Source organism: Lactuca virosa, chromosome 5, assembly GCF_052849685.1.
Source record: "Lactuca virosa cultivar CGN04683 chromosome 5, Lactuca_virosa_CGN04683_v6, whole genome shotgun sequence".
Taxonomy (NCBI): Eukaryota; Viridiplantae; Streptophyta; class Magnoliopsida; order Asterales; family Asteraceae; genus Lactuca; species Lactuca virosa.
In genome coordinates, this window is record NC_136430.1 from 391511318 (window position 1) to 391572265 (window position 60948).

Sequence of the window (60948 nt, forward strand, 5' to 3'; positions counted from 1 at the left end):
TCACTAAGATCATTGCAAGACTTCCAAATGCTTATTTTTAGACCAACTTCAAGCTTAGAAACACCCAAAACTTCAAGCGGAGATTATTTATTTACAGTGCATTTATTTAACGTCTTTGCCGAGACTTAGCCCCGCTTCCTTCAACCTTCGTAGTTTGGGTTTTCCAATGTGACATTGTCAAATTCTCCTGTGTCAAAGCCTTCATAAAATGGTTTCAAGCGATGCCCATTCACTTTGAACACTTGGTTTGTTTCCAAACTCTTAATTTCAACCGCACCGTGATCAAACACTTTTATAACAATAAAAGGTCTGTGTCATCGAGATCGCAACTTTCTCGGGAATAGCTTTAAGCGTGAATGATAGAGGAGAACTTTTTGGCCAGGAATAAAATGCTTACAAGTGATGTGCTTGTCATGAAACGCTTTTGTCTTATCTTTGTAGATGCTTGCATTTTCATAAGACTCGTTTCTTAACTCTTCGATTTCTTGAAGTTTCATCTTTCGGTGCTTTCCACTTTCTTCAATGTTGAAATTGCACTTTTTAACCGCCCAATAGGCCTTGTGTTCCAATTCCACCGGTAAATGATAGGACTTTCCATAAACAAGGTGGAATGGAGACATATCAATTGGAGTTTTGTAGGCGGTCCGATACGCCCACAATGCATCTTCTAACTTCAAGCTCCAATCTTTTTGTGTGGTGTTGACCGTCTTTTCAAGAATTTGCTTGACTTCTCTATTTGACACTTCGGCTTGGCCATTCGTTTGTGGATGGTAAGCGGTTGATACCCGGTGTGTGACACCATATCTCTTCATCATGGCTTCCATCATTTTGTTGCAAAAATGAGTGCCCCTATCACTCACCAAAGCTCTTGGTACACCATATCTTGCGAAAATGTTTGACTTCAAGAAGTCAATCACAGTTTTGGAATCATCATGCCTTGTAGCCTTTGCTTCCACCCACTTTGAGACGTAATCAACCGCCAAGAGTATATAAGTGTAACCGAAAGAAACGGGGAATGGGCCCAGGAAGTCGATTCCCCATACATCAAAGATCTCACAAATGAGGATAGGGTTTTGAATCATTTCATGCCACGTGGATACGGTTCCCGTTCTTTGACATCTATCACAACTTGTGCAAAATAGATAGGTATCTCTTGACATTGTTGGCAAATAGAGTCCACATCCTAAGACCTTTCGCATGGTTTTGTTTTGACCAAAATGTCCTCCGCATGCATACTCATGGCAAAACTTCAAGATTGATTCGACCTCATTTTGATGAACACACAGCCGTATTAGTTGATCCGGACAATGTTTCCAAAGATAAGGGTCGTCCCACACGTAGTATTTGGAATCACTCTTCAACTTGGCCTTTTGGTACTTGGTAAATGCGTGAGGAATTTCTTTAGTAACCAAGTAATTCACAATATCCGCATACCATGGGATGGTGTTGGAAATGTAGAAGAGGTGCTCATCCGGGAATTCATCAAGGATAGAAGATGAAGAGTTACCAATATTCAACCCACTTAAGTGGTCCGCAACTAAATTTTCGGCACCACTTTTGTCCATTATCTCAAGATCGAATTCTTGTAAAAGAAGAATCCACCGAATCAACCGTGGCTTGGCATCTTTCTTGGTCATGAGATACTTCAATGTGGCATGGTCGGAGTATACAATCACTTTTGTCCCGAGAAGGGATTGTCGAAATTTCTCCAATGCGAATACAATGGCTAGAAGTTCCTTCTCGGTGGTTGAGTAATTGGCTTGAGCATTATCCAAGGTTTTGGAGGCATAGTAGATGACATGTGATGCTTTGCCCTCCTTTTGACCTAAGACCGCTCCAATTGCAAAATTGCATGCATCACACATTATTTCAAAGGGAAGCTCCCAATTTGGAGGTTGGATTATTGGAGCGGAGGTGAGCAAGTCTTTGAGTTTGTCAAAGGCTTCTTGACATGCAACATTGAAGTCAAAATCGACATCTTTTTGGAGAAGGAGGCACATCGGACGCGTAATCTTCGAGAAATATTTGATAAATCTTCTATAGAATCCCGCATGGCCCAAAAAAGATCTTACTTCTCTAACACATGTTGGGTAAGGAAGGGTTTGGATGACATCAATTTTGGCTTTATCAACTTCAATTCCCTTTTTGGAGACAATGTGTCCCAAGATGATGCCTTGATTGACCATGAAATGACATTTCTCAAAGTTTAACACCAACTTCTTCTCAATGCATCTTTTCAAAATCTTCTCAAGATTATCCAAGAATTCATCAAACGAATTTCCATACATTGTGAAGTTGTCCATGAACACTTCAATTATATTTTCTACATATTCTGAAAAGATACTCACCATGCATTTTTGGAATGTGGCGGGGGCATTGCATAATCCAAAGGGCATCCGCTTGTAGGCAAACGTGCCAAAAGGGCATGTGAAGGTTGTCTTGTCTTGATCTTCGGGGGCAACGGGTATTTGATGAAAACCCGAGTATCCATCGAGACAACAATAATGTGACTTGCCCCCCAATCTCTCGAGCATTTGGTCGATGAAAGGAAGAGGAAAGTGATCTTTTCGTGTGCTTGAATTCAACTTTCGATAATCAATGCATACCCTCCATCCATTTTGAACTCGAGTTGGTACCATTATCCCTTTGTTATTCTCAACAACCGTGATTCCCGTTTTCTTGGGAACCACTTGAACCGGACTAACCCACTTGGAGTTGGAAATCGGGTAAACCATATCTGCATCAAGGAGTTTGATTATCTCTTTCTTGACAACTTCCATCATAGGAGGATTTAATCGTCTTTGAGCTTCCCTCCTAGGCTTACAATCATCTTCCATGAGTATCTTGTGAGTGCATACATTAGGGCTTATCCCCTTAATGTCCGCTATTGTCCACCCCATGGCCTCTTTATGATCTTTCAAGACTTCAATCAATTGGTTTTCTTCAAAGTCTTTCAATTGAGAAGAGATGATCACCGGTAGAGTTTCATCTTGACCTAGATAAGCATATTTCAAATGGCTAGGTAAGACTTTCAATTCAAGTGTGGGTGGGTGGATTATGGAAGGTGGCATCTTGTTTGGATAATGAGATAAGGCAACTTGAGAAACATCCTTTTTTGTTGAGTTGTTAATTTCTAAAGTCTTCATAATCTCTTCAACTTCGGAGTCCAATGTATACATATCCAATGTTTTCTTCAAACTTTCAACATCAAAACTCATGTTGAGCACCATCTTCAAAAGATCCCCATGTGATAACTCGAATAATTCTTGGGTGATTGGCTCAATCACATCAACCCGATATAATGGAGAAATGTTGCTAGGGTATCTCGTGGCTTCAAAGATGTTGAAGTTAATGATCTCTCCATCAAATTCCATTGTGATCTTCCCATTATGGACATCAATAATTGTGTGAGCGATGTTCAGGAAAGGTCTTCCAAGAAGGATCCTAGATGACTTGGAAGGAGTCTTCTCTTCAAGATCAATGACATAGAAGTCCACGGGAAAATACTAGTTGATTGACTTGTACTAGTACATCCTCCAACACACCTCTTAGAAATACACTTGACTTGTCCGCTAATTGAATGATGACACCGGTTTCTTCCAAAGGACCAACATTGAGAGATTGAAAAACCGAATATAGCATGACATTGATTGAGGCTCCAAGGTCTAACATGGCACTTTCAACATGTAAATCACCAATGGTACAAGGAATAGCAAACATGCCCGAATCCTTGCATTTGGGTGGAAGCTTCTTTTGGATAACCTCGGACACATTTGCATTGACTTGAATCTTTTCATTTGCCTTAAACTTCCTCTTATTAGTACACAAATCCTTAAGAAATTTGGCATAGCGTGGGATTTGCTTTATGGCATCCAATAGTGAAATGTTGATTTGAACTTTGCGGAAAGTCTCAAGAAATTCCTTCTCTTCCTCTTGTTTCTTTGAGGGGGCCAACCGGGATGGGAAAGGTGGTGGTATAACCAATGGCTTGATGTTCTTGTTGTGAGATTCGGGTTGATCATTGGTTGGCATAACCGGGTCCTTTGGAGTAGCTTCAACCTTCGGAGGCTCAACAATAATAACCTCATCTTCATCTTCTCTTGAAACTCTTTTAGGGTTTCTTTCTCCAAGGGTTTTCCCACTTCTTAAGGTTATTGCACTCATATTGGGGTTCTTCTCGGTTTGAGATGGAAGTTTACCCCTTTGTTCCATCTTGTTGAGAGCGGTGGCCAAGTCTCCAATTTGTGCTTGAATGTTGGAGAAAGTGTTATTGGTCTCTTGTTGAAATTGGGTTTGGCTTTGAGCAAGAGAAGTGACAAGTTCTTGAAGGCTCATTTGGTGGGTACCACTTGATTGGCCTTGTTGATGAGGTGGTTGGTAATTTGGAGGGAGGTGAGATGTTTGTGGATATGGAGGTTTTTGGGAAGGATATTGCGGATGTTGGGGTCTCATCAAAATGTTTGGTGGATTTTGCTTTGGTGGGTATGGATTGTTTGGGTTATTCCTCCAATTTGGGTTGAAATTGTTTTGAAATCCCATGGGTATTGGTTGACCTTGATATCCTCCCATTGCATTCACATCTTCCGGTTCACTTCCAAGAGTGGGACACTTATCCGTATAATGCCCCGTCATGGCACAAATACCACATACCATCAATTGTTGACCACTTCCCACCACCATCTGACTTAATACATTAGTCAAATCTAAGAGCTTTAATTCCAAGTGTTGAGTGTTGCTAACTTCACCAACCACTTGTGAAGAATTTCTCTTCATGTCATTTCGAGTCCCAAAGTTCCTTTGATTTTGAGAAATGGTTCCAAAAAGTGATCTTATCTCTTGAGGTGTCTTGTTGAAGATGTCACCACCACTTGAGGCATCGATCATCCTTCGATCCTTTTCATTCATACCCTCATAAAATTGTTGAAGAAGTAGTTGTTCGGGAATGTTGTGTTGAGGACAACTTGTACACAAGTTGTTGAATCGCTCCCAAAAATCATGAAAAGTGTCATTCTCCCCTTGACGAATCCCCAAAATGTCACTTCTTTGACTTGATATACGGGAGGTGGGATAGAACTTGCTATTGGAGGCCTTGATTAACTCTTCCCATGTGTGGATAGATCCCGGTGGTAAGTTGAATAACCACTCTCTAGCTTTATCTTCCAATGTGAGCGGGAAGGCGGTTAACTTGAAATCATCCAATGTCACATTTTCGGGCAACATGCTAACACATATCATATGAAAGGACTTCAAATGCTTTTGAGGATCTTCTCTATCCAACCCATGGAACTTAGTAACTTGATGTATGAAACTTGACTTCAATTCAATTCCTCGACGGTTTGCGGGATAAACAATAGCAAGAGGTGTATGAGTAACATCCGTCTCCGTCATTTGTCTAAGTGTCAACTCTTGAGGGGGATTGGGTGGATTGGGGTTATTGGGATATTGTTGCATGTAATTGGGTGGTTGTTGGTAAGGTGTATATGGGTATGGTTGGTGATTGTAGATTGGTGGTGGATAAGGTTGGTAGTTAGGGTATTGGTTGTAAGGAGGTTGTTGTTGTGGGTACATCGGGTTTTGGTACATTGGAGGGTGTTGGTAATTGGGTTGATTTGGGTAATGTACTTGTTGAACTTTAAAAGCATTGGTTTGAGGTTGGTTGTTTTGGTGGAATTGTTGGTTTTGTGGTTGTGGTGGTTGATAATTGGGTTGGTTTTGAGGAGGGGCTTGATTCCAAGGTGGCATATCAATGAGAGGTTCTTGTTGTTGTCTTGGTTGTTGGGGTGGTGTATTGGCATCTTGATTGTTTGGGTTTGGGTTGGGATTGTGAGGTGGGGTGTGATTCATGTCTATGTAGTTTTCAAATGGAATATCTTCAAAGGATTGACCAACAATAGAAGAATTCGGCTCGGTGTCGGTATCACTTGAAGTATGAACTTGGTCTTCTATGTTGATTAGTGGAGAAGAGGAAGAAGCTTGAACTAGTTGTTGTTGCTTTGCTTGTTTGGCTAACGTTTTCAACCTTTTTGCTTCTTTTACAATTTCCGGATTGTAGAGTAGTTCACCGGTTCTTGTAGACCTAGGCATAAACAATCAAATAACAATAACCAATATTCCCCAGCAACGGCGCCAAAACTTGGTGGGATGTCAAGTCCACCAAGCAAATTACACCCTTTGTTTGCAAATAAAACGTAATATAATGGTAAAAAGGGGTATCGATCCTCGGGGAAATGGTTGTATTCAATCACCAATGCAATCTAAAAGAACTATTGTAAATAAACTAACTAACTACAATTAAACTAAAAGGGGGGTGTTATAATTGCTTGAAAACTAAAAGACTTGAATAACTAAAAAGCTTGCAAATAAGCAAGATGGTGAGATGCTCAAATGTTGAGAATAATTGGTTAACCAAGGCAATTCAACACAATGAACATTTGTGTGTTTATCATTATATAGGATTCAACATGAAGCTTATCATTTATCCTAAATTGGTTATAGCAATCATGAAGCATGATATGCCAAGATTCCTCTTAGGTAGTATGGAGGTTGGGGAAGCCCACAACACACCTTCTTAATCAATATCAAGGGTTTAATTGAAGCAATTGAACCCAAGAAGTTAATTAGCCTTAAGAAAGAAGGAATCCCTAATTCCTAGAGGATGTCAATGCTTACACATCCATAAAGGAGCTATGATTCATAAACTAGAGATGATTTTTACCATCATAAAGCCCTTGTTCTAAGTTAATTCAATGATTCAATGCAAAACCAAAGAAATAAACTAACAACAGCTCATTCAAGTGCCAAGCTCATGATCAAAGCATTAAACAAGCATAAGAAATATGATCTAGAACCATAAACATAATATAATTGATAATCTAGCATGAATCCTTCAAAAACCCACAAACATTCAAAGGTTTTTAACCAAAGTTAACCAATATAGAGAGTTTAGCCACTCATGGCAATAGAACAACAATCACAAAAGTCTAATTGCATAAAGAAACTACCAATGACTTGGAAAGATGAAAAGAAATGACTCTTGAGCTTCAAAATCGCCTCCTCCAGGTCTCCAATGGTGTCAAATCGAAGTCATGACTGCTAGATCTGATCCCCCAAGGTAATGGCAAGCCAAATGACCGAAATGCCCAAACTGGGCAGTTGCGCGGGTACCTGCGCAACAAAAATTCCACCCGCGCAAATGTTGCTGTAATGCTATTGGTCCTTCATTCCTCCACTCCACTCTTCCACTACCAAAGATTCATTTGGTCCCCTCCATATCCATGTGATTTAAACCAACCAATCATCATTTAGCTACAAATATGGATGCTCCAAGCCCAAAAATAGAAGTTTATGACCCATCTTCACAAGCCCACTTCATCCAAGCCTTTATCTTTTTAAGCCCAAATCTTCTTTGGTGGATCCCCAAGCCCAATAATGCATCGGAAAGCCCACTAAGCCCAACTCCAGTCAAACCACAACCGCAATGAGCTCCAAAACCCTGCAAAATTCTTCACGCAAAATAAAAAGTCCCCGATACGATCCATGATAAAGAAAATAAAGAATATACAATGCAATACTAATAAAAAGAGCTAAAAATCTAAAATAAACTAATAAAAATAAGGAAATAAAATAAGCTATCAGTATATATATATATATATATATATATATATATATATATATATATATATATATATATATATATATATATAAACAGTTTACAATTATACTTACCTTAACCATTATAAAATAATAGTTATATATACATTTACAATAATATATATATATATATATATATATATATATATATATATATATATATATATATATATATATTATTGTAAATGTATATATAACTATTATTTTATAATGGTTAAGGTAAGTATAATTGTAAACTGTTTAAATATATAATTATATTTATAATATTTAAAGTAAACTAAAAACTAATAAATCAATATAATGATACAATTTAACAAATAAAAAGATAATGTAATAATCTAATATGATACCATAAGTTCGTAAAAGTGTAGGACTTGTGGCTTTGCAAATAATGCGTATTAGATTATCTACTTTAATTTTCATTAATGTCATTTTTCTTTTAACTGTGATATATAAACTTTTAAAATTAGTTTCACATATATTCAATGTATATACTTTCTCAAAGTGGTTTCTACTAACATCAACAGCAACGAATTTATATATGTTAAAAAATGACTAAATTATTTGTAATTAATAAATATTTAATAAATATTAAATGAATAAAATTAGCTAATATTTAAATAAAAATAATTATTAAAATATAGACCAAAAACACAAAATGGTCATTTAGAGTAATTTAGTAAGTTTATTAAGTTTGTGACTTCATGAAAATGGACAAGAAGAGTTTAAGTCACTAAAAAGAGGTTAGATGAGTAAATTAAAGAGAAGAAATACATGAGAATATGCATTTTGACCAAAAGGGTAAAATGGAAAATTTTATGCTTATGGGTCAAGTTTGTGACTTAAAAGATTAAGACACATAATAAGTCAGTGAAAAATGAATTAACAAAGTTGTAGAGTATGTTCCACCTCCGTGTGGGTATAAAAATCATATAAAACAGGTATAGAACAAATGAGTTATGAAGGTTGGAAGTTGGGATAAAAGTTGTCTCTAAAGGTTGGAATGGCATCAACAATGCACTTTGCTGATATCCAGTTACCGCGACGCAGTAAAAAGATCGCCATGGCGCGGTGACATAAGTGGGCTGCCATTGACCGAAGTCAAATGGTCACCACGATGAGGTGACGACCCCACCACGTTGTGGTCACAAAATTAATCAAAACCTCAGTTAGAGTTCATTCTCTCAAAAAAAAACACCCCCAAATCATTTAGAGCTAAGCTCTGACGATTTTGAGAATGCAAGTCGATCAAGAGGCGATCAAGGGCATGTATGGTTTGAATTGGACATTAAAAGCTCATGAGGTAATCATCTTCTCTATTTTTGAGCTAGTATGGCTTTAATGGTGTTTTGATGAATTGAGTTAGTTATGTAATATTGTGTTAATAAAGCTTGTTAGTAATGATTAATCAAGTGCTTAGAGACCCGGAACAAGCTTATTATATGATTTACAAGGTAAAATCCATATATATGAAGTTACGGTTTGAAACCCTAACTAGTGGTAATGTGAGTTGATGCATTAGATGTAGGTTATAATGATTAAGTAGTATGGGGTGCTTAATTCATTGGTTGGAATAGAATAAGAGGTAGAAATTGAGAAGTTAGAATTATGATCAATTAAGTGGTCATTTTGACTAAGAGAGTCCTTAAGCACTTAATAGGTAAGACAAGTATTAAGAAACTTGTATATGTGTATGAATATGCTTAAGAGCAAAGAAGATGGATCAAGGCACATCAATGGAAAAATTGAAGAAAAGGGATAGTTAGTCTTCACTAACTAATAAGGTGAGTTATTACCCCCACTTTCTCTCTTTCTTTCTCTCTCTCTCTCTCTCTCTCTATCTATCTCTTAGTTATGCTATATATATTTATATGCATGTATATATGTTTGTATGTAGATATCATGTATCTGAGGATGATATATAGGAAGAAAGGATAGGACTATATTTACTATAACCCTATTATACTTTTAAGATCATGTATCTGAGCATGTATGTATAACCAAAGTATGTATATGTTGGATTAGGTGTCTAAGCCCATTACTATATTTGGTATGTACTTGACCCGATTGTAGCATGGTCCTTTTGGATTGCCTTCACCGAAGCAACTTGACTAGATGAATTATGGAGAAAGAGGTTAATTATGATTTATTAATATATTATGTGAATAATATATTAAAAGAGAAATCATATTATTTAATTGATATTGGTCAAGAATTAATTTAGCATTAATTTTGTGGTCAAAAGAGATTAATTAAATTAAGGGGGAATAATATTGTAATTATTAGATAGTTGCAACATGGGCTGAGGATCTCTTAGATAAGAGATGGACGAAATCTTATGGAAGCCCATAAGGATTTCGTCCAAGGTAAGGCTTCTGGAAGATTCATATGGGCTGCTTAGGGCCTAAGCAACCAGATTAGGTATTTGACTGAAACCCTAATTCCTCAGCTATATAAAGACCCCTTGGGCATCTAATTTTTGGCCATTGAACCCTAAGGATCTTAGAGCCGATTTTAGTATCCCTCCTCCTACTCTCTCTCTCTCTCTCTCTCTCTCTCATATTCTCTAACTTGCTTCTTGGTGTTTGTGATCGATTAGAGGTATTACACTTGTGATACTAAAGCTCTCAAAGGTTGATTCTTCAAGCTACATAGAAAGGTATCATTCTAACTCGTTTATTAGTTATGATTTTCAATTTTTGTATGCTAGATATAGGGTTTATAGCTTTGGATGATTATTGCATGTACAATTAGAAAAAAAAAACTATATCCAAAGCTTTAGGGTTTGCATGTGCACCATAGGATTGTTGTTATGCTCAAAACCCATCAGTATATATGTATAAGGAAAGGATAAGGGTATTATGAGTAATACCTATAAGTGTAGATAAAGAAAGAATGAGATTATATGTATTATAATCCTATATATGAGTAGATGATGAGGAAGGTATTTTTGATACCTAATAGATTGTAGATAGAGACCGGATTATGATTATATGTAGTATAATCATAAGTGTATGTATGTATGTCTAGACATTAATGGTATTTTGTAGAATACCTATATATTAATAGACATAGATAAAGATTAAATACTTAATGAGTTAAGTACTAGATGAATAGTAAAAGGCCTCTTGATGAGATAAATAGATAGATTGTCCATGGGACAAGATTATGTGATGAGTTACATAAAAGAGTTAGAGAAGATTTTGATTCCTACGAGAATAATAGTATGATTGCTTCGAGAATAAAGAGTATGATTCCTTCGGGAATGAGATTATGTCCCTGCGGGAAAAGAGATGATGATCTATGTAGGGATGTAGATACATGATTCCTATACGATTCAAGATTATGTATGATTAGAGAATATAGAGAAAAGGTTCCATGAGTGGAACAAGGCAAGTGAATTCTTTTATGAACTTAGATATAATCTATGAGGGATTAAGATTAAGGAATCCATGAATGGATTCAAGAGAAGAAGAATGGTTAAGGATCCATGTGGGGTCATAAGAGAGGAGAGTAAGTTCGAATAAGGATACCCAACAATGTAATGAGATGTTGTATCGCTTAGAAGATAGATGAGATTAGAGTGTGAGATGGGACCATTGGGTCTAGTTGAAAGTAGAATGTTGTAACACCCATGAATTCGGGCTAGACGTTTAAGAGATTATAGTTACGCTTATTCATTCTATTGAATATTTAAAATCCTTGAATAGGATAATTGAAAATAAATAAATGAGAATTCTTCGTACACAATACGGGTTATATAAATGATAATTATATTTATTTATTGTGTACATGTTATATGGACAAATTTATGAGCATATAATGTTTGTATAAAACCTTATCATAAACTTAATGAATTATGTTAAATAACATTTATAATAAAAATATTAATTTGAATAAATAATCTCGTTGAAATTTGTAGTAGTCGTTATTACAAACCCGTGAATATAAAGAACACCAAAATCTGACGTCATATGAAGAAGTTATGATCTTTCAAAGTTGCACGTTCGACAGAGTGCGTCAGTATTTGCTGTAAAATACGAAACGAAAATATATTACTTATTACCCAAAGTAATGTAAATGAATGTTAGTGCCCAGATAAATACAAAACCGTAGATATAAAGAAAGTAAAAAAACAGAACTCTTATGAAGGAGTATGATTTTCGCAAAAGTTTTTACAATATGCTCTTTATAAAATATAAAGTGAAGATAGAGTGCGAATTAGTTGTTGAGATCTAAAGAAAAGTTGTAGTAGTCGGAAATATGAAACTGTGGAAATAAAAACCATTGAAAACGGAGCTAGTATGCGAAAGTTACGATTTTTTGAATAATGTGAGAAATTACATATGAAAGATGACGTGGAACCACAAGAAATTGACACGCGGCACCACAAGAAATGGACACGTGACAACTACTGGAGACATCAGCCCCACCTACCACTGTGATGATCTGGCATCATCAGAAAGCGCCACGTAAGGGGCATTTTTCAATTTTTTTTTCTATAAATAGGCTTGATTTTTACTTCAAAATTCACACCTTTGTTTCCCAATTTTCCCCACACCCTTGAGATCCAAATTTATGTGTTTCTAGATATTTATTAGCAAGGTTATGCGACGTTAGAGAGCCCGATAAAAGAAGCATCGAGTTTTGCCCACAAAGTTTCCAAATTTTCGCTAGAAAACTTATAAGTTGAGTTGCACTTACTACATTTGTTAAGTGTAACTTATATTTAAGTTCATTTTCATTATTATGAACCTATTAATAAAATATATCAGTATTTCAGTTATAATACTGATTGATCTACTTACGGGAGTGATGTCCAGACAAGATCTTAGTGCGGTGTTTCAAGTGGATTTTTCCAAACATTATATTTATATATCAAACGGATCCTACCTCAAATATGATCTTATATGGTTATTCATTGTTTGATAGAACTTGATATTTCTTAGGATTAATGAAGAATTTAGGATATAGTTAATATAACCTTATAAATACGAACGAATATTGAAGCGTAGTAATATGTGTATTTAGATCGTTTAAATTAGGGTGTATAATCCTTACCGACTAGATTAACATTAACTACTCAACGAGTTCGTAATAGCACCATATTATGAAATCATGTAACACACTCGGGGTCTAACAACCCACTACAAAATACTACGCAAACATAGTTACGTAATAACGATATAAAAAGTACATCAACTTATCTTGTAACTCAACCCTCGTACCCCCATACACCACTAACATCTTTCGGTCGTAAGTCTTTAGGAACACCTCTAGAGCTTTTCCCGATCTAAATGCAAAAACTCCAAACAACACACACAAAGAAGCTATATATACTCGGTTGGATAACGCGCCAACACAACTCAACCAAGTAGGTTACACGTCGCGTAGCGGTGTATTGTTCACGATTCTGACACGTGTACTACCTGATTGTCCCGTGTCTCGACCATTCAACACGTGTCTCTGCTGGCTTATCACTAAACAATGTCGCGTCACCTTCATGGTCGCGTCGCGTCCATGGGTTGACTTTCATTGACTTTTTCAGGATATCAATGTACTTTTATCTCACCTACATACGGCCATAACATCTTCATACGAACTCCGTTTTTGACGAACTTTATATCCACAATATCGTCTCAGAGTGAACTATCACTTTCTTCCACTAATCCATGTTTATTCTTACACTGTAAAAGTTGTTATAATAATAGATAATAATAATAAGAAAAATATATAATAAGGGTAATATGGTAATTTTATATTTAGTAACGACCAAATATGCAATAAAAAAACTTATCATGGGGACTGTCTGAGTTAAAAAAAAAATAAGAAGTTAGAGATCAATCACTACCATTCGTGTAATTTACTATTTTATTTATTTTAGGATACGTTAAAAGAATACAAAAATTCATTGTAGCTTGATAGTATGAGATTTTATAAGACTACAAAAACTCATAGTAGCTTGATAGTATCAGAGTTTGTGTGAAAAATTCGTATAATTTACTGTTTTTTTGTTGATTTAATTATTCTTCTTTTAACTTTGAATGTGTTTTGTATGATTTTTCTTATTAGTGAATAAAAAATTTTGGTTTAATTGTTTCTTAAAAGAAGTGGTTTCGATAAGAAATATTTCCTTTGTGAATAAAATAATGTTCATAACCATATGTAATCATTTTGCAAGGTGACCAAACATGAAAATGCATGCATTGAAAATCAATACGTGTTTATACATTTTGTATTTGATATCTTTGGTTTTCTTGCACTTAAGGCGGTGAAGTTCCTCAACAGAATCCAACGAGTCATACATAGTAATGTATTGTCTCATAGATCTACAGACGTTGTCTTCAAAAAATTAGTTTTGTCATCTAGAAAGACTTAGCGGCACAACTTGTTGTTCGTTTGCCTTCCGTAAATATGTACCGACTTCTTTTGTTTTAAAGATTATATAATAATATAATATTATGAGGATAAAAAAAAATAAATAAATAACAATTTAACATGAGGTACAACATGAATAAATAAATATTTTGATTTTTACCTCTTTTCAACAATTTTCAACAATGAAAATGAATCGATGAGAATGCGGAATTGATTCAATATATATTAAATAATTATTTATTAGTTTTAATGTATTTAAATTGATTATTATTTTTTTAAAAAATATGATATTTTGAAAGTGTACCAAGAGTATTAGTTGATGTTTTAACGTATATTTATAAGACATATATAGTATTAATTCGATAAAATAAGGATTTAAAATGATTAGAAAATATTAAAAATAAAGATTTTGGTGAATCTGGTATTTCGGAAGTTTATGAAGGTACCTATGATATTTGAAATTAGGTTAGGCAAAGTATGATATTTTAATTTTAAGAAAGTTATATACAAATTTCTCCCATTTTATTATTGTTGTATCCAATACTTAAAAAAAATAAAAATACTACAGGTGTAATCTCACATTCAATTTAAAAATCTTGAAATCAAAATATTAGTAATATTACATTAGAATTCAAATAACTTGGAATAAATTCAAAAAATACCGAGGTGATATAGGTGTTGAGAATGTGAAGGGAATAAATAAGAGTTTTGTGTAAGATAGAATATGTAATGATTTGGTAGATGGCAGAGATGGTAAGTAAGAATATGTATCGTGGGGTATGGTGTTTGTTTTTGAGATCACAAAGTCAATATGGAGCTTGCGATACCCATTTATTTTCTAGTTGTCTTTTGTTCCCTAGCGTCTTCGGATCTCATTGAAATTTAACTAATACCATCTCTCTTTCCCCCTCTGTGTATATAGATTGTAAGTTTGAATTTACTTAATTTTCTTTATAGATTGTAAGTTTGAATTAATTAATTTTCTTTAAAGAAATATAATATTTAATTAGATGATGTTTAATAAAAATATCATGACAAAACAAAATGCTAAATGGTATATTCTAATTAATTTTCAAATCCGGAATAATATATATACACACATGCACTAACATCCATTGCATTTTGATAAGAAGGAAGTTTGTGAACATTTAAACTTGAACAAAAATCTAAAAATAGTGTAGACAAGAGTCTTGTCGTAAAGATGTTTGCATACTCTGACGCTCATGAAACATGAAGAACACAAACTACTTTGAGCAACTTGATCTCGAACAAAATGAACGTCAATATCCAGGGGCGGGTGCATGAATACATAGTAAGTGTTGCCGATAAATGAAAATTATGTAAACACAAAAAAAAAATCAAAATTTTTTCCACTGCGGACAACAAAAGCAAGTATTGTTAGTGCTACATCGGGATCCGGCTAAATCCGCCCCTATCAAAATCTATGTGTATCTGTGTGCTTGGTGCACTACTGTAGTAAGCATTGGTGGATCATGTGTATTCCAAGGGGTGCGTTGCATGGACCCCACTTGAACGTTAGATCCTAACCGTTATTTTTTATTAAAACAACCTTTAAAAAATTCATTTTTTGTTGAAATTAACCACTTTGGTACTCATTTTTGCTGAAAAAAATATAATTTGTTTAACATTTAAAAAAAATAAAGAAAAGACTTCCTAAAAATCTCAAAATTTCAAATTTTTGTAATTTTAACTTTTTGTTTATGTTTAATATAAGATGGATCTGTTATACTTTCTTCTGGATCCACCACTGTTTATGCAATTCTGAGGTACTAAAGAGGTTGCTTGCCCTCCGATCGATTATCTATTTGTTTTAGAATGGCCTATCTGTACCGTATAGTAACTAATTAACTATAAGTATCACGATCTTTGACAATATTTCTCTTGATGCCTATAAACTTATACATCTATAAATCTATGGATTTTATTTGAGAATTCAAGAACACATAATTTATTTATTAAAAAAAAATGCTCATTCATCAAGCCACACCCTATCACAATCTTCCTACAAGATTCCTACATATTCATCTTGTAGATTCAAAGGAAACGTACATAAGAGAACTGATTTCATGTAATGACACTTTGATGTTTGATCCATATTTTCCTATTATAATGTTGCGATAAGAAACCTGCCTAATTAACTAGATGGAGTGTAGATGTGATGCTTAACTCGAGCCTGGAACTCTGGAAGGGTATTGCCATGAGAATGATGAGATTTTTATTGGTTGTTCAACCATGTAGATTAGGTTATAATGTAACATAAAAGCATTGTTGGTACGTGGCACACATTAATGCTGTCAAAAGCTAGAGGTACTATCTTATCTATTAACTTATAAACTGGCCTCGGATATATATTTATACTTGCAGACCGGCTATAAGAAGAAGCAATGAAGCATCATGCCAACATTGAACGAGAAGAAAACTCTGTACACCTAACAACAACATGCAATGGTAACAACAATCCATGCATTACTTAGTTGCGTTGGAATTCATTTTGTTTACTCCCAAGGATACATTTAGGACCCAATGATCACTTTGGGGTATGTAAGGTGTTACTCGTCTCTTTGAAATGAAAAGACCTCAGATATTTTTCAAATCGGTCTTTGATAAATACGCGTTTCTATTCAAAAATCCAAGAGTATGTATATCACTGTTTGTACTACCTAAACTTATGATGTGCATATATTAAAAAAGATGCCGAAAACAAACAAACCAATCCAAAATAGAGAACTAACATAAGAAATCATACCCAAATAACTCAGAGAAAGAGTATTGTGATTATGAAGTGCATGGTGTATGTAGGGATAAAGCCAGTTTGAAAAATGAAAACCTTCAATGAGTGAAAGGTTTCAGAATGTGTTTTGTTCGGATGCGATGTTAATAGTGATCTGACTTTATGGTACAAGTACTTTTTTATGCTTATTTTTAAAGTGGTACGAGTACTCGATCGATTCTTGTATTAATGATAATAGGACACCTGAACATTGCTAAATATATAGGTTAAAAAGAGAGTCAGAGCATCAAACATTTAGCAAATGTACTGTTGAAACAGTAGATACCCTTCATATAAAATTGCTGATGCACATGGGAAAAGAAATCTTTTGTTCATTTCTCTTCAAACTTATCGTAAATCCTGATCGATTTCGTTGACCACAAATTACACCAAGTTGTATATTTAGGCTATATATAAAAACTTTCTCTTTGATCAACTTCAGCATGTTTTCTTCAACGCTTGGGAACATTACCACGTAATAAAATAATGCATCAAACGTCGATCATTAATTTAGTCATCACGAAATCAACTTATTCCTTTAGAATTAGAAGAAATACTTGCTGGATTATGAACTTGTGTTTTTATAACTCATTGATTATAAGTAAGTGATTTGTTATTAGTTATACTCAAGCTGTAATGATTGAGTCAAATTGATAAATCTGGGAAGTGCAGAGTCAATCAAAATGAACACACCCAGACATGCAGTGTCCTGATGTCGTGTGGGGCCAAACTAGAACAGTGCTTAAGCGCACCATTGCAGAGTCCTAAAGCACCTATACTGGATACAACAAACACCATCATTACCCCAGAGACCCAACCCAATAGTTTGATATCTTAGAGAAGGAAAACCATATACAATATGAAAACAATACTACAGATAAAAAAGAATTTTGAACAGCAGAATTTGATTACGACTGGCCAGGTTTTAGCAAACGGGGATTAAAAAGTTGAAGAAGAGGACTAGACAGCTATATCTCCTTCTTAAACAAGAGCTAAGAGTACTTCAAAGATCACGAGAATATTAGTAATTTCCTAAACGTTTAGATGGAAACAAAACGGATTCAACACAATTACATGCCTCAAACATTTTTTCCCCACAAACAGTACTATCCACGATCGTTAGACGATAGAATGTTTCCATAAATAAGAAAAGCATGTCATATCCATTTGCAACTAGCGACGGAAGGTTTTCAAAGTAGCGACAAATAATCTGTGGCAAAGGAGTGTAATAGATTCCTTTGGGGGCATCGGCAAGCAAATTTAAATTTAACGATGGAATTATCGACGTAATCCGTCCATACTTCTTATTTCAAATTCGGTTTTAAATATTTTGTTTTGGAAATCTAAAACAAAAATACCCTAAATTATAGATTCCAGAAACCAAAATTTGGAATATGTTTCAAAATTCAATATTCAATTACCAAAATCATTAAAAGTTTAACATTCACATTCAATTTCAAAGAATAATGTAGCAAAATGCTCAATTGTTCTCATGAGTCTCATATTTTGCATTGTGGTACATTGCTTCATACCTCCTAATGTACATGTATGAATACAACCTAGGATTAGGCTAAACGGAATGCGTCACAATGCATTTACGTGTGAAGATATGCCATATCATTCCGCCTTCAAGCTACTAGGAGTGGGATATGGTGGAGAGAGAGAGAGAGAGAGAGAGAGAGAGAGAGAGAGAGTGATGCTCCGTAGGTAGACTCATAGGAACTCACAACACCACCAGGGGTGGTGTCCCCCTCCAACTCATGCGTAACACCCCTTCCATGTCATCTTACACCCAAAAGAAGTCATCCATTCCGTATAGCCTTAGAACATGAATACTAAGGTATAATTTTGTAAGCACATTACCTTAATAGAAATTTTTTGTAAAGTACAATGTTGTATTAGGTCAAAATGAAAGTAGGATGTTATAATTAGGCAACTTTTCAGTGTACAACGTTGCAATAGGAAATACAAAAGTAAGATGCTATAATGAGCAAGGTTAATATTGTAGTATGAAAGCGGGATGCAAAAATGAACAAAGAAATTAATGAAAGAGTACTTCTATGTAATGTTAATATGACCATATTGTATGACTCATATTACGAAAATGTACGAAAAACAAATAAGGAAAAAAAAGTTTGAAACATATGTTTAACACATTGTTCTTAAAACAAATTCGTCCGATACCAGGTGTTTGCTTCCCAGGATACAACAACTAGAATTGTCTTTTTTAGATCACTGAACCCTCAATAGGTCTGGATTTTACTTAGATACACCAAGAAAAAAAAAGATGAAGTGTAGAAGAAGAGAGTTTCATTACACTCTTTAGGTCTCTAAAATGGTTGTCAACAAGTTGTATTTATACTACAAACCATAACCAACAAAAAATTAAACGACATTAAAATACAATTCGTAACCGACATTATCGTTCTTAATTACGAATTGTAATCGAAAGTCAATTTTCGATTATACATCATTCAACCCATCAACTTTGGTTATTAGTTTCAATTCACCAATTATTTTTCCAACACATATGTTGTCACAAGAGCAATCAATCAAAGTGGCGGTGAAAAAGATGTTGCAATGGTCGCCGGAAAATAGGAGGGTGAAAGGTTAAGAGATGGATCGTGAGAAGGATGTTGCAATAGTGGCTTCCCGATTTTGTTTATTTTTTCGATTTCGTTTGGTTTTTGTTCACCCCTAATTTAATGTTTAGTAATTTTCTTATTTTAAAATGATTTTCTATAACATTAATATATCCGGAAGACCCTTTATACATTGTTAAGGTGAGTTTTTCAACAAAAAAAAAAATTTTGATTGTTAAATCCGAAAAAAAAAATTAAAGTTTTATGGTAAAAAAAAATAAATATCGAGTGGATGAAGCATAAAAATACAGGTTTTTATACAATTTGAAAGTGTCATAGTTACCTACAAACCTTTTAGACTATATATCAACTAGTCACAACCCATTTTTCTTATTAAAAGAAATAATTTCGTTTTTATACAATTTGAAAGTGTCATAGTTACCTACAAACCTTTTAGACTATGTTTATATCAACTAGTCACAACCCATTTTTTCTATTAAAAGAACAAATTTCTTTCTCATTCATATAAACAACCAACCAAATTTATTTTTTTGTCATTTAGCAACAACCTAATTCAATCAAAATATATTTTGTATGATAGTTCTATTTATTGGGAATTAAAATTTATAAGTTTTGATATAGTTTTATAGCTTTTCAATAATATATTATCAATTATATAGTTGTTAAAATTGAAAAGAAAAAAAAATATAAACAATACCATAAAGATAAGTCATGGTCGTGACTGTCACTATAAGTTGGCAGGTGATATTTTCTCTAGATCGATTGTCCCTAGTATATAACATTTTCATTTTTAATTGTTTTTAAAGCGACAGAACGATAAACATGGTCTTAAGTCATGTGTTTATATTTTACTTTTATCTTTCACTATTATGTGTCACGTCATCATCATCACTATCGCCCTATTCATTTTATCTTTCAAAGTATGATATACTTATATTTCATTTTTCACTTATTTTATATTCTTTAATAAAGTTAAGAAAAAACATCATAAATTGTCCATGTGGTTTCCCCAAATCTGAAGTTTAGTCCTCGTGGTTTAAAAACATCATAGATGGTCCCTATGCTTTCAAAACTTTTGTCGATTGGTCCTTATTACCAACTCCGTTAAGTTTTGTCCGTTAACTGAATAACATTTTCGTCATTTCACTACCACAGGGACCATTTATGATATTTTCTCTTATTTTTAAAAAAAATGAAATAATATATAAAGGTCTCTCTCTCTCTCTCTCTCTCTCTCTCTCTCTCTCTCTCTCTCTCTCTTCCTGGAAGCCTTTCTCCTAACACCTCCAGGTTATGATTTAAGGATTTTAACGATTGCTTGACGAAATTTAAATGCCAAATTGATGGCTTAAACATAAATTTGTGAATCCAAATTGCTGAAATCAATGAGCATAACTAAGAACTATAAGTTACAACGTGGAAAGCTCATTCAAACAAAAGATCAAACACTTGGTGGGCAATAAGTTTAAATTCTGAAATTTTTTCTATTCATTAGATTGTCAAACCATATTAAGATCAAACATGTTTCCCTTTGTTAATTTTAACATTCTACAACCATTTTCGTCACAAAGATGGAATTTTTTTATCGAATCTGAGCTTTGGGTGCCTCTGTTTTCTAAAACAGAAAAAGGATCGCTCGATAGTGTAGGATTACGTCTTTATTCCTCAAAGAGAGTGTGGTGATGGTGATGGAATCTGAGAATCCTTACAGGGGTTTTAAGAAATCGATGACAAAGATGATGGAGACTCATAATTTGAAAGATTTGGGTTGTTTGGAAAAGTTGTTGCGATGGTATTTGAGAACGAATGGGAAGAACAATCATCAGTTCATTGTTGGAGCTTTTGTTGATTTGCTTGTTGGAAATTCTTGGAATTATGTTTCATGTTCTGATCATTCTATTGTTTCTTTCACTTCATCTTCTTCCACATTTTCTTCTCCCATCTCATCTGGGTCTTATGTGACCAGGGTTTTTTTGGATCCAGACAAAGCTAAGTTGTTCTACATGCCACTCTTTTCATCATCGATCTTGGTGGCGAACCCTAATTGCGGTGCGGCGATGTACAATGAAGAGGAGACGCAACAAAGTTTATTGAATGGTTTGGACAGATAGTTGTACTGGAAGAGGAATACTGGGTGGGATCATGTATTTATCTGTCGGGATCCAAATGCGTTGTACAAAAGTTATTGATCAAAACGGAGAAGAAGAACATCAGATTTAGCTTTGTTCATATAGGTGAGGAAGAAAAAGAAGATGGGGGAGTGGGTTTCTTTTTCCCAGAGAGAGAGAGAGAGAGAGGGGACCCCTTTGTATATTATTTTATTTTTTTATAAAATAAGAGAAAACAATATAAATGATCCCTGTGGTAGTGAAATGACGAAAATGCCCTTCAGTTAACGGACAAAACTTAACGGAGTTAGCAATAAAGACCAATCGTCAAAAGTTTTGAAATCACAGGGACCATCTATGATGTTTTTAAACCACGGGGACTAAACTTCAGATTTGAAGAAACCACAAGGACCATTTATGATGTTTTTTCTAAAGTTAATACTTATTAATTTAAAGCACTTAACTAGCTAAATAAATAAATATAAGATTAACAATAACTAAAAACTTTCATGAATATAAACTAAAAAAATAAAAAAGTTACATAATAATAATAATAATAATAATAATAATAATAAATAACACCACTCCCGATTGAAATAACATTAACCTAAAATAATAATAACAAATAGGAATATATATTCTTTATCGTCGTTAGATAATAAAGTTGTGTATATATGTTCCACCAAATCAGAACAAATATTATTATGCGTTTCTCGATTACGTATTTCCTTAAGATTAGCTAGGTATTGTTGGACATCAATTTTTCTTTTGATAAGACGGTAAAATATCGGTTTTATCATAACTGCAAATAGTATGACATTCTTATCCTAAAATTATATTATGTAAAATATGATGCACACATGTATATTATGATTTTTTTTTTTTTTGGGAGACAATGACCATTTCAGATTTTTCACTACATGCTAACGTTGCTTAAGGACATAAAATACCCGTTCCACGTCCTTCCTTGTTGCTTCCTGCATTGTCTTAAACATTCTTCATTTTCCATCTTGTAGACATGTGAATGATTTGAAAAATATAGCATATTTAAGATATATCCAGTCAGTAAAATAATACATATGCTTGTATTGTACTCCATTAACTTCAAACGAACATTCGAATGCTATTTTACTCAACATTTTGTTGAATACCTGCGATTGATTAAAAATATTGATATCATTATTGGAATCGAAAACACCAAAGTAGGCATGACAAATCTATAGATCTTATGACGTCATTGATTTTAGAGTTATCATCAAGCATTTATGATCACCTCGCATGTATTGAACTTGTTATGCATCAAATTGTTCACTCCTAATGCATACAATTAATGCTTCCAATCATTATAGGAAAACTATGTTTGGATTCATGCCGCTCATGCAATTGTTGAATGTCATTCCGCGTAGGTTTACACAAATATTGTTTTTTGTAAAGCTTAATGACGCATTTAGAAAAGTTATAAATACTTTTGCTTGAAGTTTTTCATCTACAACTTTAATAACTCATCTTTAAACCTATATGAACAAATTTTTATAAATACAAAGTGAAGTCGTTGTATAAAAAAAATTCTTAAGATCATATAATAGGTATATATAGAAAACTATTATTATTTTTTTATTTATTTATTTTTTTGAAAAAGGCCAACGATCATATAAAATGTGGAAAACAGAAATAATAGAGGAGATGCCATCAGGGGGCTATCACCATGGCAGAGTCTCCATGTAGTGGGGTCGCCCTAAGGGTTGATGGAGTGGTGTCATATTTGTCCTCGTACCACCTCAATTTTTTAGCAGTCACGTTACTGTCACACTACATCACCCTGTAATGCAACATGTATACCACATGATTTTATAGCATGTTATTATATATATATATATATATATATATATATATATATATATATATATATAATCAATATCTCACTGGCTAAATAAATAAAAATTTCAATTAGTAATCCAAATGTTTTTTTTTTAAATTGCAATCATTTTTAATTTTGCTTTAACATAATATTGTAGGAATAATATTACGGTAATGTACGAAAACAAACAAAAAAACAGAAAAAACTGAGACATGTGCTTAACACATTGTCCTTAAAATAAATTTGCCCGCTACCAGGTGTTTGTTTCCCAAGATACAACAATTTGAAGCGACTCTTCAAGACCACCTGAACCCTCAATATGCCTAGATTATACATTTGATATAACAAGAAAATGAAGAACACGAAATTGAAGAATAAGAGATTTTGGTTGCGTTCTTGGTAGTCTTAAATGGTTGAGGAATGAATGGATTTATACTATAAACCATAACCAACAAACAATTAAATTGTCATTAAAACACAATTCATAACCGACATTAATATTTAATATCGTTCTAACAATCCCCCACATTAATTGAACTTTTTCAAACATTTTCAAGCTACTTATATAAAATCTAGCAGTTGAATCATGCATAGGATAGGTAGGTGTTCCCCTTTGAACCTTCCCTTAAGATACATATTTATTTTACTAGATGACCAGTAGACTCGATCTCCTTGAACTGTTCTTCCATTTGTGTAAATAGTCAATACGTGTGTCACATGATTCTCCCTAACCTAGTTAGGTTCTCATTGATGTGTCTGTTATGGTCATGGAAAATTGCCTGGTTCTGTAAGAGATCTTAGGAATGTGGCTATACAATTCCTTTTGAAGCGACACCACTTCTCTCTCACATAAGTGATTTTATAATAATCATTAAAAGCTAATTCGTAATGATTTCCAATTTATCATCCACGACTATAAGCTTAACCTGCATCACTGTTTGTTTTAGGAATGGTTTGGGGTTGACCCCCACAGTGATTCACAAATGTTATATGCAAGTAGGTTGTACCATTAAACCTAGATTTTGGGATCTCCAGTCAAATAGATTGGGTTTCCCTTCGCAATAACTTATTGATCTATGAGTTTTAGTCCCATTCCTCATAACGACCTCTGATTCCAAGCATTTCGTTAGCGGATCCGCAATCTTATTTTGACTTTATGTAGTCATTAAAGATAATTCATCTTGAGAGTCGTTGTTGAATGGTGTTATGTCTTTTACATCATCATGTACATATATAGGGGTTATTGGCTCATCATAGGACGTTTCCCAAGAACTTACAAAGCCCTTTAGTTCATTGTCCAACCTTGGATAAACTTGGAAATTTGTTCTCCTATATTTTCCAACAAATGTTGACCATTATCAATATGGTTATTACTACACCATAGTTACCACTACTGAATATGCATAATTGTGTCAACATAATATGATAAACATATGTACTACATGTATATGTGAATTCATAATAACATCGGCCAGATGTAATTATGAATATTCCATACATGAGTTTTCTTGCAAATATCGTATTTTTCCATGTAATTTCTTGTTTTAACCATCTACATGTTAAATTCTTTTAGGCATTGTATCTCAAGGATCATACTATGTCACACCCCCAAACCAGAACGGCGGAAACGTTCGGGGGCGGAGGACGCCATGTTCAGTATCATAACAATGCACAATAGTAAAACAAGCAACAACATCATCAATTGCATTAATAATATAGTTAATACAAGTGTGAATAGAATGTATTTGTAAGACACCAAAATTATATATATCAAAATAAAAGACGAGTCTTGAACATGCTCTGTCTTCTCAAAACCTGGTCCAGTGTACCTGTCTACTGGTGACCTGAGAATACAAGTTATTTTGAAAGAGTATATCAACATTTAAGCTGGTGAGTCCATAAGTATTTTTGTGTCAAATGTTTGCATTAGTTTGATGAAAATGTTTGTATGTGTTTTGATGTAAAAGTTTGTAAGTGTTTTGATGTAAATGTTTGTATACTTCCTAGAAAATCCTATATTTTCTACTAAAATGGAAAGTAGTCTTCTGCCAAGACCCGACTGTTTTGTATGTTTGTTCTTTTGTAAAATGTATGTTTTCCCAAGTTTATGACTATCATTTCTAGAAAATAGCTTACATTACCTTTTAAGTCAGAATATCACTATAAGAATGTAATGGAAAAATGAAAGTGTACAGTAATGTTGTATAAAGTAACTATTGAAGCACTAACTACCTTAAAACCAATTTGTTTAATTAAGGTTAAAATGTGATGTGGTTATAACCATGCTGATTGACTAGTATTTAACACAACGACCTGCTGGCGTCGAAAACTAATGTGACATTTGTCACCCCTTGGCTTGTCTGCTGGACTGTAGCTAACAGTTGGGATGTGGGATTGTCAGTCCCGTATAGATCTATACACACAATGCTCGCTCTCCCTCCAGGAGACTCTGGTTACAAAACGCGACATAACAAGTATATTGCTATGCCGTGAAGTAGTAGTTTCACATTATTGTTATCTTGTTCTTGTAATAGTAAGTATGTTCCTTTCTGTTCTTGTTATAGTATGTTCCTTTTTGTTCTTGTTATAGTATGTTCCTTTCTTGTTATAGTATGTATGAACTGAATCATGTATGAACTGACCCATGTATGAACTGACTCATGTAAGTTTCATTGTTCTAGAAATAGTAAGTAGTAATCCTCTAAACTATACCTATTATAGTTTACTAGTATGATTGTTTAACTGTTACTGATGTATAGAAAAGACTCAATTACTCACCAAGCAACTAAGTTAAGAATGAACCTTATAAATGGGTTTAATATTCACATATGTATTTAATAAGTATAACTATGATTTAACCGACATTCGGACTAGTGATCCTACCCCAAGCCCACAACCAAACAAGGAACAGGAGTCAGGGTATCTAGCAATAGTCCTAAGTCTGTTTAAAGCATACTTATACGTAAATAGATAGACGAATATGATTTGATATAAAAGAAGTTTATAAAAGCTTTAAAGAGTTTTGTAAAACATTTAAAGAGTTTATCATATAAAAAGAGTTTTAACCATTTGAATGATTATTGATGACTTGATGTCAGTTTATAAAATGATTTGAAACAGTTTGTTTGGTAACTCAGTTTTGAAGTATAAGGAATCTCTTGGTTTGATAGTTATACACATGTGATTGATTATACAACTATATTGTTTTCTACTTGTATTCCCCCCCCCCTCCATAAAAGCATTAAAAGGTAAGTTTAGGGGTATGAACTCACCTGTAGTGAGTGATTCGAATGAAAGATCGATATAGGATGCTAAGTATGCCAAGTGAAGTCTCGAGCACAAACGAATCCTATTGAGCATATAAAGACACATATATGTATATAATTAGTATATATAACAACTAACTTGCAAGGGAAACAACCTTAGGGACGAGGAAACACTCTTAATGGAGTGTTAGAATCACATATGATTAAATGAAGGGAGTTCACGACCACACAAGGAAGTGTTCACGACCTTAGAAGGGTTCACGGCCATAGAACACATGATGTGTTCACGGCCCAACCTTGTTCTTATGAGGGGTTTACGGACATAGAAGGAGGGTTCACGGCCAAACCATGATCCTATGAAGGGTTCACGACCCAATAAAGGGTTCACGGCCGTGAACTCTTGAAGAATCATGCCAAAGAGGTGTTTGTTTCATGGGGATGCTAGTGTTTGTAATGGACATCAAGGAGATGAATGAGATACTTACTTATTGGAAGTCTTTAAGGTGTTCAGGGCCCAAGAACTAGTATGTGTTCTTGGTGGAAAAGATGGTGATTTGAAGATCTTGTAGGAAAAGTGATGAATTCAAGGATGTTATCAAAAGGCTTATGTGAATAAGAAGGATAACTAGTAAAAAGGGGAGTATCACTTACGTTTTTGAAGAGAAGGGAGGGTTTCCCTTGATGATACTTGAGAGTGTTTGAGAGTTCTTGATTGGAAGATGTGAGAAACTAAGAAAAATGAAGGAAATCTATATGTATAGTGAGGGGTTCACGGCCGTAAACCTAGTTTGGGTCGTGAACATCCCTTGTTGATGTTCTTGGCTTGAATGCATTTCATAGATCCCTTACTCACACTCCATAGTATCAATTCCTAAGTGTACAAGGCTTAAAAACTCATATAATAATTCTTAGCAATGCTAAAAGGTAACAAATACAAGTCTGACTTTACAAGATAGAAATTTCGGGTTGTCACGTACTATGTCATAAAATAGAATGGCACTTTAAAGTGCCATTTATATGGATCTATTTCATCACATCCACTGATGTTGAATGATATATTCAAACTTTTGATACCCGTTGTTCCAAAGTTGGCTTTAATCATATAATGAATTTACTACTCATACATTTTGTTGCTTTCCCTCGGGTAAGATAACTGCTTGGCAGTTCCATGTAGATTTATACTTGTAAAACTATGTTTAGAAGTTTTAGTTTCATATCCGAATGATATGCTTCCAAATTTTGAGAAGTTACAACCACAAATAACTATAAGAACATACAAATGAAATTAATCAAGACATTCTTATGTTTGTAATCCAAACATATATTTCAAATATGTCATCATCTCTTACTTCTCGTTTGGAAACCCACTAAACTGTAGTGATTTCTCAAACTCAATAGTTCAAATGATAGAACCATTATTAGTTTTTACAACTTAATCCAATATGATATTCTAAGAAACGATCATATGACTCCAAATTTTGAGTACTCATATTTCCATTCATAGCCCTTTCAACTTCATGTTGAATATCTTAATATTCATCAAAAACTTTATCTTGTTTTGATGAACTTCCACGAATATTATGGGATTTTATGAAATAGCTTCTTGGAGTATAGAAGTATCATTTGATTCTAAATTTCCAAACAAGAAATCAGTGTATATTTCTATTGAAATTATAGACCATTATATTGTAACCAATTCTTATATGTTTTCATTTTCCTCTTGAAAGTCCATTTATAGTCTAGTGGTTTACATACTAGAGGTATATCCATTAGCTCTCATGTGTGATTTGTCAAGATAGAATCCATTTCACTTTTAATTGCCTCTTTTCATTGAGGTATTTCAGAGGAAGTGACTTCCGTTTTGAAAGTTTGAGGCTCTCTTTCAACCATGTACATGCCTACATCATTTTCCAAATGATTTCTCACTTGTACCCTTTTACTCCATCATGATCTATTTATTCGTCCATTTCTTCTTCATGAGAGGATTCTTTGTGCCCAATTATTTTTGAGCACTTGTCTTTTTTCTATCAAGACAGGGAAAAACATTTTCAAAGTATGATGCATTTGTTGATTCCATTATTATGCCTTTATTTTAGAGTCGTGTACAAGAAAACAATAAGCATTATTGTTTTGTGCATAACTAATAAATATGCAACCAACATTCTAGTATCCAATCCTTACAACCTTGGGGTTAGGTATAACAACCTTTGTAAGACGCCCCCACATTTAATTGTATTTGTAAGATGATTTTATAACCCGACCATAACTTATATGGTGTTTTATTCGTTTTGTTTTTGGGGGACCTTATATAAAAGATAATTAGTTGATAACACAACTTTCCCCACATTGAGGATGAAAACCCAAAACTTAACAACATGACATTCATCATTTCATTAAAGGTATGGTTTTTCCTTTCCGTGATGCCATTTTGTTGTGGCGATTAAGGTGCAATAATATCATGTATTATACCATGTTTTGCATAAATATCTTTAAATGGTGATATATATATATATATATATATATATATATATATATATATATATATATATATACACACACACACACCCCTCCACAATCACTTCTTAGTACTTTAATCTTTTTGTTGAGTTGGATCTCAACTTCACTTTTATACACTTTAAACTTGCCTATTGTGTAATATTTACTTTTAAGTAAATTTACATAGCAAAGTTTAGTGCAATCGTTAATAAAAGTGAGAAAGTACTTATTTCCACATTTACGTGGATTCAACTTCATATCACACACATCTTTGTGAATTAATCCAAAAGGCTTAAGTGTCCTTTCAATGGACTTGAAAGATTGGTGTGTTAACTTTGATTCAACACAAGTGTTGCATCCATATTTTGACTTATATGAAAGTGAGGTATATGTTCAAGTTTGATTAACCTTCTTAATGTGTCAATATTAACATGTCCAAATCTAGCATGTCACGCATAAAAAATTTAAGCAAGTAAGCAAAAGAGTTATCCAACTCACTGATATTAGGCTCGTTAGCCAATATATGGAATTTAAACATTCCACCATCCGCATAGACCTTGCCTACAAACATATTTTTTTTAGGTTAGTACAAACTTATTGGACTCAAACACCAAACAAAATCCATGTTTTTTCAACATCCATCCAAACACTGTGTTCTTCCTAATATATGGAAGATACAACACATCATTAAGTGTTAGCTCTTTTCTATGTGATACCATTTCTGGAATGTTTTAAACACCAAATTTAAGTGTTTAGAATCACAATTTCAAGAATAAATTTCTGCCTCAACTTGGACAACCTTATAATTCTTGAGTCACTCCATCTTTGAGCATATGATGGGTAGCACCCGTATCACTCCGCCATTCATTGGAGTTTGCATCCATCAAGAGGATTTTGGAAATCATAGTCACTTTGGGTGTTGCCATTTCTAAAATTGTAACAAATCTAAGTGTTTAGAATTTGTAATTTCCAAAAAATTATATATGCCTCTTACTTGGACATAAATCAAACTATTCACAAACCAAATTATAAAACATCACGAAAACTGATACTAACATTCTGAAAATTGTTCTAAAAATAATGTTGAAATCTAAAATTTTCTTCTAAAAGTATTTTCCAAAATTTTGAAAATTAACTCTAAAATTCTGAAATTCTAAATCAGAAAACCGGTTTTGAATAACTATATCTGAAAGAACAAATAATCTATTTTCTAAAACTAAAATTGGTTTTTCAACAAAACTGCTAAAATTCTTGTTTTCAACAAAACTGATGCTGATTTCTAGATAATTAGAAGCTGTTTTCCCAACAAAACTGATAAAATTCATGTTTTTCAATAAGACAAAGTTGTTTGTCAACAAAACTGCTAAAATTGTTGTTTATTGAGAAATGCAAGGTTATTTTCTAGATAGTTAAAGATGTTTATAATAAAGCGTTTAAACTTGCAGTTAAAGAAAAACAAAAATATGTAAAACCGTTATAGATGTACAATTTATAACATTGTTATAACTAGAAAATTCAAACTACTTGAAAGTGTTAAAATAAATGATAACAATTTTTTTTCTCCGTTAAAACATCACACAATGTGATTTCTTTTGTTTATCACAACAGTAATACAAATCGTGAATCAATAAATATTTTACAAAAATGGTCCTTGTGGTTTGCCAAAAGTAATAAAGTTAGTCCCCATTAAATTTTTTTGATGCAAATGGCCCTTGTGGTTTGCAAAACTTGCACAGACGGCCCTTTTTACTAACGCCGTTAGTATTCAGCCGTTAGGGACTGAATTAGCAAGAGTATTTTCGTCTTTTCAAGTATAAAGGGATTGGATTTGCAACTTTGGGTAAACCATAGGGACCATTTTTGTAATTCTATCTTAAAATGATAAGAATGATAAAAAATGAGGGGAGGGGGAGTCAAACTTGGGACCTCCTTCCCCCCTCCTTACTCACCCAAAGCTCTAACCAACTAGGTTATAGTCAATCTTGTTATTTAATTCCGAAAATTAATTATATTATATAAAAGCGTAAATAATTAATAATAAAAAAATTAATAAAATATTTAGAAAAAAAATTAATAAAACAAAATATATTTTTAGCGTATTGTAAAAAAATATTTTTTACAAAAAATTTACTTGTTTTTTTACGTATTTGTTTTACATAAAATATTTTTTAATGTAAAAAAAATACGTTTTCGTATACTATGTTATTACATTGCTATAATCCTAAAACATATTTTTCCGATTTCATATAAAAATACGTTTTTTTCTTTCACATAGAAAAAAAAGTTTTTTTACGTATAAAATATGTTTTTAATATATTTAAAAAATACATTTTCGTATAAAATGTTTTTACGTAAAAACATTAAGAACGTGATAACATAACGTAAAAATATGTTTTAAGATTAAATCAAAACGACTTATATTTTTTACGTAAAGCAAACTAAAGAGTTAACATAGCGTAAAAATGCGTTTTTTTTACGTAAAAATGCGTTTTTTTCACGTAAAAATACATTTTTACGTCAAGCAAACTAAAGACGTTTTTTTACGTATGGGTGATTGGTCCCTCACCCATATAACATTTTTTTACTTAAAAACGTTAACGTGATCACATATTATATGAAAACGCATTTTTACGTTTTCTTTACGTAAAAAATATAAGTTGTTTTGATTTGATCTTAAAACATATTTTTACGTTATGTTATCACGTTCTTAATGTTTTTACTTAAAAACTTTTTATACGAAAATGTATTTTTTAAATATATAAAAAACATATTTTATACGTAAAAAAACTTTTTTTCTATATGAAAGAAAAAAAAAACGTATTTTTATATGAAAACGTAAAAATATGTTTTAGGATCATAGCAATGTAATAACATAGTATTCGAAAACGTGTTTTTTAAATACATTAAAAAAATATTTTATGTAAAACAAATACGTAAAAAAAACAAGTAAATTTTTTGTAAAAAATATTTTTTTACAATACATTAAAAATATATTTTGTTTTATTAACTTTTTTTTAAATATTTTTTTATTTTTTATTATTAATTATTTACGCTTTTATATAATATTAATTAATTTTCGAAAATATATAGCAAGTTTGCCTATAGCCTAGTTGGTTAGAGCTTTGGCCGAATAAGGAGTGGGGAAGGAGGTCTCAAGTTCAAATCCTCCACTCCTTATTTTCTATCTTTATTATTATTTTAAGACAGAATTACAAAAATGGTCCCTATGGTTTACCCAAAGTTGCGAATCCAGTGCCTTTATACTTGAAAAGACGAAAATACCCTTGCTAATGGTTTACCCAAAGTTGCGAATCCAGTGCCTTTATACTTGAAAAGACGAAAATACCCTTGCTAATTCAGTCCCTAACGACTGAATACTAACAGCGTTAGTAAAAAGGACCATCTGTGCAAGTTTTGCAAACCACAGGGGCCATTTGCATCAAAAAAACTAATAGGGCCTAACTTTGTTACTTTTAGTAAACCATAAAGACCATTTTTTTAATTTTGTCTTAATTTAATCACCACAGTGACACTGGGAAACAACAAACACATAATATAATACAGTATATAAAAGAAATAGACTTTTCTTTCTTCTTTATTTATTTCTTTTTAATTTCTTTACTTTGATTGAAGCGCTAAGAAACAAAGTTTTCTTTTCCTTGTGGTAACCATAAAAACACGTAACAATGGGGAGAAAATAAACAAATTCTGTTTTTCTATAATAGAAACAAAGATTTTTTCCTTTTTTAAACGCAAACAAAGGTTAAATAGATTTTTTTTATTTGTTTGAAAAAAAAAACAAATTGTTATCAGATTCTATAAATCATGTTCGTTTCGTACAAACGAATTTGTTATAAGATTGTAGGAATCATTTATCATATTACGGTAATGTATGGAAACAAACAAGAAAATAGAAAAAATTGAGGCATGTGTTTAACACATTGTCCTTAAAACAAATTCATCTGCTACCATGTGTTTGTTTCCCATGATATAACAGTTTGAAATGACTTTTCAAGACCACCTGAACTCTAGATTTTGGTTGCATTCTTGGTAGTCTCAGTTGGTTAAGGAATGGTTGTATTTATACTACAAATCATAATCATCAAACAATTAAATTGTTATTAAAACACAATTCGTAACCGACATTATATTTAATATCATTCTTAATTAGGAGGTGTAATTGAAAATTGAACATCAATTTTCAATTATACACCATTCAACCCCTCAACTTTAGTGATTAGTTTCAATTCACCAATTATTTTTCCAACAAATATCACCACTAATATGCAATTTGAATAAGAGTATTAAATATTTAGTCAATTATTTTTTATATATTTAGTAATGGCCGTTAAAACTTGTTTATTTTTTATACATATAACAATTAAACTAATTTTATTACACATATTATGTGTAAAAAAACATAAATTTCTAAACATGTAAAAAGAATTAATCATCACATATGTATAAAACAAATATAAAGAATAAGATAACCTTTGTTAACCCATTTGAATAATCATTTGGGCATATTTGAAGTAAAGGAAACCTTCGAGGGTTTGTAGTAAAATTTACCCGATGAAACATGAACTGAGGTTTTTCCCCTTCCACGTTTAGGCCTAAAACCCTAAATTGAAATCTGAAAATCCTCAGGTGCCGACGATTGTAACGAGTTATTTTCTCCATTTGCTGATCATCTATTTACGCATTATTACACTTTACTTATTTTTATTTTTTATCTGAGGAAGATCATTCGTTTAGGCCAGGAAGTCGCAGAATGCAACATCTTCACAGAAAGCTAACGAGTAATAGGCCATCAATCAAATTGGTCAACCAAGTTCGTACCCATTTAACAACTTCATTTTTGATTGCTTCTAGTATTTCATGATTGTTTATAGATTTCATCCTCTGCTGCTGCTTGGATTTTTTGTCTAATGTTTTCTAGTTTTATCTGTTATTGATCTATTTATGGTTTTGATATTGTGCGTCAGTACCTGTTAGAGAGATGCATGTCTCTTCCTTAATTTCTAGTATCTGTAACGCTTTCTACTTCCCATTCAATTCAATTTCTAGTTCTTGTTGGAACTGTTTTAGGATATTCGCCATTTCAAGGATTTCTGTACACTGATTATATTTGATTTAAATAAGTTCTTTTTTGTATTGATGGTTTTAAACTCTATATTATATAGCTTTTGCTTGTAGATCCTACTTCGTCAATTTTACTCTACAGACAAGTGTTTTGATGCTGGGCAACCAATTCCAAGTACTCATCCTCAGGTATCTTGACTGAATACTTCATCATCTGCAATGTTATACTAATTTTCTGTTCTTATTACCTCTCACATCTAATTCCATATTAAAATTTTCATGTTTGTATGATGATATATTGATAGCTACTAAAAGAAGGTGAGATTACACCAGGAATCAGTTGTGATGAATACGTATCAAGGCGGAGGAGAATACTGGAGCTTCTTCCAGAACAGAGTGTGGCTGTTGTTGCAGCTGCTCCTGTGAAGATGATGACAGATGTTGTACCTTACACTTTTCGCCAAGATTCTGATTATCTTTATATCACTGGATGCCAACAGCCTGGTGGAATAGCTGTGTTGAGTCATGACTTTGGTTTGTGCATGTTTATGCCCGAACCTACCCCTCAAGTATGCATACATTACATATATTCTTGTGATAATATGACACTGAATAACAATTTGAGATTAAAAAGTATGAAACTCTAGTGGATTAATATTATTATCTACAACGAATTCTAGGACATTACTTGGCAAGGACAGATTGCTGGAGTTGATGCTGCTATAGAATTTTTCAAGGCCGATCAATCATATCCTATCAGCAAATTACATAAGGTCAGTAATAGTATTGACTTGACAAAGTTTTTACAATTTGATTTGTATTGATAAACTTGTTGAATTCAACATCATTGATTTACTCACTTCTGTTTTATTTCACTGAAGGTCCTTCCAAACATGATAAAAAATTGTTCAAAGTTATATCATAATGTGAAGACAGCTGTCCCAACTTATACAGAGTTAGAGGCATTCAAGAAAGCTGCTTATAATGGTGGACTCCATGATCTCTCCATTTACACCCATGAAGCAAGATGGATCAAATCATCAGCTGAGCTTAATCTCATGAGACAATCTGCTTCCATAGGTTGCCAGGTATCTCAAAAACTCCCACAATTATTATTATTTTTTGATTCACCACTAAAATTATTCATTCCCCTTTAAAATTTAATTAGGCTCTTTTACAAACTATGCTGCAATCCAAGATATCTCCTTATGAGAATATCTTATCAGCTAAAGTTGAATACGAGTGTAGAATCAGAGGTGCCCAGAGAATGGCGTATGTTTCTTTTTCTTTTTTCTTTTTTTATATATAAATTTATTTTTATTCATATACACATTTTTTTTATATGTAATATTGTTTGTTTAACAATACTAATTACTGTTTTCCCAGGTTTAACCCTGTGGTTGGTGGTGGGCCCAATGGAAGTGTTATTCATTATTCACGAAATGACCAGAATGTGAGCTTCTTCTTCTTCTTCTTCTTTTTTTTAGCTGATTTATTTAATGTTTAAAACATTATTTTAAAAATTGATTGTTAGGTGAAAGATGGAGAGCTTGTTTTGATGGATATTGGATGTGAGTTGCATGGGTATGTTAGTGACCTCACACGTACTTGGCCTCCATGTGGCACATTTTCAGATGCTCATGTATGTTCTAGTTATTTTTAAATATTTCATGTATCCTATTATTTATATAATTTTTGTAATTAATTTCATGAAGTTTTATGATTTCAGAGACAAGTGTATGATCTGGTTGTAGAGACCAACAAAGAATGTATTCAGCTTTGCAAACCTGGTATGAGCATCCAGCGTATACACAACTACTCGGTATAAATAAATTAAATTATAATATAATATAATATATACATGATTATAATATGTTGAGTTTTTTGATTTATAATCACTTGATGTTGTGTAGGTTGAGAAGCTTTGTAGAGGATTGAAAGGAATGGGAATTTTGAAAAATGATAGGCTTCAAAGCTATCACCAAGTGAATCCAACTAGCATAGGTGACATGTCATTTCTTTTTTATGTTTTTAATTTGTATTTCAAAAAAAAAAACTTAAATTTTTTTATGTGTTTGTTTTATAAATAATACAGGTCATTATCTGGGAATGGATGTGCATGATTGTTCTAAAATTGGGTATGAACGTACATTAAAGCCAGGTGTTGTAAGTTCTTTTCCTAATCTCATCATCTTTTTAGATCTTCAAACTTCAAATGCTAAAAATATTGTTATAATTTCTATTTTTCTTAATCGAAATTGTTTTAGCCACTTTGCATAATTCCTTCTTTTTAGGTGATAACAATTGAACCTGGAATTTACATCCCATCAAACTTCGACTGTGCACAAAGGTAACTAAACTACTAATCTTAAATGCACGTGGCATAAAAAACACAAAAAAAGAAAAAATAATGATGTGTCATTGCCACGTCAGCACAACTGACTTAGTCAATCGGTTACCAATACTCAGATACCAAGGCATTGGGATCAGGATTGAGGATGAAGTCGTAATTACCGAATCAGGTTATGAGGTATATATATATATATATATATATATATATATATATATATATATATAGCCAAGTTTTTTTTAAAAAAACTTGCAGTTTAATACATGTCAAACGCAATATACTCTGTTGTTAAGTGTTGATGAAGTTGTTTTTTGTTAAACAGGTTCTTACAGGATCATTACCAAAAGAAATCAATCACATTGAAACCTTGTTGAATAACCACAGCTATGGAGAGAATCGCGACATTTCTGCTTTCGGTTTTTGACTTGGAACAAGTCAAATTTTTGCATTTTATGTCTAGCAATTCCAAGTTGAATGAGAAGAAATTTTTTCTTGTATTGTGAAATTAATTTTATATGATAGTCCACGAATAAATGGTTTAGTATAAATACTATATTTATTGTTTTATGGGCTTCATTTTTTTTTATTAATTTATGCAACTGATATGAATTGTATTGTGCAAATAATTTTTAAACATGTGAAGTTGAAACTGAAACTTGGCTGAATATTTAAATTGGAAAATAGTATTGCTACATAAAATGTCATTTAATAAATATGTGATCTTAAATAAACCCCCTTTTTATTTCTATCATCGTCACTTCTCATATTATCATTTTTTCTTTTTTCTTTAATCATTACTATCATAAGCAATTTTTTTATTAATTAAATAATATAATATATTTAGGGAAAACTGCAATAAAGTCTTTATATATTCGCCTTATAATCGATTTAGTCCCTATATATTTCTTTTATTCAATTAAGTCTCAAATACTGGTAATCGTATTCAATTAAGTCTCATCCAACTTTCAGAAATTATATTTTTGGCCCAGATTTCAAATTTTATTACAAATTCGGTCTATAATTTACACTTTTGGCCCAGATTTTAAATTTTGTTACAAATTTGGTTCAGACTTTACCCTTTTTGCCTAAATTTTAGAATTGTATTATGAATTCATCATAACTTTAGATTTTTTACAAATTTCTTTCTCAAAAAATTGTTTCTAATATGTTTTTTCTTTATAAAATCATATTTATAAAAAAAACATATTTTCACATAAAAATCTTATATTTTCTATATAAAAACGTTTTTTAAAAAGCTTTTTGTATATGAAATATCTAGTTATAAAAATATGTATTTATTAAGTATATAAATATATACAAATCCGTTTTTATAAAAAATGTATACAAAAACGTATTTTACAAAAAAAATGTATACAAATCCGTTTTTATATAATACGTGTTTGTATACATTTTTTTGTAAAATACGTTTTTATATACATTTTTTCTATCAAAACGGATTTGTATATATTTATATACTTAATAAATACCTATTTTTATAACTAGATATTTCATATACAAAAAACTTTTTATATAGAAAATATAAGATTTTTATGTGAAAATGCGTTTTTTTTTTGTATAAATATGATTTTATAAAGAAAAAACATATTAAAAACAATTATTTGAGAAAAATAGTTGTAAAAAAAACTAAATTTAGGATGAATTCATAATAAAATTCTAAAATTTGGGCAAGAAGGGTAAAGTTTGGACCAAATTTGTAACAAAATTTAAAATCTGGGCCAAAAGTGTAAATTTTGGACTGGATTTGTAATAAAATTTGAAATCTGGGCCAAAAATGTAATTTTTGAAAGTTGGATGACCTGTTGACCGGGTCAAAGGGTTAAATTGAATACGATTACCGGTATTTGGGACTTAATTGAATAAAAAAAATATATAGGGACTAAATCGATTATGAAGCCTATATGTAGGGACTTTATTGTAGTTTTCTCATATATTTATTAGTGTGCTTATTTTATGAATGCTATGTATTTATTATGAATGCTATGTATTTATTATGTTATTTTGGACATCTCTATATAAATGTTATATATCTAATTGGGTTATGTTTTTTGATATATTTTGGTTATGTTACTGTGTCTTTAAATGATCCCGGTTTTTTTTATTTTTTTATTTTTTTATTTTTTTATTTTACTATCGGTTTTGTTTTATGATTTGTTTGAATATTGAACGAACAATTAGATAAATTTAATAGAAATACATTTCTAACTTTTATTTCTTTATATGTATTTCAAACATAACGTAAATAAATGTAGTGGTATTAATTTTTTAAACAATTGGTCTATTTTATAAGACGATATTGAATAGGATACAAGTATAAAGCCATCACATGCATGTTGTGTTGGAAAACTCTTTTGTAAAATGGACCACAAAAATATAAAAATAAAGTTTCGATCCAAACAATTATGTATAGAAGAGGCGGAGACAAATAAAGTTTGAAAATAGATGTTGGGGAAATCTATAGAAAAGTCTCAAACTTTTGGTAAAAGTTTGGGTTATTTCCATAAAAGACCCTACATTTTGATTTTTTTTCTTTTTAGATCTAAAAGTTTTTTCTTTTCCGAAAAAGACCAAACTTTTACATTTTACTTGTTACTTTAGACCCTAATAGGTAAATTAAGTATTTTTATTTCATAAAAGACCCAACATTTTGTACTTTTTTCCAGTTTAGACCTAAAATGTTTTTTATTTCAAGACTAGTTGTATAAAAAACGTGATTATATCCTTTTAGTTTAAAAATATACATCGATTTAAACAATATAATTATTATGCCTACATTTATTTATGATTGTAAAATTCTTTGTCCATGTATATTTATAAAAAAAGACCCTATATTTTGTAGTTTTTTCCGTTTTAGACCTAAAATATTTTTTTTTTCAAAATAAACTCAACTTTAAATTGGTTATAATCTTCAAGACCAAATATATAAGGTACTTTTTTATTACGCCGAAAAAGAAAGTACACATGTATACACTAAAAAATATTATCTGATCTATTATCTTTTGAACGAATATAACCTAGAAGAATTGCAAAATTTTATTTTTGTCTAAAAGATATATCTTGGATATATATTATATCATTAAACTTGATATATTATTTATAAAAAATGTTATTATTACTGCTAATAAAAAGTTCGATGTTAATTTGATATTTTTTTGTAACATGGATAATACATGGCTAGGAAGAATCTTTTAGCATAATAACATTTTTTTTATTTGTAGGAAATAAACATACCAGGTAATTTAACAAAACTGTATACAAAATATTTTTTTTTAGTTTGTCTATTATACTTATTTCGTGAGTTTGGACATATTTCCCTCTCTCACTTTTCTATATTATTTTTTTGGTTGAATTTTTTAATCAATTTTTTTGGAACAGTTAACAAACGAACTAACTATCATACTCCTAAACCAAAGCCATAGAATATTTTGTAGCATTAGCCCGTTATTGAATAATATGGTATAACTATATCAAATACATACATAAAAATATTAATCCTAAACATTCATAATAGTTTTGTTTAGATATATCAAATTCAAGTTTTGTTTAAAATTGCAAAATCTTATTTTGTATACAGTTTATTAAATTACATGGTATGTTGTTTTTTTCTACAAATAAAAAAGTTGTTATTATGCTAAAAGATTCATCTTAGCCATGTATTGTCTATGTTACCAAAAAACATCAAATTAACATCGAACTTTTTATTAGCGGTAATAATAACATTTTTTATAAACAATATATCAAGTTTAATGATATAATATATATATATATATATATATATATATATATATATATATATATATATATATCCAAGATAAAGTTTAATTATATCTTTTAGAAAAAAATAAAATTTTGTAATTCTTCTAGGTTATATTCGCTCAAAAGATAATAGATCAGATAACATTTTTTTGTGTATACATGTATACTTTCTTTTTCAGTATAGTCAAGAAGTACCTTATATATTTGGTCTTGAAGATTATAACCAATTTTAAAGTTGAGTTTATTTTGAAAAAAAAAACATTTTAGGTCTAAAATGGAAAAAAGTAACAAAATACAGGGTCTTTTTTTTATAAATATACGTGGAAAAAGAATTTTCCAATCATAAATAAATGTAGGCATAATAATTACATTGTTTAAATCGATGTCTATTTTTAAACTAAAAGGATATAATCATGTTTTTATACAATTAGTCTTGAAATAAAAAGCATTTTAGGTCTAGATTGGAAAAAAGTATAAAATATAGGGTCTTTTATGAAATAAAAATACTTAATTTACTTGTTAGGGTCTAAAATAACAAGTCAAAGCTAAAAGTTAGGTCTTTTTCGGAAAAGAAAAAAGTTTTAGGTCTAAAAAGAAAAAAAATCAAAATATAGGGTCTTTTATGAAAATAACCCTAAAAGTTTCAATAAAATCCTAAATTCTTTTTGAAGAGAAAGTCTCATTATTTTGAGAAAATCATATAATCTATTATTTGATGTTCAAATATAAAAAAAGATTTTTTCGTTAATTTGGGCAAAAATGTTAAATAATCGGGACTTTTCTGTTCAAAAAAAAAAAAACTTTTAGAACTTAATCGAAACTTTTCCCAAAAATTTGGGACTTTCTATAGATTTCCTTATATGTTGTTTGTTATAATACCACAAATGCAATTAATTAAAATTATAATAATTAAAAAAAAATGAAAACTATAAAAATAAATTATGTAAGAGACATAAAAATGTAACTTATATAGTAAGGGAGCAAATTCACAACTTGTAAAATATCAATAATTTAAGTTTAAAATTATAACGGACGAAAACGGTTAAATGAAAATTACTTGCGAGAAAATATGTAAATATGAAAATCTTCTATTACCATATCCAAAGTCTCTGTTTCTAGAGAACCTCTTCTTATGCATCTTGTATTTAATTATGCATCTTGTATTTAATGTTTTAAATATTATAATTGATATTCTTTTAGTATTTTTTTCTCTTGAAATAGCACTTGTAAATGAATAGTAACTTACACACACCACACAAATGCAACAGTTTTGTTACATTTGTGCATTCAAAATTAATGAGATCTCTAGAAAAGTATCATTATTTTGGGAAATTAAACTTACAAAAAAGTCTTATTTTTTAATAGATAACCCAAGAAACCGGATAATTCATTCAATTTAGTCCTTTTTGACATTTTTAGCAGGTAACATGACTATGTGGCATGCCAAGTTGGAAGGGGTGTTGATGTGGCAGTTTAGGTGGCCTGCCATGTCAGCCTATATGGTTAAACCATTAAAAATCGGATTTTCTAGAAAAATGAGGGGAAAGGGGTTCGAACTCGGGACATCTCACTTCCAAAGCACAACTTTAGCCAATCAAACTGGAAACTGCTTATGCTTTTAGCCAGTCAGACTGCCATGTCAACCCATATAGTTAAACCTCTGACGCCATCACCATTTTCTTTAACCAAGGGTCTTACCCCTTGATGTAGATGACTTTTATATTTTTTTTTCACCTCCACTATTGTATTTAATGTATAAAATGCTTAATATTTAAATGTAATTATTATTATAAACGAAATTAAATAAATTATTTTTAAAATTCGTTTTTAGTAATATTACTAAATAAACATATGAATCTTGTGCAAGTGGGATATTGAAAGATCTATTATGCCCAAGAGTCATTATATAATTATATTGCTAGTAACATATAATCTTATAAGGTCACATTTTATAGCATGTTACCATCAATTGATTATGTATTAGTATAATTTAATAAATATATCAACACTTGTATTTGATTGGAAAATTATTATTTCATGGAAATAATATTTTACTAATTGAGAATTTATTATTTACGAAAATAATATTTATTGGAGAAATAACAACTTATAAAATATATCCTAAAGTATGGTTATTTATAAGTTATATTTATATCTTAATAAACTAGTTAAAGTTTATTTATATATAAAAGGTAATTTTATATATAAGAGATATTTATATATATGCCTCTATATATATATATATATATATATATATATATATATATATATATATATATATATATATATATATATATATATATATATATATAATACTAGTCAAAGAGACAAGAATGCTTTATGAATTGTTTAATACTTAAAGTCATGCCTCTCATATGTTACTAGTTATATGATTAAAAGACATGTTGCATGGAGTGTTGAATTGTTTATTCATTTACTACATACTTGTAAGAAAGGCCTTTACTTTTGCTTTATGCTGTACTCTTACTTTTGATCTTAATATATAAGCTAGTGTATGGAAGACATGTGGGTCAGTTTTTTGAAAACTTCTTCCTCTTCTTTTCTCCCAATTGCCGAGAGCTAAAAGGCATCCCCTCTCATATTCTCTTTTGCAATTTGGTGCTACAAGTGAAGGCATAAAGTGTTGGCTCTCTTTAGACATATTTTGGCATATGTCTTAAAGCTTAAGAACAACATTTTACAATTGAATGACTAGTATCTAATGGTGGTTTTATCTTGCTTGGTGGATACTTCTAGAGAACTCTTAATTTAGAGCTTAATGTCATACTTCATCAACTTCCAACCTCCCATGAGGATCGAAGTATTCAAAGGTTGTTATGTTTTCTCTTCTATGGTTGTTTTAATCTTTCTAACTCTTGCAAAATGATCGTGGGAATAAAACAAGTTTTATTTTTGTTCAAATCTTAAGTCTTCTGTTGCATTGTTTATGTTTTTGAAACAATTTTTAAATAAAACCCAATAGTACTCACATCTTGAAAAGCTAATCGTATCTCTTGTCTATGCTTTAACTAAATTAAGACACTATTTTGAAACTCACCCATTTGAAAAGATTTAATGTTTGTTCCAGCTGATAATGTTTTGCAAAATTAGTCTGATTATACAGTATATCCAAGTGATCCCAAACTTGTAACATCCTGTTCCGAATCGATTCCTAGTCTGAGGCTATGGCCCAAAGATTTGCCATCATAAGGATTAGGGCTTTTGAAAAGGTAAGATCTAGGATCATTTAGGTGCGGGTGATGCATTAGAAGTGATACGGGTGTTCAGTTCGTATTTTGGAGCGTAGGGGTATTTCGGTAAAGTGTCAGTTCGGGCTTTTGTGGAAAATGGATTTTTTCGGAAGGTCTTAAGAAAGGTTTGAGTTGTTAGAAGTGTAGGGCTTCTCGTTACCTTTCCGTGGATATAAGGATCGTCAGAATCGGGCTTATAACAAAGAAGTTATGGCCTTCGGAAGTTTCATGGTTTTCAGGCTTAGCCGAGTACACGGGGCGTACACAAAGAGTACGCGGGTCATACTAGTGAAGAAGGTAGTGCGTGGGGCGTACCTTGGAGTACGCTGGGCGTACTGACCAGGATGGTCGCGAATGTTCCCCGGAGTACGTTGGGCGTACCATAATTACGTTGGGCGTATGCAGTCAGGTCAGAACCCTATTTTAGGGTCTCAGACCCTATTTAAGCTCCTTATCTCATAAACTAGCCCTAATATCTTCAGCCTCCACCCTCTAAAACCTTAGAAATCTTCATATATCATTCATGGTGACATTTTGAACTTATGGAGTCCATTTTTGGGATGTTTGGACCATTTTCAAGAAGATGGAACTTGTTGCAAAGATGGGAATCAAGGAGGAGCTTATGGATCTGGCTTTTGGGACTCATTCTCAACTTGATGAAGGTATAAAGCTTTGAACTTGATCATTCATCTCTTAGATCTACCATTTGTGAGTTTTTGTTCATTTTGGTCCCAAGTATGAGATCTAGTGGTCTTGATTTCATTCCAGGAGCTTTGAGTTGCCCCTCTTAGTGTTTCTGAGGTTCAAGGTCCATAAAGTTGGCACCTTTAGAGTTTAATACCATCTATGTTGGAGTTTGAGCCATTTCCATGAAATTAGAATGCTATTTGGTCTTATTGGGGGCATCCAAAGTCACCAAGTCAGTGACTTCATGGGTTTAGACATTATGTGGGACTCAGATCTGTGGTTTGGACTTATGACTTAAAGCATTAAGTGCTTAATGGCAGAAGTGAGACTGGAGGGTAATACGTTGGGCGTACAAGCTAGTACACGCAGCGTACAAGCCATTATGCGAGTACGCGCAACGTACTGATGAGTACGCCCTGTGTACTCATCCAAGTTGGGTTTCAGACTTTGGGCTTTGGGTTGGGACTATCTGTTTGGGCCTAGATTCTTGGGCCCTAATGGACCATCAAAGTGGTTGTGTTCTGGACTAATGGAAGGATTGGATCTTAGGTTAAGGCCCAATAAGGAGTGTGGGCCCAATTTTCCATTCATGGGCCTTTATGGATTTTATGGTTTTGGACATTATGTTTTGGGCCCTGTTGGGCCATCAGGTTTTGGGGTTGATATTTAGTTGTAGACTATTGGGTTTGAGCCCAATTTATAAATTAGGCCATTAAAGGACTTATGGATATTATAGTGTCGGGCTTTTGTTTTGGGATTGGGCCTTAGTTTTGGATCATACTGGGTCAGGGGTAGAATGGTCATTTTACCCCATGCATGGATTAAGGATTATGGTATGGGACCCAATTGCTAATTGGGTATATTGATTGATAGTGACAGCTCGGGAAGCTGGCGGGGCAGCAACTAAGGAATTCATGCGGGAAGCTTCTGCAGTGCGAGGTGAGTCTTCTCACCATACCAATGGGTCTAAGGCACCAAGGCCAACCCATTTATGATATGTGGTACACTAGTTGTAGTAGAGATATGTTGTATGATAGTTAGCTTTATGCTAAGTGGTATGCTAGTGATTATGTGGTATTTTATTGACTATGTGGTATGTGTTATGCTAGTTGTCTTTGTGATACTTGCATGGAAGACCATGAGGGGAGCCCATGGCACCCGGATGTAAGACCATGCAGAGAGCCCATGGCTTGCCTATTAAATACCATGGGGGAGCCCATGACACTTGGATGTAAGACCATATGGAGAGCCCATGACTTTCCTATTAAAGACCATGGGGGAAGCCCATGACAACTAGGTGTAAGACCATGTGGGGAGCCCATGACATCCTGGAGTAAGACCTTGGGGGAGCCCATGACATCCGTATATGTTTATATGCATGGCTATGTGATTGATATGGACATGTGATTGATATGGTTTATATAGCTGTTATAGCTGATATGGATTATGTGGTTATGTGGTTTGTGTGGGGTATACAGTTTTGCTTTCAGGTATCATCGATTTGGAAAAGAAGAGCTCGGATTGATCGCAGTGCACACACCTATAATTTCCGCAATGAATGATTTTTGGATGAACTCTGATAAATAAATGTTTTACTTAATGATGATTTGAAATGTTTGAAATAAATGGTATCAATGTTTTAGCTATATTAAAAATGAAATTTTTACCCTTGATTTTTGGGTCGTTACAAGTTGGTATCAGAGCCTTGGTTTGAGGGATTCAGATATATTTTTGGGTGTGTCTGAACTCAAACTAAGGATCTGTAAAGTTTTTAAAAAATGTTTTCAAGGAAAAGTTTTCTAAGAAAAGAAAGGATGTGATGCATGCAATCAGCCGAGCTCAAGTAAGTTTCCCAGAATACCCATATATGTTATCTGTTATGACTTGATTTATGGATCTGAGAATCGCATGCTACTTAGGGCTAGGAAAGATGCCTTTATATGTTGTATGAGCTGGTAGACTTACATGCTAGTGCTGAGTAGTGAGCGATAGATTGGCCTGATATGTGATGCATGTAGCTTTGGAGATACTGTATGCTATGCTGTAATGAGAATGACTATTGGTAATGGTAACTGCTAAGTGTATGTTTTGAAAATTGTATACGATTAGGATCTTATAGCCTTAGAATAGCTGATTTGGCCTTATTTTCTGTGGTCTTAGGGTAGAGTCTATTATTCGACAGTTTATTAGATCCTGTTCTGTGTTATAATTTGCATGCATAAGGCAGCCGACAACGAGGATGGATGGATGTGGACAACATGAGTGGTGGTATGTGGGCCAAATGTTTTATGATAGTTCATGGGTAGGAGACTATCCTAGGGTAAGCCTAGGATGAGGTTAGCGATAGGTGTTACCTGCTTGCAGATTGTATGTGTGGATAGACTGACTTGTCTAGTGTATGCTGGTTAGATTTACTGTTATCTGAATGCTTCTTTCTTTGTGCTTTGTGGGATTCCTAGTGATGTTGATCAACTACTAAGTGAATATGTTAAGTCACATAAAGTACATGTTAAATAATCTAAGAGGGATGGATTTGACCCTATTGTGCAGCTCTCGTCTGAGTCCAACCGTTCTAGGGTTGAATCTTTTACTCGAAGGATTATCTGACCTCTGTTGTATGTGACTATATTCATGAGGTAGTTATTTTATATATTTCATGTATCCTATTATTTATATAATTTTTGTAATTAATTTCATGATGTGTTATGATTTCAGAGACAAGTGTGTGATCTGGTTGTAGAGACCAACAAAGAATGTATTCAACTTTGCAAACCTGGTATGAGCATCCAACATATACACAACTACTCGGTATAATTAAATTATAATATAATATAATATAATATAATATAATATATATGATTATAATATGTTGAGTTTTTTGATTTATAATTACTTGATGTTGTGTAGGTTGAGAAACTTTGTAGAGGATTGAAAGCAATGGGAATTTTGAAAAATGATAGGCTTCAAAGGTATCACCAAATGAATCCAACTAGTATAGGTAATATGTCATTTTTTTTTAAGTTTATAATTTGTATTTCAAAAAGAAACCTTTAATTTTTTGTGTTTGTTTTATAAATAATACAGGTCATTATCTGGGAATGGATGTGCATGATTGTTCTAAAATCGGGTATGAACGTACCTTAAAGCCAGGTGTTGTAAGTTCTTTTTCTAATCTCATCATCTTTTTAGATCTTCAAACTTCAAATGCCAAAAATATTGTTATAATTTCTATTTTTTTTAATCGAAATTGTTTTAGCCACCTTGCATAATTCCTTTTTTTAGGTGATAACAATTGAACCTGGAATTTACATCCCATCAAACTTCGACTGTGCACAAAGGTAACTAAACTACTAATCTTAAATGCACGTGGCATAAAAAGAAAAATAATGATGTGTCATTGACACGTCAGCACAACTGACTTAGACAACTGGTTACCAATACTAAAATACCAAGACATTGGGATCAGGATCGAGGATGAAGTCCTAATTACCGAATCAGGTTACGAGGTATATAAGTATATATATAATATATGTGTATATATAAAAATTTAGCCAAGTTTTTTAATTTGCAGTTTAATACATGTCAAACGAGTTTAATACATGTCAAACGCAGTATACTCTGTTATGTGTTGATGACGTTGTTTTTGTTAAACAGGTTCTTACAAGATCATTACCAAAAGAAATCAATCACATTGAAACCTTGTTGAATAACCATAGCTATGGAGAGAGTCGTGACATTTCTGCTTTCAGCTTCTGACTTCAAACAAGTCAATTTTTGCATTTTATGTCTAGCAATTCATGTTGAATGCGAAGACATTTTTTTATTATAATGTTCAATTAAATATATGATAGTCCACGAATAACTGGTTTAGTATAAATACTATATTTATTGTTTTATGGGCTTCATTTTTTTTATTAATTTATGCAACTGATATTAACTAGAGGGGAATTAGCTGCGACTTTGGCGCTGTGTTTGTTTTTTTTTTTTCCTTATTTCAAGCTGTACCAAATGGTAGAACATAGTATAATATTAATCAAAACATATTACATTAATTTGACCTGAAATGTTATATAGCTCATAAAAGTAAAAATTTCAAACCTATTTTTGTAAAAAAATAAAATTGAAAAAATTCACCTTTAATCCATCAATGAGTCGACCCGACATGCTTCCAATGTATGTCCTTCCATGGGCTTTAATGTCAGCATCATCTTTTACACCACCAAGAGATATTCTTATGAACTTCCTCCCAAGAGCAGCAGCATTTGCAATGATGTTTTCCCGACACCTGCCGAGCCCACAAAGCATAATATCAGGCTTTTTGCATCCGGTTTCAGCTGCAATTCAAGAAATTCATCACAACATCGCAATGGAATGGAATGAAAAACTCCATTCCTTCCATGATTCCATCATTCCAAATTAAGGGGGTGTTTGGGTGAGCTTTTTCTCTTTAAAAGTCCTTTTCATAAAAGACCTTATTGACTTTTAACTTTTGCCAAAAGAAGTTTTAAAAATATGTTTGGAATAACTTTTAGCCTTTTACCTTTTAAAACCCCAAAAGTCGCCAAAAGTTAGCATTTCGTGACTTTTAGAAAAGGAGTATTTCCTTCTTAGCCAAAAGCTATTCTAAAAGAACTTTTAAAGTTCCCAAACATCTTATTAAACTTTTTGACTTTTTCAAAAAGAAAAAGATAAAAAGTTAATTTAAAAGCCAACCCAAACACCCTCTAAATGTTTTTCAAAATTATAAGTTTTTTTTTACCTCTAAATGTCTATCAACTAATTCTGTGGCTTTTGAAAGCCTTACTTTTACATCAACAAAATCTAACATACACAGCTGTTCTTCAAAGCTAAATAATCTAACATCTTTATACTCCATTTCACGTTTATTCAATAGCTGACTAAGTCAATTACCAATGATGAAAACTTCAACTCATTGGCATAATGCTTCTTCAATCTTCATGCATGAATGGATAAACGATGTTGTTGTATAAACAAAGATTGTTTCTTTTTTTTTTTTTGACCAAAATTCAAACTGTCTGAATATGAAAAAATGACCATTCTACCCTTTTGTATAGACAAAGTTGTTTTTTTTTTATTGAATGAACTGTTTGACTTAGGGGATTCTTCCATTTTCTCAAGTGTGGCATCAATTCCTCAAAACTTTTCACTTTATTCAAATAGTATGAAATCCATAAAGTAAACATGGTGAATGTGAATCTACATAGAAATTGAAAAGGAATAATGTGGTTTTGATGGTATACCAGCCTTTGTCATATCAATAGGAGAAATTCTTGCAGTGGTGTAAGTTCCTATTGTGTTAAGCTCCTCAACACCAAATCTGCTCAATCCTTGAAGAACAACTATGTAAGTAACCCTACCACTTGGTTTCTCAACTCCTCTTGATAGATGTAATGCACGAGCAGCAACACCCACTAACATCAAACATAAAGTCATAAAGACAAATAATTTTATCATAAATTGCTTATAAAATAGCTATATTGACAAAATATACCTTGTATGTCAGTTGGATTCTTGTTGACTTTTCCCATCAAGTTTGTGAGAATCTGATAAACCTTGTTGGTTCTTGGAGCTTCTATCATCCAAATAAGCCCCTATACTCAATACAGGGTCAATGTTAAACAGGGTCAATGTTACTTTCTATATATATATATATATATATATATATATATATATATATATATATATATATATATATATATATATATATCTTTTGCAGATGTATCTTGAATTGTTGATGACATGTATATTGATGACATGGGAATCTGATATAGTTGTTATAATAATGATTTAATCTACCCAATTCCAGCTCTGAAGAAGATTTAGAAACCTGTTCATATGAAAAAAAATAACATGACTGATGATTGATGACAGATAATAGAAACATGTACAAACCTGCAACATATTTGATCTATAACAGATAATAGAAACATATTACCTTCTCTTAGGCATTTCCACAAACACTACATGTGCACTTCCCTTTAGCATATTAACAGCCTCTATACAACAATTTTTTTCAACCGACATGTAGAATATATACCTTCCTGGAAGAAGTAAAGCATAAAAAGATGTAACAATCGATCAAGGAAAGGTCATAAAAACCTAAAAATTGACTAAACAAAAGAAAAACTTGACAATTATTCAAACAAAGGCCATAAAAACTTAAGAATCAACCAAACGAAATAAAAACTAAAGGATTAAATCATAAAATCGAACCTGAGACAAAGCTCATAAAGGGGAAGTGGTGATGGCGGTGTAGAATATATACCGTCGGCCCTCCTGAAAGAAAGACAAAGAAACCCCACCACCATAGCCGATACCCTGAAAGTAGAAGAAAACATTACCTTCAACTCGTTCTGAATCAGCCACCAAGAAGGAACATTGACAAAGGAAATCAGAAAAAACAGAGGTGGACAGTTACGGTGGCGCTCAATCGGATACTATTGTATGCCCTGCTGTCAGCCATAACCTCTATTTCCTTCTACTCATGCGTTGCCGCTGTCGGCGACCTGATCCAAACTATGACCAGGCAATTGAAGGGTTTCGAGGGAGAGAGACGTAAGGAAGAGTGAAGAAGAAATAAAGAGGAACTAAGGAAAAGCGAAAGAATGAGTATTGGAGGAGGAGGGCGGCGACGTGGAAAACGAAGCAGAGAAGAAGGCGGTAACAAAATAAGATAAGAAGGAGAAAATGTATGAAGTATTGGTGTTGAAAATAAGAAAAACAAAAGTCGCGTGTGAAGTTAGGAAAGAGAAAAAAAGGTACTGCTACCCAACTTTTTAACCTTTTATGTATATATAAATTGTATTGTGCAAATTATTTTTAAACATGTGAAGTTGAAACTGAAACTTGGCTGAATATTTCAATTGGAAAATAGTTTTGCTGCATAAAATGTCATTTTAATAAATATGTGATCTTAAATAAACCCCCTTTTTATTTCTATCATCGTCACTTCTCATATAATCATTTTTTCTTTTTTCTTTATCATAAGCAATTTTTTTTTATTAATTAAACAATATAATATATTTATTAGTGTGCTTATTTTATTATGAATACTATGTATTTATTATGTTATTTTGGACATCTCTATATAAACGTTATATATGTAGTTGGGCTATGTCTTTTCATATATTTTGGTTATGTTACTGTGTCTTTAAATGATCCCGTTTTTTTTTGTTTTTTTTGTTTTTTTTACTATCGGTTTTGTTTTATGATTTGTTTGAATATTGAACGAACAATTAGATAAATTTAATAGAAATACATTTCTAACTTTTATTTCTTTATATGTATTCCAAACATAACGTAAATAAATGTAGTGGTGTTAATTTTTTAAACAATTGATCTATTTTATAAGATGATATTGAATAGGATACAAGTATAAAGTCATCACGCATGTTGTGGTGGAAAACTCTTTTGTAAACGGACCACAAAATATAAAAATAAAGTTTTGATCCAAACAATTATGTATAGAAGAGACGGAGACAAATAAAGTTTGAAAATATATGTTGCTTGTTATAATACCACAAATGCAATTAATTAAAATTATAATAATTAAAAAAATGAAAACTATAAAAATAAATTATGTAAGGGACATAAAACCGTAACTTTAAAATATAGTAAGGGAACAAATTCACAACTTGTAAAATATTAATAATTTAATTTTAAAATTATAACGGACGAAAACTTTTAGATGAAAATTACTTGCGGGAAAAGATGTAAATATGAAAATCTTCTATTACCATATCCAAAGTCTATGTTTTCTAGAGAACCTCTTTTTTTGCATCTTGTATTTAATAATGCATCTTGTATTTAATGCTTTAAATATTATAATTGGTGTGCTTTTAGTATTTTTTTTCTCTTGATAGAAATTGGAGAGTCAATGCAGCACGGAAGGAGAACAATGAAATTGAAACATGGAAGAACAGGAAGGCTGAACTCGAATTAATTGCGGAATCAAGGCTCCTCACTGAAGAAGAATTGGAAGAAAGATCTAATATTGGTGTCAAGATAGATGAACATGCGAGAATGGTTACTATGAATCTGAAACAAAGAGCAAAACTAAAATGGGAAGCGGAAGGTGACGGAAACACACGGTTTTTTCACACTTACGTCAATAACAGGAACCGAAAAAACCATATACACGGGATAATGGAAAATGGAACATGGGTTACTAATCCGATGGATATAAAAAGGAGGCTGTAAGGTTTTTTGGGAATAAATTCAAAGAAGGGTGGAAAAATAGACCAAAATTCTGTAACCCGGGTTTTCGTATGTTATCTGAATTTGATACAAATTTCTTGGAAGGGGAGTTCACAATAAATGAAATAAAGAATATTGGGCATGTGGAAGTGACAAATCGTCGGGGCCGGACGGATTCACGTTCAAATTTGTAAAAAAATATTGGGAATTGCTGAAGGATGATATTGTATGGATGGTAAAGTATTTTGAAAGGAATGGTAAACTGTCAAAAGGATGTAATTACTCATTCATATCGCTCGCTGCAAAATCTAAAGACCCAATTAATTTTGGTGACTTTAGACCAATAAGCTTGATTGGTTCCCTATATAAAATTATTGCAAAACTGTTGCAATAAGATTGAAAAGAGTTATTGGTAGCATCATTGATGAGGTCCAATCCGCATACGTGGAGGGTAGAAACATTTTAGAAGGACCGTTGATAGTCAATGAACTATGCTCATGGGCAAAGGCGAAAGGCAAGAAAATGCTTTTATTTAAAGCGGATTTCAATAAAGCATTTGACTCGATAAGTTGGGCATTTTTGGATTCAATCATGGAGGAAATGGGATTCGGGTCGAAATGGAGATTATGGATGAATGGTTGTCTTGAATCCGGTAGAGCTTCGGTGATCATTAATGGTAGCCCAACAAAGGAGTTCTCTATGTCGAAAGGTGTCAGACAGGGAGATCCTTTCTCCCCATTTCTTTTCATCATTGCGATGGAAGGATTAAATCAGGCGATGAAGATGGCTGTGGAAAAAGGAATTTTTGATGGCATCAAATTTCAACAATCTAATCTCTGTTTGTCTCATTTATTCTACGCAGATGATGCACTGTTTATTGGCGAATGGTCGAGGCGTAATATTGCAAACTTAGCCCGGATATTAAGGTGTTTCTATGTATCGTCGGGGTTAAAGGTGAACTTCAGGAAGTCAAAGGTATATGGGGTGGGGGCCTCCCACACTGAAGTAATAAATTGGGAAGCCCCTCTCGGATGTGAACCTTCATCCATCCCATTCACCTATCTCGGAATCCCGGTTGGAGAGAATATGAATCGTAGGAAAGCATGGGAACCAATTATCGACAAATTCCAAGCAAAGATGTCGACCTGGAAAGCGAGATCATTGAGCTTTGGGGGCAGATTAACCCTTGCAAAGGCTGTACTGGGCAATCTACCTACTTTCTTTATGTCCATTTTTGTAGTACCAACAGGAGTAATTGACACTTTGGAAATAATTAGAAGAAAGTTTATATGGAGTAAAGAGTATGACAAAAAATGCATTTGTTGGGTGGCGTGGGAAAACCTAATCTCTCCAAGGAGTGTTGGGGGTATCGGGCTTGGCTCAATTAAATCTCTTAACATCTCGCTATTAGCTAAGTGGATGTGGCGACTAAAGACTGATAGCCCAGCCTTGTGGGCGAATGTAATCCGGTGTATCCATAAACTAGATGGTAAACACTGGTCCGTCCTTGCTAACGGATCCAATAATGGTGTTTGGAAAAATATAGTTAAAACCAGGTTGTTTTTGAAAAAAATAAAAATTGAACCTAAAGAAATAATATCGCAGAACCCGATCGATGGTCGATGGGAATTGGAGTTTACATCAGAAGGTCGATTTAGGGTATGTCTGTTACGGGAGAGAATTGAATTATCAAATCACTTGGTAAATGATGGACCTTTTGACTGGGGGAAAGCGACACTGTTCAAGATTCTTTCATTTATTTGGAGAGCGAAGCATGGAAGAATTCCCTCAGCGGTGGCACTCTGCCAACGCGGGATTACCATACCATCTACGATGTGCGGTGCTTGCAATCAAGAAGAGGAGACGAGCGATCACATCTTGATTTCGTGTCCGATGGCGAAGATGGTCATGGATCTCATACTTAACTGGTGCGATATCAATGGTGAAAGGTTTAGTTCGGTAAAAGATATGCTACTTTTTGTGTCAAGAAATTCTGGGTGCAATAAGGAAAAAAGCTTGCTGAATATAATACTATGTGGAACACTATGGTGTATATGGGTTTGTAGAAATAAATGGGTTTTCGAGAACATCCCCACGAGACCGGCGATTATAGTTGAAAGGATAAAAGCTCTAATGTTTACTTGGTGCAAATATAGAACTTCATGCAAAAAGGTGGACTGGAGAGTGTGGAACCTTTGTCCTTTCCATTGTTTGTAAATTCTCTGTTTGTTTTTGTGATACTCTCCATTTTGTACTATCTGCCCCACACCAACTTGATGTTGGGTTTACTTTAATCTATATATTTATTTGCCGTTTTCCAAAAAAAAAAGAAATAGCACTTGCAAATGAATAGTAACTTACACACACCACACAAATGCAACAATTTTGTTACTGAAATCTCTAGAAAAGTATCATTATTTTGGGAAAATTTACAAAAAAAATCCCATTTTTTAATAGATAACCCAAGAAACCGGATAATTCATTCAATTTAGTCCTTTTTGACATTTTTAGCAGGTAACATGACTTTGTGGCATGCCAAATTGGAAGGGGTGTTGATGTGGCAGTTTAGGTGGCCTGCCATGTCAGCCTATATGGTTAAACCATTAAAAATCGGATTTTCTAGAAAAATGAGGGGAAAGGGGTTCGAACTCGGGACATCTCACTTCCAAAGCACAACTTTAGCCAATCAAACTGGAAACTGCTTATGCTTTTAGCCAGTCAGACTGCCATGTCAACCCATATAGTTAAACCTCTGACGCCATCACCATTTTCTTTAACCAAGGGTCTTACCCCTTGATGTAGATGGTCCGAAGTCGGCGACGCCCCCTACTCCTTAACCAAGGGTCTTACCCCTTGATGTAGAATACTCGTGTACATGGTCTGAAGTCGGCGACGCCCCCTACTCCTTCGGATGGTGAACACGTATGTGTAGCTTGCATGAGTCCGAAGCTCGGAATCCGATCAGGCACCACGTTCCCCCTACGCCCAGCGTACGAGAGTACGCCCAGCGAAGAGCTGAACAAAGTAGTACGCCCCGCGTACCAAAAAGTTACGCCCAACTTAATGAGGGGCTTCGACCACCTATAAAAGGGATGTGAGACTGCCCGATTTCTTTTGCTAATTTCAAATCTCTTTCACCCTTATACTATCTTTTAAGCTATACTAAACCCCCCGAAGCCTAGGGTACCTTCCTAGCACTAGAAGAAAGCCTCGGAGAGCCCGAAGTCTCCAAGAAAAAGAGTTTTTCGAGTCGAAACTCTGCCCGTGTAAAGCCCGGTTTTTGAGCAAACCTCCCGGTTTCATCGAAAAAGATTGTTTTAAGGAACGAAGTGTTGTCCAATCACCATCTTATCAAGTGAGTGTATAGTCACTTTCATCTTAAACATAGATATGAAGTATTTTATATAAAATATGTGCTATGTGTATATATATTATTTGTTTATTTGAGATGGATGTTGAAATGAATGTTTTATACATGTTTAGAATGATTTAAACTGTATATGTATTTTTATCTATAAAGAAGTTATGAAATTTTAACGGACATTTCTTATCCCGGCCTGTTAAAAATATAACTTTTAAAATAAAGTCAAAATTAGTCGACGAAGTCTAACGAAAGTTGTAAAACACGGTCTTACCTACACGTGGATATAAAGAACGTAAAAAACGGAGCCCGTATCCTCGAGTCAAAACTCTGCCCGCGTAAAGCCCGGTTTTTGAGCAAACCTCCCGGTTTCATCGAAAAAGATTGTTTTAAGGAACGAAGTGCTGTCCAATCACCATCTTATCAAGTGAGTGTATATTCACTTTCATCATACACATAGATATAAAGTATTTTATATAAAATATGTGCTATGTGTATATATATTATTTGTTTATTTGAGATGGATGTTGAATGAATGTTTTATACATGTTTAGAATGATTTAAACCGTGTATGTATTTTTATCTACAAATATGTTGGGAATAACATGGGTAGATGAAATAGTTGATGTGTGATGACATAAAATGATGAGAGCCCTCGAAGTTGTCGATGTTCCAGTCATCTAGTGGAGTATAGATGACGACCACAGACCTTTCTAGGCAGTCCAGTGAAACACTACTAGGCTCGTAACCTCTAGGTGTTTGTAAACAATGTGTTCACCGGTGTACTCCATCCCCTTCATGGTCATCCCCTCATGGTTTCCTTAAGGACATATATGGCTGAGGAATCCCCTTAGCAGTGTTGTCCATCCCGATGATGATCCTTAGGCTAGGTCCCTTATGATAGGTGTTTAGGGACGTAAAGTGAGGATAATAGGAATGGGTAATCAGGGTTATTGTTGGTTGATGAAATTAATAAATTTATTGTTGGTTGATGAAATTAATAAATTTATTTATTATAGGTTGAAAACCCTATGTGCTCACCAGGCTCTCAAGCCTGACCAACTCGACTTTCTGTATTACAGGTAGTGGAACAAGAGCATAGTTAGATGATGACGAAGGATTTTGGATTATAGGCCAGTAGATGTAAATAAATGTTGTAAGGCCTATATCGTACTGTTTATGCTTTTGGTCTGTATCGATGTTGACATCCCGATTTTTGTAATGAAATGAAAAATACATTTCTTTAAGAAATGCTTTGATAAATTTTTATCATATTTTGTTTTGGGAACAAATTCGGCATCACTTTTATTTGAAATATTACTCTGATTTTATTATAAAAGCATAAACGAAATCAGTCTTTTCTGGCCGTAAAAAATGGGGATGTCACAGTTGGTATTAGAGCATTAGTTTAAGCGAACTAGGAATTTGTAGGATTTCTAGACTTAAACTTAGAATGCTAAGTAATGATCGTGAGATGAGTGTCTACCATATTTTAGACACGGGTACTAGTATATTTTAGGAAAGATGCCTAAAATGCTTTTATGTGCTACATGCTATTTGTTTGCCATATATGCTATTATTTGTGCGGATCTATGGTCTGTTGCCGACCAGATCTGGAAACCTTATGTGTTCAGGATTCTAAATGTATGACTACGATATTAGAACTAGCATGTAAACCTTTCGGAGTGATAAGGAGAATTTAAATATCTATCATGAATAAAGATCTAAATTCGCCTAATTTGGTGTGTATAGATCAAAATGGCAAGAACCCAAAGTGGAGCTGGAAAGGCGAATAGGAATCAACAACCTCAACCCCAAGTGATTGAGCTGGTGCCAATAGTAGAAGCTACACCAGAGCCAATCACAATGGCTGGAGTACAAGCAATGATTCAGGAGATGATGGTTGAACAAAGGGAAGAAATGAGACAACTATTGTTGAACAACAGGAGTGAACCTTCAATGCCTGTTGAAAAACCTGGACTAAATGACAGACAGTCAGAGGAAGGAAATTACAGCCGTACTGTCATTCAAGCGGAACCCACAGTGGCATAAAGGAATAACCAGAGAGGGAAATCAACAGAGATGGGCGTATGTATAAGAATTTATTGGGCGCCAAACCGCCAAGCCTTTCCGGAAGCCCAAAACCTGTAGAGATTATGGACTGGATCTCCGAAATGGTGATGGTATTTGAAAGCTGCAACTGTAGCGACAAACAAAAAACTGTTTTTGTGGTCAGACAACTGAAGACCGAAGTTTTAAGCTGGTGGAAGCTATTGGCAGACACGATGCCACATGGAGAAGCCCTGAAAATGTCTTGGGAAACGTTCTTGGAGCAGTTGAAGATGCAATACTGCTCAGAGATAGATCTGATAGATCTAAACAATGAATTTCCGAACTTGAATAAAGGGAAAATGAGCATTGATGACTATGCTACTGCATTTACCGAAAAGATGAAGTTATTTCCATACTTAGTGCCAACTGAACTCTCAAAAATTGAGAGGTTCGCAAACGGACTGCCAGCCGACTTTGGCCCAACGGTTAAGATGTCAACTACTCTGGAGACAGCAGTCCGAGCAGCTAAAAATGTGGAGACCCAGTTAAAGGAAAGGGATCAAGAGAGGGAAGAGGTTGGTGAGAAAAGGAAGTTCGATGGATCTTTGATATCCAACAAGAAAAGTAAATTCTCAAAGTCTGGTTCGAGAGGAAGAGGAGGCGAAGCAAAATGGTGTGACAAGTGTAAGAAGAAACATGTTGGGAAATGTGGCGATGAGGTCACTTGTTTTAAATATGGAAAGCGTGGGCACTATGCCAATGAATGCACCTTCAATAAGAAAATTTGTTATGGGTGCAACGAAGAGGGGCACATATTGAGGGACTGCCCGAAGAAGAAAGAGGCAGCAAGGCCCAATCTCCCACCAAATCCGAAGGCGAGAACTTTCCAAATGACAATGGAAGCCGCAAAGGATGCAACAGATATCGCTTCAAGTACCTTTCTTGTAAATGGATTGCCTGCCAATTTATTGTTTGATTATGGAGCAAATTACTCCTTTATATCACATAAATTTGGTGAAAGACTAGCATTGCCTAAAGAAAAACTTGATGATGCCCTAATTGTAGAAGTTGCTAGTGGAAAATTCATACATGTTAGCAATTGCATTAAGAATATCGTCAGTGACTTAAACGGAAACGAATTCCACGAGGAGTTGTTACCCATTGAGTTGAATGGTTTCGACATCGTACTGGGGATGGATTGGCTTAGCGCCAATGATGCCGAGATACTGTGCAAGAAAAAGATAGTGAAGGTAAACCTGCCTGGAAAAGAGTCATTTATGGTGTACGGAGACAAGCGCAGAGTAAATTTTGGAATCATTTCCCTAATGAAAGCCAGAAAATGTTTATCTAAAGGATGCACCTCATACTTGGCATTCGTGATCGATGCTAAGAAGGAGAAAAAGGATATACAAAGTATACCAGTGGCGTGTGACTATCCGGAAGTCTTTCCCGAAAATCTTCCTGGATTGCCCCCTAATAGACAAGTAGAGTTTCGAATAGACTTGTTACTAGGAACAACACCGATAGCAAAAGCGCCATACCGGTTAGCACCGACGGAGATGAAGGAGATCGTGATGCAACTTCAGGAGTTGTTGGACAACAGTTTCATTAGACCTAGTTCATCACCCTGGGGAGCTCCGATGTTATTCGTAAAGAAGAAAGATGGAAGCATGAGGATGTGCATATACTATAGAGAGCTGAACAAGGAAACAATAAAGAACAACTACCCATTGCCAAGGATTGATGGCCTGTTCGATCAACTGCAAGGTTCGAGCTATTTCTCGAAGATCGATCTTAGGTCAGGATATCATCAACTAAAGGTGAGAGAGCAGGATATTGAGAAGACTGCATTCAGAACAAGATATGGACGCTATGAGTTCTTGGTTATGTCGTTTGGACTAACCAATGCTCCAGCAACATTCATGAATTTGATGAATAGGGTTTGTAAACCATTCCTCGATAAATCCGTGATAGTCTTCATAGATGACATTTTGATTTATTCAAAAAGCAAGCAGAAGGATGACAAGCATCTGCGAGAAGTGTTAGAAGTTCTGAAAAAGGAGAAGTTGAATGCAACGTTGTCCAAATGTGATTTTTGGATTCAAGAAGTCCAATTTTTGGGTCATGTGGTTAACCAAGAAGAGATCATTGTTGACCCAACTAAGATTGAAGCTATAATAAAGCGGGAACAACCAAAGAGTCCCACGAAGATCCGAAGCTTTCTGGGATTAGCCGGATATTACCAAAGATTTATCAAAGGCTTTTCTTCGATAGCTGCTCCATTGAAACCTTTGACCCAGAAAGGAGCTACTTATACTTGGAATGAGAAGCACGAGGAAGCATTTGAGAAGCTATAGAAGAAATTGTGTGAAGCACTGATTCTTTCTTTACCTGATGGAGTTGAAGACTTCACAGTTTATAGCGATGCATCTGGAGTTGGGTTAGGTTATGTTCTGACCCAAAGGGATAAAGTGATAGCATATGCATCGAGACAATTGAAAGAACATGAAAAGAACTACCCCACTCATGATTTGGAGTTGGCAGTGGTAGTATTTGCCTTAAAGATATGGAGGCATTATCTTTATGGCACAAAATGCAAACTTTTCACTGATCATAAGAGTCTTCAATATCTATTTAATCAGAAGGAATTGAACATGAGACAACGACGCTGGCTAGAGTTGCTTAAGGACTACGATTGTGAAATACTTTACCACCATGGTAAAGCAAATGTTCTAGCTGATACTTAAAGCCGAAAAGTGAGCCTTGAAAGGAAAAGGCCAAGAGCATTAAGAATTGAAGTTGTCTCAACGATTGTAGAAAGCATCAAGAAAGCTCAGGAAGAAGCTTCAGAGAAAAATGACCGAAAGGAAGAATGTTTGGGCAAAACGGTAGTGTTCGGTATAAACGATCAAGGACTGAAGGTATTCCAAGATAGGATTTGGGCACCTAAGATGGGAGGAATAAGGGATCTTCTGATGGAAGAAGCTTACAAGACCATGTACTCGATTCATCCCGGCAGCACGA

The 60948-nt window shown here is 33.1% G+C and overlaps 2 protein-coding genes across 8 annotated transcripts; one reads left to right on the top strand and one right to left on the bottom strand.

The window, feature by feature from the left end:
- Positions 1-33681: 33681 nt before the first annotated feature.
- Positions 33682-37168, top strand: LOC145117775 (Metallopeptidase M24 family protein). Of its 5 annotated transcripts, none has more exons than XM_079054095.1 (15): positions 33682-33797; positions 33893-33981; positions 34347-34421; positions 34538-34801; positions 34913-35005; positions 35114-35320; positions 35401-35504; positions 35619-35685; positions 35767-35874; positions 35962-36054; positions 36146-36236; positions 36328-36398; positions 36527-36582; positions 36702-36762; positions 36905-37168. In XM_079054095.1, exons 2-15 carry the CDS (start codon positions 33922-33924, stop codon positions 37004-37006), a joined length of 1452 nt encoding a protein of 483 aa, XP_078910221.1. In that variant the 5' UTR covers positions 33682-33797; positions 33893-33921; the 3' UTR covers positions 37007-37168. The 5 variants fall into 5 exon arrangements, with proteins under 5 accessions (XP_078910221.1, XP_078910225.1, XP_078910223.1 ...); XM_079054099.1 differs by having other exon boundaries at positions 36702-36754; XM_079054097.1 differs by having other exon boundaries at positions 33906-33981.
- An 11135-nt stretch (positions 37169-48303) lies between these two features.
- On the bottom strand, positions 48304-51006 carry LOC145117779 (uncharacterized). Of its 3 annotated transcripts, XM_079054105.1 has the most exons (7): positions 50734-51005; positions 50529-50633; positions 50251-50356; positions 50112-50142; positions 49807-49906; positions 49556-49726; positions 48304-48628 (listed from the first exon to the last, which is right to left on the bottom strand). In XM_079054105.1, exons 2-7 carry the CDS (start codon positions 50542-50544, stop codon positions 48393-48395), a joined length of 660 nt encoding a protein of 219 aa, XP_078910231.1. In that variant the 5' UTR covers positions 50545-50633; positions 50734-51005; the 3' UTR covers positions 48304-48392. The 3 variants fall into 3 exon arrangements, with proteins under 3 accessions (XP_078910231.1, XP_078910232.1, XP_078910230.1); XM_079054106.1 differs by having other exon boundaries at positions 48304-48579; positions 50529-51006; XM_079054104.1 differs by having other exon boundaries at positions 50529-51005.
- Positions 51007-60948: the final 9942 nt, after the last annotated feature.

Coding starts and splice junctions, on each gene's coding strand:
- LOC145117775 (XM_079054095.1), top strand. CDS start 33,922: ATGCAACATCTTCACAGAAAGCTAACGAGTAATAGGCCATCAATCAAA. Junction 35,505..35,618: donor AGAGGTGCCCAGAGAATGGC/GTATGTTTCTTT, acceptor CTGTTTTCCCAG/GTTTAACCCTGTGGTTGGTG. Junction 36,763..36,904: donor TTACCGAATCAGGTTATGAG/GTATATATATAT, acceptor TTTGTTAAACAG/GTTCTTACAGGATCATTACC.
- LOC145117779 (XM_079054105.1), bottom strand. Junction 49,727..49,806: donor GAATCCAACTGACATACAAG/GTATATTTTGTC, acceptor GTTTGATGTTAG/TGGGTGTTGCTGCTCGTGCA. Junction 48,629..49,555: donor TATTGATATGACAAAGGCTG/GTATACCATCAA, acceptor CTTGAATTGCAG/CTGAAACCGGATGCAAAAAG.